Raw genomic sequence first — 71234 nt, 5'->3', positions numbered from 1 at the left:
CTGTGCCAGGGCTCCCTCACCCTCACAGTGAAATAATTTTTTCTTATGTTTAAGTGGAACTTTTTGTGTTCCAGCTTCATCCCATTACCCCTTGTCCTGTTGCTAGCTACTATAGAAAAAAGGGATGTCCCAACCTCCTGACACCCACCATTTAGATATTTGTAAATGTTAATAAGATCTCCCCTCAGTCTCCTCCAGACTAAACAGCCCCAGATCCCACAGCCTTTCCTCATATGAAAGATGTTCCAGTCCCCTGATCATCCTGCTGGCCCTGCACTGGACTCTCTCCAGGAGTTCTCTGTCCCTCTTGAGCTGAGGAGCCCAGAACTGGACACAGGACTCCAGATGAGGTCCAGGGATGAAGGTGAGGCTGACTGGCCTGTAGTTTCCTGGGTCATCCTTCCTGCCCTTTGTGAAGACTGGAGTGACATTGACCTTTCTCCACTCCTCAGGCACCTCACCTGTCCTCCTTGATTGTTCAAAAGTGATGGAGAGAGGCTTAGCAAACACATCAGCCAACTTCCTCAGCACTCTCCGATGCATCCCATCAGGATCCATAGACTTAGGAGCCTTAAGCTTGGCCAACAAGTCTTTAACCTCTTCCTCTTCCACCCAGGGCAAGTCCTCTGCTGTCCTGGCCATCCTGTTATCCTTGCTGGGCTGGGCTTCCCAAGGGCCAGCCTTGGCCATAAAGACTGAAGCAAAGAAGACATTCAGTACTTCGGCCTTCTCTGCATCCTCAGACACCAGGGCACCCTCTGTGTTTAACAGCAGGTCCACATTACCCCTCGTCTTCTTTCTGCTGCTGATGTACTTGAAAAATGCCTTATTGCTGTCCTTAACATCCCTGGCTAAATTTAATTCTAGAAGGGCTCTAGCCTTCCTAGTTGCACCCCTGCATGCCCTGGCAATGTTCCTATACTCTTCCCAAGCAGCCAGCCCCTGTTTCCAACTCTCATAGATGGCTGCTTTCTGCCTGAGTTGTCCCAGCAGATCCTTGCTCATCCATGGAGGCCTCCTACCTCTTTTTCCTCCTTTCTTGTGTATTGGGACACACTGATCCTGGGCTTGGAGGAAGTGGTGCTTGAAGATTAGCACCATAGCTGGGATACAGCCAAATAGCCTTCATGTGAATAGAGTACTAGGGACAAGATTAACTTTACTAAATGGACACAAACAGGGTGGTTTCCCAGCCTGTGGCAGCTTTCTTACACATTTTGTCTCCTCCTTGGTGTTGAGGAGACAAGATGTTTGATGTGCTCACTGTAACCTCTCTGTTGCTGCACTCACTGAGGCAGCAAGTACAAAATCTGTCCCCTATCCTTTCACAGACTCCCACTTACTATTGTTTAAATGTCTCCTGATTCCACCAATTCTGTTACAGTCAGGGAGGATCCCAGCAATGTCATTTTGACATATCCCTGTTTCTTGCAGTTTATGATCAAAACCAATGATGTATCTCAGAGCCAAGGTCCTCTGAGATAGTGTCTGAAAAATCTACCCCACTCTGAAGTGGTGACCCCCCTCACATACACACTGTTTTGTACACATAAATATGATTTAATTACTCTGCGAGAGGCTCTGGAAATCCTGTAAGGATGAAGCTCCCTACAGCTGAGTGCCTATGGGCACAAGTTCCCTGCTTTAAAGACCTTCACCCAACCTCCTCCAGCTGATGGGGTGAATAGGAGAGAAACGCATGCAGAGGAAATGCTTCCCAAAAATAAAGTGGAAGCGCCCTCTTGTGTCCTCGGAGGAGGCCAAGTGGGTTTGTTATCCTAAAACCTGTGGGTGCACAGTCCTCTTCAGACAGTTTTACATGAGTTGGGAACACCATCGCTACCTAAGAGGCAGATGGGATAACAGAGAGGTCTCCTAGTGTTGTGACACTGTGGTCCCAGGAGATGTTCCATCTCATGCTGTAAACGCAGTGGGAGAGATTGTGCAGAGGCAGAATAAAAACCAGTATCACAGAATGACAGAATGACAGAATGGTGGGAGTTGGAAGGGACTTCTAGAGCTCATCCAGTCCAACGCTCTAAAGCAGGTTCGCTTTGATCAAGAGGCACAGGAACATGTCCAGGTGGGTTTGGAAACCTCCCAAGAAGGAGACTCCACATCCTCCTTGGGCAGCCTGTGCCAGGGCTCCCTCACCTCACAGTATGATCATACCGTCAGGAAACCCAGCACAGACCTCACCATACTTCACTGACATGTCCTCAGGCAGAGCCTTGGGGAGGAAAATGCCAGGTGGAGGACAGCAGGGATCTGGTTGAGACTGGCCTAAGGCATCTTCTAAGAGAGCTTTTACTCTCTGAACAACCCAAAGTGCTTCAGTGCTTCCCACTGCCTAATGTTTTCCCTCTCCTTGGCATAGTACTCCTCTAAAGATAAAACAGCAGGGCAGTGTATGGCACTGATTGCATCCATCCACAGAAAAGGGCTCTTAGCAAGGTGCCTTGTCAGAGCACACACACCTTTGCAAGCAGGACCCTTGAGCCTCAACAGAGGAGCCATCTCAGGCTCTGTCTGCTTCACTCTCTCAGCTGTGGGTGAGATGTACCACGTGATGGATGTAGGTCTCCATGCATGGGTGACAGCAAGATTTTGGGCAGGTGGTTCAGGAAAACCCCCACAGACCTATATGGAAATCCATCATCTTCAATGAACTGTCTTCTTAGAGCTACAAGGATGATGAGAGGCCTGGAGCATCTCTCTGAGAAGGAATCTGCAGGACCCTGCGCTGTTCAGCCTGGAGAAGAGAAGACTGAGGGAAGACTTCATCAATATTTATAAATATCTAAAGAATGGTTGTCAAGAGGATGGGGCCAGTCTTTTTTTTCTGCAGTTCACAGTGACAGGACAAGGGATAATAGGCACAAGTTGGAACATAGGAAGTTCCACTTGAATAGGAGGAGAAACTTCTTTCGTGTTGACGGGAGGGAGCCCTGGCACAGGCTGCCCAAGAAGGATGTGGAGTCTCCTTTTCTCGAGGTTTCCAAAACCACTTGGACATGTTCCTGGGCTCCCTAGTCAAGGGAAACCTGCTCTAGGAGTGAGTTGGGCTGGATGAGCTCCAGAGGTCCCTTCCAACTCTCGCCAACCTGCGGTTCTGTGATTCTTTGGGCAGATCAGCTCTTCCAATACACTTCAGGGATACTCTTGGTCATTTCACACTATATCCTCTGAAGTCAGGAGAGCAATGTATCTCAGTGCTTCAGGGTAAAGGGATTACAGCAACTCACAAGGAGGACAAATATTGATTATGGAAAACACATGGAAATTGCATGACAAACACTATATTTAGATCATCTACCTTTGAAGACATGAAGATGAGATAGAGAACAGGGTCATAAACAGAGAAACACAGTTCAGAAATGCAAAGAGGTCACAAGCAAGAAGAAGGGAGAACTCATCAGGGGTTTGAGTTTCTGCAGTTGAGGGTTTATTCACACAGCATCCGTCCACAGGTAATCCTGAGTTTGCCGTGCAGATAGCAAGAGTATTCAGTTGAGCAGACAGCAGCATCGCCAAACCCACTTCCCCCACCACTGCCATGTGTGCTCACTGGCTCTCCTCCAACAACAGCCTGCAGTTCCCACAGCGTTTTATCTTATCAGAAGCATGCTGGGATCCTGAGGGCACATGCTGCACAGCGCCTGCCACACACTCCTCCATATGTCCCTGTGTTGCTGGATACAGACGACCTCTCTCCTGGTGGAGACGTCCCCAGGGGGGGACATTTGGCAGCAGTGGGATGTACACAGGCAGCCCCTGAACCCTTTAATGTATCATTTCTCAACTGTATTTTGAGTAAGTGGTGGCATCACAGCCTGGGAGGTTTCAGGCTTCTCAAATCTTTATTTAAAGGAAAAGAAGGGCTAGAAGACATCTCTTATTGTTACCTTTCCTGCCTTTCAAAGACTAGCAGAAGCATACCACTGAGATCCCACTTTGGTATGCAAATGTTTCCTCATTTGCATCTTTCCAAAGGCTCATGCTTATATTAAGCTAGATCAGTTTCTTAGCAGCTGCACTAATCTGGCAATGCAAGGACCTTCTAGATAATATGTAGAGCTCAGGAATACGTCCCTTCAGTGAGTATTTGCAGCACGGAAATGTGATAAAACCAATATCCAGACAGTTCACCTATAGCCTGCAAACCCTTGAAGCCTCCTGCAAAAAGCAGCATATATCTGCACCTTTCAACCTACAGTTCATTCTGTTGTTTGATTCTGCATGTTGAACCAGGCCTGGTAGGATAATAGAACAAGCTGAGAGCAGTTTTGAGTCCCGATGCAAGTAATGCCATTCTGCCTCATTCCCAGTCCCCTGACACAAGTTGTTTGTAAGTACTGTAAGTATCAACAGCTGTAAGTATTTAAAGGGAGGGTGTTGAGAGGATGGGGCCAGTCTTTTTTCTCTAGTTCCCAGTGACAGGACAAGGAGTAACGGGCACAAGCTGGAACACAGGAAGTTCCACTTGAACAGGAGGAGAAACTTCTTTGCTGTTAAGGTGAGGGAGCCTTGGCACAGGCTGCCCAGGGAGTCTCCGTCTCTGGAGGTTTCCAAACCCAACTGGACACATTCCTGTGCCCCCTGATCTACGGTAACCTGCTTCAGCAGTGGGCTGGACTGAATGAGCTCCAGAGGTCCCTTCTAACCCCTACCATTCTGGAATTCTGTGAATTCTGTGACAAACCACTTTCCCTGCTCTTGACCACTCAGCAGGAGGGAACTTAGCCCGGGGACAGAGAGCAGGCAATGACAGCTGCCAAGCATCCCAGCCAGCTGGAAAGAGGCTGGAGATGGAGCAGGGCTGTCTGGACTGAACCCTGGAGAGATGCCCCACCACCTCCCCAGCACCACTGGCTCCTTATGCAGCTGTTATGCTCCAGATACACTCAAGGCCAGACCCCCAGCTGAAAGCAATGGAGCAACAGACATTTTCTTCAAAAGAGAATCAGAGACGAGCAGACACAGGCTTGCCACATGCCTATATTCTAGGTTTTGGCAGTGGTGCAGTGATGCAGGACTTGAGCTGCTTCTTGGCCCCTTGCCCACTCTGCTGAGCCTGATGCAGGTAGCGTCTCTCCCTCACCCAGGTTTACATTCCCAAGACTGATCTTAAGAGATTTCCCACACATCTGCTGCAAAGCTCGTGGTCAGGGTTGGCAGGCAGCAGTGCCGTTCAGCCACTTCCCCCAGAGCTGCTCTGTAGTGGCCTCTCCCCTCTGAGTCAACACCTTCAGGTATAAGAGTTTGTAGTGCCAACATCCTCCAGTGCATGCACAGAGAAAAAAAAGGCAGAGGAAATAAGACCTTTACAAATCTTCCAAACAACCCAAAAATATGCTACAAACTGTGCAAGAGAGTGTTTGCCAGGCCAGAGAGGGAAGAGATGCTGAGAGGCTGCCATTGCCCTTCTCCTTCCTCTAACATCAGAGTAGTATGTATTCTCCAGCTCGTTAGAAAAAGGATGGGGGAAGCAGAAGCTTTTGCCCCATACTGCCATACTGTGGCTGCACCCAGCTCTGATGTATGCCCACCGAGTACAACAGCACAGAATACTCACACTGTGTAGTCTGCAGGCACACACATGAAACCCCACAGTGCCTTAGAGGCAGCCAGGAAATATTTCCTCCACACAAGAAATGTATTTTTGCTGGTTTTAATTTTCAGAGCTTCCCAGGGGAGGGGAAAAAAAATACTTTTCAGTGCGAAATAATCCTGAACAATCTGTGGTTTTGCATTTTGCTGGGGACAGTGAAAGAAACATCCACTTCCAAACAGTTCCATAAAACCATCTCAGGCAATCACCCTCTTTCACCAGGAAAAGCCTGTGAATCAAAAATATCAACCCAAAGGGATACTACAGTCCTATATTATCAGAATAAGGTGGTTTATACCCTAAAAACTGAAGAGACAAACTCTTCCCTTGAGAAAAAAAAATAAACAGTGCATAAGATAAGCAAAGTACTCAGGGTGAGGAGAGTGGCTTAGACAAAATGTTAAAACTGGCCTAGTTTCTTTCTTTCTCTTTCTTACTTTCTTTCTCTCTCTCTCTTCCTCTCTCTTTTTCTCTCTCTTTCTTCCCACTCCAGTCTTCTTATTTCACTGCTGCATAAATGAGCAGTTTTTCTTCTGCAATAAATCAGAGAAATTAAGAGGGGATGTGGCTTGTACGCATGGAAAAGCATGGTAGAACAAGGAGGATCTAGGGACAGTCATTTGCCTTTGAGTGCAGCTTGGTGAAGCCTGGGGTACTGCTTTGATGGCACAGCTGCTGCAATATATCCTCCTCTGTGGGGAAAAACCATGTCTCCAATGTCATCATGGAGGCCCATGGTGCATCCAGTCACATTACTGGGTCTAAGAGGGCTGGATTCAGCCCAGGATACCCTCTGATGGAGACAGCCATAAGGATGGGCACAGAATTCACCTGAGAACAAGGCAAAGCAGGCTTTAAGCAACAGCATTTTGGGGAAATAAGTCATATTTTAAAGGGGGGGGAGCTCACAGGCCTGTGGTTAAGAACACTGAGAGGAGTCCATGGAGGTGCAGTATCTGGCTGTGGTGGAGAAGACTTCAGGATATTTCATGCAGAGGTGTGTCACAGGGAGGCCATCGTCAGGTATTGCTCAAGGACCACTCTGCTCCTTGGGGAGATGGTGGGCTGTGTCTGAGGGCAACCCCAACCCAGGAAACAGCGCCTGTGCTCTCCCTCAGCTTGGTGTCTGGGGTGTTACAAGGCAGTCTCCAGGCAGCAGTTCAGGGTGTTTTTCCACTCCACGAGGCCGTACAGGTTATGCCACTGCTATTCTCACAGTCAGACCCAGAAACTCTAAACAAAGGCCATGAGAAGCCTTCTGTCCATTCCAGTATGATGGGTTTAGTGTTTCATTTTTGTACAGTCCAAGGTGAACTGCACCCTCACACACCCTGCAGTGGTGGTTCAGCTTATCTATGGCAATACTGAAGTCCTGAAGGTCAAGTCTTTACTAAAGTCCAAGATCTTCTGCATTTCATGCCAAAGTCTTTGAGGAGCTGGAGTTGCCCCCAAATGTCCCTGAACACTACAATCTTGGCCATCTCTGCAAATTAACACTGCCTGCACTTGAGACTGCTGAGTCCAAAAAACTTCAATTTGTGGTTCTTTGTCTTTCCTTATGGCAATCAGAGGTCATCCTGCTTCTTGAAGGGGAACTTTAAAAAATACTCTGACATGGTATTTCCAGCCATCACAAGACCCAGTCACTACAGAGGTCTCCCAAGAGAAAACAGTCTCTCAAGCTTTCCACCCAGAATGAAAAACCTGGCAATCTGAACCAGGGAGCATTCAAAGGAAGGGTGCTTCCACAGAGGTTCTTACAGTAGTTTTCCCATGCTTGTCCCTACAGACCACACATTTGAGGTTCAGCACCCTGGGGTGAAACCAGAGCCCCACGGTCCTTGGTGGCCCAGGGCAAGTGCACACATGAGCTCCCTCTCCAGCATGTGCTGATGCTGTGGAAGCTCATTAAAATGGACTGAGCAATGCATGAGCTGCAAATGCAAAGACAGGTCTTTTCAAATAAGCCCCATTAGTTCCACATGTGCATTTGATAGATAATTTTTTGGTTACTCAACATGAAACCAATAATTATGGAAATGACTGTGAGATACTCTCCATGAAGACTGAAAGTGGAGAGAATTTGCAGGAATTTTTTCCTCCCCTGATGCACCCATCCTTCATAAACTGTTAGAGTAGAGCCCTATAAAACCAATCAAAAGAAAGAAATCACCTCTGCCAGCATCAGCTCCCTGGAGCTGCACTGTGCCTTCAGCTACAGGATTAAACACTCACTATGCAACCACATACACAAGCCTGACGTCACACAGAAAAAATAGTTCTTCTTAGCCCACCTAAAAATATGGAGAACATGCTGGAGAAAGTGCAAAACCTGTCTCTTTCGTCCATTTATTCTAGCTAGTTTGCTGTAAATTCCCTGACAGGGGATCAAATCTGTAGGAGATGCGTATCATCTTTTTCAGAAAATCATTTCTGCATCAGTCTGTTTCTAACAAATAGCAGAGATCTATTCACATCCAAATTGAATTATTTCCTCTCATGCTCACTTGCACCCTGCACTGTTCCACCATCTCACTACAGGAGGGACATTGAGGGGCTGGAGTGTGTCCAGAGAGGGGCACTGGAGCTGGGGAAGGGTCTGGAGCACAAGTCTGATGGGGAGCAGTTGGGGGTGCTTAGTCCAAAAAGGAGGCTGAGGGTAGACAGGATCACTCTTTACAGCTCCTTGAAAGGAGGTTGTAGAGAAGTGAGGATTGGTCTCTTCTGCACAGTAATGAATGATTACTGGAAATAGAAGGAGAAAATAGCCTCAAGTTATGATAGGGAAGGTTTAGACTCGAGATTAGGAGGAACTTTTTCCATGAGAGGGTTGTCAGACACTGTCTCAGGCCGCCCAGGGAGGTGGTGGAGTCCCCATCCCTGAAGACAATTAAAAGCCATGTAGCTGAGGTGCTGAGTGCCATGGGTTAGTGATGGGCTTGGCAACTTGAGTTGAGTGGTTGGACTCAATAATCTTAAAGCTCTTTCCCAACCAAACAATTCTATGATTCTAAGGTTTCTGCACACAACCATCTGACACATATGGCTCAAACGTGCATGTCTGGGCACATGGAGGGAAAGAGAGAAGAAGGCACATGTTTTAGTGGCAATTCAGCAATTGCCACAACATTATACAACTGCAAAAAAAAAAAAGAGAGGAAAAAAACAGAGGTGGTTATGTAAACTGCTGTCCCTATTTTGTCAGCACAAATCTCATGTGGACTTTAGGTCAGTCTATTTGACACAGCTAGAAATAATTGGCTGTTAACCATTAGTAGTTCCCAGTCCAAAGTTCCCTGCTAGCTGCCTATGTGCCCTGCCTGTATTCCCTCTGCCAGCTACACAAACCTGCCTGCCCCCTGCCCAACACCCAAGCAAGGCCCAGCAGCATGCCCAGCCCTACCCATGGCCATGTTGCAGAGATCAGTGTCTCAGCAGTGAATGCAACACCAAACTACATCTTCCAGCCTGGATGCCTTCCTCTGCCTCAGCCACCCAAACCAAGGGCCCTCAGGGTCATAGAATCATTTCAATTGGAAAATATCTTTAAGATTATCTAGTCCAACCACTCATCTCACACTGCCAAGCCCACCACTAACCCATGGTCCCACAGGGTATCTCACCATAACAAATTACACCAAAAAATAGACCTTATTGTTTCTAGCATGGTGACTGGGAGATGTCCTGGGCAGGCAATAAAGCCTTGTAGTGCCTGGGATAAAACCCCAGCCCCTACCCAGGAGATCTGTGTTGTAATCACAGGACGAGGAAGGGTGGATAGCTCTAGCAGGTAGAGCTGTGGCTTTACAAGCTAGTAGTATCACTTTGCTGCCCAGGATCATGGAAGCATCTGGAAGAGTTTCTAGCTCTCTTCTAATTTTCTTCAGGCAAATTCCCACTGCTTGAGGGTGTAACTGGGCTGTCTATCACAATGAGGAGAGAAAGTACATCCTGGTTTCTTAAAACCTCTCAGCTATCTTCACTCCCAGGTTGAGACCTTATAGAAGGTCCCTGAGATTGAAGCGCACAGAAGTATCATGGCTGTTTCCTCCTTTCTGCAGAAGATAGAGGAGGTATTTGTGACTGACTACTCTTTCTAACTTGGCATACTAGGCCACCACATTTTATTCAGAGTTAAAAGTGTCTGGAAAGGCCCTTCCAGTAGCACAGTCAGTGCTGAACTGTTTGCTCCCGTTGGACAACAGGAGCAGAGCAGCCAAAAGAAAATTTGTGTCCCAAACAGGGCAAAGGTTCCTTGGGCTGATGACTAGAAACAGTATTTGAGGGCCACAGAGGAACATGAACAGAGGGGTTATCACAGTATCTCTTTACCCCATCTCCTCCACCTGGGGGGTACAAGCTGGAACATAAGAAGTTCCAAAGAAACATAAGGAAAAACTTCACTGTGAAGGTGAGAGAGCACTGGAACAGGCTGCCCAGGTGGATTGTCGAATCTCCTTCTCTGGGGACATTCAAAACCCACCTGGATGAGTTCCTGTGTGACCTACTGTAGGTGGTCCTGCTCTGGCTGGGGTTGGACTGGACGATCTTTCGAGGTCCCTCCCAACCCTTGAGATTCTGTGATTCTGTGTGATTCTGTGAAACACAAAAATCATGTAAGCTCCCAGTTTCTACAAGAGCCCTCTTCCAGCTTCTTATGAGGCAAGAGGCAAACCTCAAGAGTCTTCAAGGGTAATGATTTCCCTTCTGTGGTTATGGGGGAAAAAGATGTTTTAGGGACTGATGCATTCAACCCCTTCATCCTCTAACTGGCTCCCCACTGCCATGATTTGGTACCTGGAGGCAAGTCAAACTGCTTCAGGACTTTTCTATGCAAACCAACTGCACTACTTATAGCAGCTTACATGAAAATAATGCAATGAGAGGAGAAGGAGGAAATACGACTTGGAGGGTTTTGCCCTGGACAACAGTGACCAAGGGGGTCAGAAAGGGTAGGTCAGTAGTTAGCTCTAACCTAGCAGAGATTTCTCTCTCTGGATTAGGATTGACCTCTTCTTGTCAGCTCACAGAAACCACTAAGCACAAACAACTCATTCCCATCTTCCCACAGTTGCTTGCCAACTGAGCAAACCCAGTGCACCATTAATAGTGAGAACTAAAATTCCTGTGAGCTGGGCAAGGCCCCCAGAAGAGACAGTAGCTGAGGAACCAGCCTAAGGCACTATAATCCTGGCAAAAACAGTTTCCAAACACACTTTACCTAGGGAACTCTCATCTATGGAGAGAGTTGTTTTATGCAATCTTTTTACAGGGAGAAACTAGATAGCAGTAGTCCCCAAAATAATTCACAGGTCTTTTAGCAGCCTCTATTACTCACTGGTGGATTGACTGCAATGTTCATTGTTTTGTTCTGTCAGGTAAATCCTTCTCTTCCAAACTGAAGAATTAACAAGGATGCATCCCAGTTTCAGAGCCTTGTTTTGTCAAGGCAACTAAAATCCTTCTAGACTCCATCAGACTTGTCTCTTGACAGACACTGGTATTTTCCCATTACCATGCAGGGCATCCTGCAGAATCCCCCAAGAACTAAATCTTGTTCAATGAGGAAAATCCAGCAGGTCAGAGATCCTGGGAGGGCAGGAAAACAGCAAAAACAGTTCAAGACTGGCACAAATGTCAGTATTTACAAAACTAGGTCTGTGCTGTAGATTGGTTCTTAGTCACTGCTTGAATGAACACTACTTACAGCATGAGAAGAGTCTACCATGTGAAAGCAGACTCTGTATTCATCGGACAGAGAATTGAAATCATTCATTCTTTTTGGTTGTTTTAGAAACTGGAATAAAAGCTCAATAAAGAGGTTAAATTTCCATAATCAGAACACATGAGGAAGTGGAAGTTATTATTTCATAAATTCATGACAGAGACATGTCAAAGATTCTTGCTTAGCTTAGGTGTTTCTGAGTAAATGATTTTCCAGCTTTTGATGTTAAATGCAGCCCTTGTTCATTATAAACCAGCACAGTTGCCTGCTCTTATTTGTCCTTTTGCTTCGCTGCTTGGTCAGCCTTCCAGCGTGCACAGAATAAACACCCAGTGAAAACTCCGTAGAAACCCGGTAATTATTTTATCTGCAAAAGCAACTCTGATGCTTTTTGAGATGGCTAAGAGATTTCCTTTGACAAATTCCATCTTTAATCAGACTTAGGCATTGCCTAAATCAGATCCTCTCAGACAGTCCTGCCCTTTCTTGACCCTAAGAGTGAAGTATTTCAATTCATTTCACCCGGATCCTGCCTCACTTAAGGCCTGGTACAGCTTTTGTTTTTGCCAGGAGGAGCAATGGATTCCTTAGAGCCATTAACATCCAGGAGAGATGCTCTCTCCTCAGCTCATGGAAAATCTCCTCAGCAAAGATACAAGCACAGAGGAACCACAAGCTGAGCTGAAAAAACTCACTGGTTTGAAGGGTGAATTTGTGACCTGTGCCAGAAACATCCATTTAAAAATCCATGTGCAGAGCAGCTCATTTCTGCTCACCTGAAAGAAAGTAGGGAGATGGATTCCAGTAGATTTTCACTTCAATCAGTATCTAGCTTTGGGTCTAGATGACCCAGGTGGGATTTGAACTTACCGGGTGTATTTATGAAGAAGAATGAGACCTCAATAACAAGCAACAGACTAGGAGAAGCAGGGAGAAGGCTTCATCTTCCTCGCTCTTCAGTGCCAGCTCTCTGATTCACACCATCTCCATTTGAACATCAGCTTTTAATATTTAATTGCAGCTTTGCCAAGGGACTTTGCCTCCTGTTTTGTAAAGAAGGGGGAGAGGAAGGAGTCACAAGCATAGTACTGAAGAGCCCCAAGGAGACTTTCAAATGGCAGATCTCAGGTGGAGGAAACCACTCTAGTATGTAAGTGATTTTACACCAAAACCCTCCCAGATGATAGAAGATGGAATGAATTAATATCAGAAAAACTCTGTAAAGTCTTAGCAACTAGGGGATGCTGTGCTGATTGCGGGAACCATTCAGGGTGGGCTGACGAGTATTTCCATCAACTACTTGTACTGTATTTAAGGGAAAGGAGAGGTATAAATGGAAAATCAGGGAACATTTCCTTCATAACAGGCTCATTATGCCATAGAATGAATCCCTCAAGGGCTGTTCACCTGGAATTGTTTAATGTTAGTTTAGCATTAGACACTACCTCGTAAATGGGAAACAATCTCTGGACTGTGGGAGATGATAGAAGCCTGTGATCTAACGAATCTATCTCCTCTCTAACATCATGGGAAATGACCTGGAGAACAAAAACAATTTCTAAAGCAACTAGTGAGAAATATATCTACCTTGATTTCAAATGTCTTGATTTCAGGTGTCTTAAAGGCATGAGAAGGGAGGCAGAGATTCATAAACTGCTGCATGACACACCTTTCCCTCCAAAAATCTGCCCCTTTTGAGTGAATCTGGAAGTGAACACTCAAACATGGGTGGACAACAGCTCTGGGCACAGCCCAACACTCAGGCCAGTGCAATAGAATTCATATATGAAATGTGTTTTTCAAGTAACATGGCTTTTAAAACAACCACTTTCCAAATCTGTGTACAAGTATCTAATAATCCCATAGCCCGAGTGTCTGTGTCATTAATTAAAGAGCAATTACACATAATGATTAGGTCCCTAGAGCTCTGTCTAAATTCAGAAAATGAACCCCAGATGACCTAATGTACTTCCAAGTGTCAGATCAGTCATTGCATACCCAGTGCCTGAGACTTCTGAGATTTCTGAAGCTTGGAAAACAAGAACATTTTTTGGCAGAAGAGGCCAAGAGGTGCTTAATTCTCCAGTTGATGCCTGAATTCAGAGCTGGTTCAGATCTATGCAGTGCTGGAAATATAAGAACATTTTAACCAATGATGCACATACAAGATTTCCATCAAATAATTTTTGAATTATTTAAAGCTAATTGTTTTTCAGGTGCTTTCCCTCTCTGTCTCAGAGATGAACTGGTTGATCTAAGAGAATGAGAAAAATGGTAGGCAGAGGTGAAAAAGACTCTTTTCTTACATTAGGTGTAACTTAATTAAAATTGTGTCTTCCTTCACCCTGTTTTTTTTTTCAAATGTGAATTTATGTGATGAGGTTTGCAGATATATCAGTGGCGACAGCATTTGTTCCACAGCCCTTTACTGATGCACCAGTCCCATGAGTGCAGATGGCTGCACTAATTCTTGGCCTCTTTTCACATCCAGCACCATAACCTTTGATCTTTCCCTTCAGTGCCAGCAGACAGAGAACATGGAAAAAGCTGAGAAGCTGATGCCAGCTCAGTCCTTTCCTGTTCTGTGCCATTCTCCAAGGAGCAGTCCAGAGTCCGGAGTAGTTCTGAGAAAATCTGTGTCTGTCTCTCAACTGGTTGCCAGGTGGGTAGTTAATCTGCAGTTGCAGTTCATCTTAGATCTGAGGGGTTACCAGGGTGGATTGTTTCTTCCTCATCTCCTTTAACAAACAAATCTCACTCAGGTAAAGTCTTTCCCAAGTACAACATCCCAGAGTGTCAGGTCTCAAGCTGGAGGCTTTTCTACCATAGTGCTCTTGGCTGTTACATATTACCAATGTATTATTAAGTCCAGGAAGACAAGTCCTGGTTTAAAAGCCAGGCACATTCAACAAACTTTCCCAAATACAATGACACAAGGAATTTGACCTTGACCGCAGTGACTGGAGCATTCCCAGATGGGTAATTAAAGCTTTTAATCTTAATAGTCTGTAAGGTGCCACAAGGGAAACCAGCAGGTGCTGGAGAGATGAGATGACGAGGAGACATCTCATCCCCTCCCGGTTTCCCTCAACTATTTTTAAACTAAAGTGTTCAAGGGAGAGTCACATTTCAGCCCAAGCCCTTTAAGGGCCTAATTTCTCTTCTGGTTACAACTTGAAACTCAGATCAGACCACAATGTTGCCAAGAGTGAGACGATTAAGATTAGCAACAGAACCTGAAGTGCGTTCCCCTCAACATAAAAGTGAAAGAGCAGCTGTCAAGACTGTCTCTTGAACTTCCCCTTGGGACAGTTTAGCTGTGAATATCTCAAGTATGGTCAGTATTCACTGTAAATACTCATCTATCTGGCAGGGTCTTTGGAGAAAATTGAAAGTACACTCCCCACAGCAAGGAAGAGAAGGAAATTCTCACTCATCATGTGTTATGTTAGGTCAGGTACTGATGTGATAGATTCTTTAGGCTAAAGTTGAATAAATAAACAATGCATTGACCTTCTGGACAATCTGACCTCAGCTACAAGCTACATATCAGCAGAGTGTAATAATCACAGAATCACAGAATCTTAAGGGTTGGAAGGGGCCTCGAAAGATCATTCAGTCCAATCCCCCTGCCAGAGCAGGCCACCTACAGTAAGTCACACAGGAACTCATCAAAGGTGGATTTTGAATGACCCCAGGTAAGGAGACTCAACGATCCATCTGGGCAGCCTGTTCCAGTGCTCCCTCACCCCTACAGGGAAGAAATTCTTCCTTATGTTTCTTTGGAACCCCTTATGTTTTAGCTTGTACCCACTGCCCCTTGTCCTATCATTGGACTTCATTGAGAACAACCTGGCTGCATCCTCCCGACACCCACCCTTTATGTACTTGTAAACTTTAATGAGATCACCCCTCAGTAATCTGTTCTCCAAGCTGAAGAGCCCCAGCTTCCTCAGCCTTTCATCATAAGGGAGATGCTCCACTCCCTTCATCATCTTTGTGGCCCTGTGCTGAACTCTCTCTAGCAGCTCCCTGTCCTTCTTGAACTGAGGGGCCCAGAACTGGACACAATATTCCAGATGCAGTCTCACAAGGGCAGAGTAGAAGGGGAGGAGAATCTCTCTCAACCTACTCACCCCAGGTCTTCTCACACACTCCAGGATGTCACTGGCCTCCTTGGCCACATTCAGCTAATATAACTTCCCCAGCACATCTTCCTGCAAATGGGAGATTGGGTGCTCGAGGGACGCATCTGCACAGAGCCTGAGAGCAGAGAGCTCAGGCTGGACCCAGTAGCACGTCACTGAACTAATCCATTAGAGCTAAAACCAGACCTTTATAGGGGATCTTCACGTCTCTCTCACTCTTCAAGATTGCTTTTGAGGTCTATTGCGTTTGATATTTTCCAGAAGGTAGGAAAAGGCAGAAAGAGCCCGGTCTAGTACGTGGAAAATTACATTCAAGCTAAAAAGAGATTAAGATGCTATCTCCTATCTTCCTTACAGGTACCAGGGCATTCTGGACTGTGAAATCAACATGTCTAAGCAAGAGCATCCCAAGGTGAGAGTCAAAGGCTCAGACCGGAGAATGTCCTAAAAACATAATGCTGCAGTTCTTGACAATTAGACACAATCAAAAACTAGCAATGTTTTTCAGAATGTAATGCTGTTCTGATGACATCTCAGGGCAGGTCAGATCCAATACTCTTTAGGATGTACAGATGAATTGACTCATATAAGATGCTCCAGAATGGGATGAAAGCTTCATATATAACATTCAGATTGCTCTATAGTGAATAAATTGCAGGAGTAGAGCTTAGGGAAGACTATCAAGAGGTGTAGGACCTGGCAGAGGATTTAGCACTGATTAGGAAATACGGGAAAGATCCAGCCTGAGGCAAAAGCTTACAAAGTCATTAAGGCACCAGACAGCTACACTGAGCTGACAGATATGGCATTGAGGAATCCCTGCCCTCCTGCACCAGCGGCTGAAGGCTTTTGGGGTTAACCTATGTGTTGCAAATGACACTAAGCACCTACAAATCTGTCTACCCTAAGGTGCAGAAATTACTTTCTTGGCACTTTTGACTATAATAGGACTTAGATATCAAGTTCATGAGCAGGTTTTTCTAGGTAGTTACATTTAGATGTCTACATTTCAGCACTTTAAACTGAATTTCCCACTCACTAGGACCTGTGACTGCTGTTCTCACAGTGCAAAGGTGCATGTCCCACCTACCAGCGTCCTTTATAACACATTTAGATTGTGAACTCTTTGGCATAAGGTGGAGTTCTTGGCTCTGTATTTGTATGTAGTGTACTGCTTTGTGATAAAGGCCTTTCATAACCTGAAATAATAATCGAAGCCAGATACTTTGGACTTCATCCAATTTCCCTGTTGAAGCCAGGGTTGATTCCCACTGAACAGAGAAAGATGAATTACACCTCATTTTTAAAGGGCAGAAACTGAACATTTTTATTTTCAGTCCCGGTTTGTAAGATGAGTGTTAAGATTTATAAAACAGGAGTTTTCCTATGAAATGATACAGAGAAGGATTTCCTGACTGTTTGGAAACACGGTGTCCTAGAGGAAGAGAATGGAAATGGGGATAAGACAAAGATCCAAGGTGAAAGACAGACAGTGATCCTATTTTCTCTACTCCAAGGCTTCATTATATGACCATGGACAGATTAGTATGCACAGGAAACAAGAAAGAATGAAACTTCTCTCACACTTCAAAAGGGGTAGAGTGTGTTTAAGCCATGTCCCTGACACTCAAGGGAACACAGAGCAGAAAATGATGGAACATTCTTTCATCCCAAGGATCTTGAAAGTCAACAGACAAGGTGCTCAGAGTAGAAAATCAGGAAATAAGAACTTCAGGTGATTTACAATTGAAGTTATATATGAGTCTATTTTTATATTTGTTTGGGTTTTTTTAGCTCATGGAAAGAAAATATCTATCACAGACTAATGTTAGTCCACTGGGGAAAAAACATGCCCCATCTCAAAGCCATCACAGTGATATATCCTGGAGCAAGACCATGGAGAATCTTCCCATCCCTACCATCAATGCTTCAGTGAGGAATCTCAAGGGACCTCTGACCAGCTTTGACACTCCAAAAGCCACTCAACAGTGTCAGACTTTACATTTTTCTCCACTCAAGACACCATCTTCCAGTGGCATTTTGAGGAAGAAGGAGGCTGATGTCAGATTCTTGACAACAATCCAACCCCTGAGCATGGAGATCAAACCCCATAAAAACCCATCCTTCTCTTCCTCTCTTCAGAGTATCCAGAGGAAGGCACAATGGAGTCCTGGCACCAGCAAGTGGAAGGATTCTCCTGCAAAGGTTAGTAGGTGCTCTTTGAAAACTCAAAGAAGTTTATTTTCTTTGGGTGTCGAGAGTCATCCTTGTAAGTGTTTGGGCTTCATGGCGGTGCTTCATCATCCGCTGATGCCAATTCCTGGACATGAGGGCTGCCCAGTACTCCCTGTCATGGGGAGTGCAGCAAAGGGCAAGACATATCATTACTGAGACACTGAAATCATTCTGAGAGGAGGTAAAGGATATGGTTGGATAAATCTAACCCTGGAGCAGCAATGGTGGCCTTAAAACCAAGAATGAGTAGAGAAAATACCACTTAGTTCTGGAAACAGGTGGGAGCCCAAAAAGCTGTGAAGCACTGTCCTTGGAGAGGACAGAGCAAACCAAGCCTGGGTTAGGTCAACAAAAGAAAAGTCCAAACCACAGACAATACATGGAATCATAGAATCATTTCAGTTGGAAAAGACCATTAAGAGTCCAACCCCTCCCCTCACCCTGCCAAGCCCACCACTAACCCATGGCCTTCAGCAGCTCAGCTACACGGCTTTGCAGTAACTCCAGGGATGGGGACTCCACCACCTCCCTGGGCAGCCTGGCACAGAGGCTGACAACCCTCTCAGGGAAAAAGTTCTTCCTCAGCTCCAATCTAAACCTCCCCTGGGGCAACTTGAGGCTACTTCACCTTGTCATATCCTTCATTACTGGAGAGAAGACCGACCCTTACCTTGCTACAACCTCCTGTCAGGGAGTTGTAGAGAGTGATCCCATCTCCCCTCAGCCTCCTCTTCTCCAGACTAAACACCCGCATTCCCTCAGCTGCTCTCCATCAGATTTGTTCTCCAGACCCTTCCCCAGCTCCAGTGCCCAGCTCTGGACACACTCCAACCCCTCAGTGTCCCTCTGGGAGTGAGGGGCCCAACTCTGAACACAGTATTTGAGGTGTGAAGCAATGCCTCCTTTGCCTCTGCAAAACTTCTGGTGCAGTTGCCTTCCCCACACTGGAGCTGGAGTTTCTCTCTGTTTCTGGGACTTGACCTGTTTGCCTGCTGTTTTCCCCATGCAGGAAGGGAAGCTGTCCAAGGACAGGCTGGCAATCCTCTCCTCAGCACCGGATAGAGCCGATGACTCAGCTACAGGCAGAAGCTGTGAGTTGGAGTTATTTTGGTTACCAATCATCATTGCTATTCCACTGCCAGCTCTAGAGTTACAACTGGGAAGAGTCTACTTGATCCTTGCCCAAAATTGTATTTCCCACATAAACCTGTAGCAGAGATTGACTGGGTGATTCTGGCTCAGGATTACATGGACACTGCCCAGGACTGGCCATGCAAGAGAGCGGCCAAGAATAGGGACTGCAGAGCAGATGACTCCACCACTGCTGCTTTCCAACCCTGAGCAATCGCATCACAGTGGGCCGTACAATCCCGGCACAGCTGGGATCTGGGCCAATGATGAGTCCATAGAGCCATGCTAACTCTCCCTATGCTGTTATCCCAGCATTTAAAAATAGCTGGTATTAAATGCCAAGGCAGAAGTACATCCATGTTTAGTTTGGGATGAGTAATGTCTCCCTGCATTTCAGGCTTGAGGATAGGAAAAGGGAGAGGTTCCTTTGTACCTAACTGATGAGTCTTGGCTGGACTCCTTTTTGAACTTGGCAGTGTTGGTGTATCAGACACAGTCATCCTTGGCTTAAGATAGGACACGTAAGTGACCCCTAATGCTATGATATCATTAGGACTAAAGCAGGTCAGGGATATTTCAAGGCGAGGCATCTATGAGAGATCCAAGCTGAAGCTTTGTATGGGAAAAAGTTGAATTCTACCAAAACTCACCATCAGGAAGGTTTTGTAAATTTGAGGCAGAGAGAAACAACCCTCCAACAATCACGTAATGAGGGGATTTCAGACTGAGGAGACCATCCTGTCTGTTTTGGGCCCGTATGAGGGATCTAAGGATACTGTATCCCAGCTATATAGGATTTGCTCTCTTTCCATTTCTTTCTTTTCTTTCCCACAAGAAAGAGGAAAAAAAAATCACACTCTTCTTGGTTTTGAGACACTGATTACCCAGCTGCATGGGAAAAGGAGTCTCTTAAATGAGCATACAGACAAATGGAGGATTTGAAGTTTCCACAGTGTTGCTGGGGTGTTCTTTTAATATCAAAGCACATGAAGTCACTGTGCTATCTTGCTAAACACAATCAGAGCTTTAGCTGCAGTGTGCCTTTTACAGCACAAGGAATATCTTTTCCCCTGGCTGGCATATGATGAATCATGGTCTATCTTAGAGCCTTACATCACTCTCCAGCCCCTGACTCAAAAGCCTTGCAATAGCAAAGACTTTGTGTCATCTCCTGCATGGCTTCTCCGGTAGCATTGGGTTTTGTGTGTTGTGGGGTCCTTCTAGGGAGGCAATAGCAGCCAGGGAGCTGGGAACACGACAGCAGCCTCTGAGGTACATGCTAGATTTTCTCAGAGACAGGAGACGTAACGTTTCCGAAAAAAGGCCTTGGACAAGTTGTCCCTATCTCCTCTGAGACAAGATATATCTGAGACAAGATATATCTGGGACTATAATTGTGATCTGCTTGGTCACTCCCATGGAGCAAAAGACATATCAGTGCCTCATGAACTTCAGCAGTGACCAGGGCAGTTCTTCAAGAGAAGTCACCTCACCATCACCCTGGGGAAACCCTACAGCCCTTTCCAGGGAGGGGACACACAGCCAATGCAGTGGTCTGAGATGTGGTGAAGGCAAAGTGTCAAGTGGTTTGAGGCCACACAACATTGTAAAGTTAAGAACAGCATGGTTCTTAGGTCTTGGATGCCATGCTGCCGTTTAATGACATCTTGACCAGCTTGAGAGTTGGGCAGAGAGAAACCTCATGAGGTTCAACAAGGACAAGTGCAGAGTCCTGCATCTGAGAAGGAACAATCCCTTGCACCAGGACAGACTAGGGGCGGCCTGCTGGAAAGCAGCTCTGCAGAGAGAGACCTGGGAGTCCCAGTTGATAACAAATTAACCATGAGCCAGCAACGTACCCTCGTGGCCAAGAAGGCCAATGGTATCCCGGGATGCATCAAGAGTGTGGGCAGCAGGTCGAGGGAGGTTCTGCTCCCTCTCTGTTCTGCCCTGGTGAGGCCTCATCTGGAGTCTTGTGTCCAGTTCTGGGCTCCCCAACTCAAGAGGCACAGGGAATTGCTGGAGAGAGTCCAGTGCAGAGGGAACTGGAACATCTCTCTTACAAGGAAAGGCTGTGGGAACTTGGGCTATTTAGTCTGAAGAGAAGGCTGAGAGAAGACATTTTCAACACTTATAAATACCTAAAGGGCAGATGTGGAGAGGAAGGGGCCAGTCTTTATCTGGTCTGTCCAGAGACAGGACAAGGAGTAATGGGCATAAGCTGGAACACAAGAAGTTCCACTTGAATAGAAGGAGAAACTTCTTTGCTGTTCAGGTGAGGGAGCTCTGGCACAGGCTGCCCAGGGAGGATGTGGAGTCTCCTTCTCAGGAGGTTTCCAAACCTACCTGGATGAGTTCCTGTTCCCCCTGTTCAAAGGGAACCTGCTTTAGCAGGGGGCTGGACTGGACAAGTTCTAGAGGTTTCTTCCAACCCCCACCATTCTGTGATTTTGTGATACGGAGGACAACAGCTCAGCAGTGTTAAAGACAATTCCGCTGACTTATCATCAAACACATGTCCATGCAACCATTCAGAAACTAATAACTACAAATGAAGTCAAAGCACCAATTGTTGTACCTCCTTCCAGACACTCTGAGACACTGCTGGAGTCCCGAGCATTGCTCAAAGGGGAAGGCTGCTACACCCCTCAGAAAAGCACATTTTCAGGCAATTAAACCAAGTGGACTACCTCCCTGCCACACTGGCGATACCAGGTCATCTGGAGGAAGTTGCCACCGGAGAGGTCACCAAGTCATTAATTAAAGAGGGTCAAGCAGCTATAGTTAGCAGTAATGAGATTAAATTGAGCAGTGGAAGACTTACACAATATAACAAAATACTTCCTAGGAAGGAAGATGGTAAATCAAGGAACAATTTTCCCCAAAGGGAAATGGTTGAAAGCTTGAATCCTTTAATATTAAAGAGAAGAAGGCATCAGCTAATCTGCTGCAGGTAGAGTCTCCTGAGTACTCTGAGTTTAAAAATTAACAACTTCTAGATGAATTTTGGCAACGAGAGAGAGGAAAATTATGGCCAAGAAAGAGGAGAGGCATGCGTGCGAGCATGCCATTCCCTCAGCTCACACACATACATATGCTTGTGCATGTATGAATTAATATAGCTCCTTTATTCAGTGATTTCAGCTGAAGGGCACACGAGGATGTTACCTCAGTGAGTGCAAAGATGAAATGCGAACCTGATGTGACTGCAAATTACAAACCATCCAGACAGCTTCTAAAATGCATTTTATTCCCTCCTCCCCCTCCCTCTTTCTATTCTGTATTCGTTTCAACCACTACCCACAGGGAGTTTTCAAAGAAAGGAGGTGAAGGAGAGGGAAGAAAATGGTAGAGTCCCCCATCCTGTGTGCAGAGATCCAGCTTTGGTTGCAAAGCTTGCCTGGCAGGGGATGGGTTTTCCCCAAACTTTCTCCTGCGAGGGAGTGCATTGCCATCTAGTGACAGCAAACCTGTCCCGCTTAGCTCCCAAAACTGATCTCTGCAGGATGCTGCTGCACAGCAGGGAAACAAGACTGTGACCCTCCACTTCTCCATGACAAGGATCTCCAGCATTCTCCCTCCTATTCAGCAGATAGGTTTGTGAGAACATCACTGTTGAACTGAAAAGATCTGAAAGGTGGGGGGAAAATACTGATTGAAAAGAACCCTCTGTGCTACAAAGGGTTCTGAGTTCAAGGCAGCTCTGGCACTTGAAATGATAGAGGCTCCTGCCTCGAAATAATCTTTAAAAGCTCATTTTTCTTTCAGTAGCTGCTTTTCATAAGCATGGCAAGCAGGAGTTGAATGTCAAGACTCCTGTAAGTGGCCTCTGCCCAGCTCTAAGTGTTTTGTGCCTCTGTGATCCAGTCAGGAGGGAATTTGAGTTGTTAAAACATAGGATCCCATCTGCCCCCTTAACTAGAACACCCCAGATTTTTTCCTGGGCGGAATAAAACGCCATCTGTCTGTCCTCATTCATTCCCTGTGACAGCTAGTAGGGGATGTTGGGATCACAGACACCTTTTTGGGGCTACAGTGGGAGCATGCAGGTGGTTATGGAGGGCAAGGGTAGTGAACAGGCTCTGCTCACACCTGTCTGAGCTCTGACAAAAACAAAACAGCCAGGCTAGTCTCACCTGGGTGTCTGTTCCTGCAAGCCCTAGTCTCTGCTTCCACCCGATCTAACCTAAAAAAAAACCATTTCCCCTGCAGAGCTCTTGTCTTGGCTCTCAGCAAGAGCCATTTCATCTCAGCTGAGGGCTCAGGGCTGCCCTCAGAACACAAATGCCCTGCACCCTAGTGTGTGCCTACCAGGCACATTCACACCACAGGATAAACACACACGTGCCTGTCATGAGCTGCTGACTGAGCAGATGACTGCCTTTTACCTTATGACTTATGTCCCTCCACCTGTACAGAATAAATGATACATCCATCCCCGGCCTGTCACTGTGTTTACTGACACCCTTGCCACTCACTTCACACCACCTGAGAAGGTGTGTGTTTGCTGATAGCCCCTGCCACTCACGGCCCCCTGACTCACAGCCTGGCTGGCAACCACAGACCCATCTATCACTCTCCTTACAACATCTCCCTCTTTCATGCTTCACATCGTGGGAAACACTCAGCACACACCACTGTGGGCTGCTTAGTGCTGCCTCACCCACAGTCATCACTCACAACATGAGATTTTCCCCTCAGCAGTAACAAGGCTGGCTGTATTTTCCCCCAAATCCAGGTGCTTAAATTTCAGCCCATTCTTATTTACCACTTTCCTCTGATCCTCATTCATGGGAGGAAGAAACAAATAACACAGAGACCACTTCAGAAGGAGAGGTGATGGTCTTCCTGGGCACCAGGCTTAACTCAGGTAGCAGGAGACTGGATGATTGTATGATCATAGGATCATGGAATCATCTGAGTTGGAAGGGACTTCTTAAGATCTTGCAGCCCAACCCCCTGCTAAAGCAGGTTCCCCTTGATCAAGAGGCACAGGAACATTCCCAGGTGGGTTTGGAAACGTCCAGAGAAGGAGACTCCACACCCTCCCAGGGCAGCCTGTGCCAAGGCTCCCTCACTCTTACAGTAAAGAAGAAACTGAGGTATGGTAGGGAGGAGCTGGGCACTTCCAGGAGCCCCAGTGAAAGCTGATGGTGATCTGCAGCTGATGTGGTGTGATTTATGTGATGTTAGCGAGGAAACCTCACCACACGCTGAACTGCAGCCTGTTTAATGTGTAGCATTCTCTCCATGGAGTGATACCTGCACATCCATAGGGAAAAGAAAGGACAGCAGTGCCTCCAAACACCCTTGTAAAACTCCAGCAAAGATATTCAAGAGGAGAGTACCAAAAAAACTTAAACATCTCAAATTGGAAAGTCACCAGTGATGAGTTGCTTAGGGAACTTTGGAGCAAAGAGCATGGGGCTTCTTTGGGGACCAGGATTGTGCTTCACCTACTCAGCACAATGCTGCTGAGATTTTTACTGACCAAAGAGCTCAGCCGAAACAGAGATGTCCCTGTGCTGCTCAGTGTACAAACAGATTGCAGAGAGGCTGAAACACCTTACGGAAGTACCTCTACCCTGCATTTCTGACAGTGCATTTGGGCATAGGAAGGCTAAGACAGCTTCTTGGCTGGAAGATAAACTAGGTAAAATTTTTGCCCTGAGACCACCTGGTCACAGTTCACATCCCTGCATCTCCCCATCACTACAGTCCCTGACTGTCTAGCACTGAGTGCTGTGGGCCTTGGGCATGGCCTGGGAGGGTACAAGCAGGGTGGGTATGTGTCTCTTGCAGCCTTCACCTTATGTTTTATGATCCTAAGTCCTTCTGAGGGTTTTATCTCAGGTGATGTTTACTTGTGGTCATGTCCTTGGCAGTCTACATCTCCTGTCATTGTCATGTGATGATTTATACTCAAGCATTGATACTCAAACCTTGTCATGTGATGTTTTACTCAACTCATTCAGAAAAGTAATCTATAAGGAGAGAATAGCTGGATGTGATTCAAACTTTACAAGGTGTCTCAGCCATATCTGTATCTCAGTCTGATAAAGGTGAACTGTTAAAATAAGCCCCAGGGCCACTGGTTATGTTTGTATTTGTAAATCAACGTGGCCAGGCCAGGGTCCTCAGCTCTGGCACACAGCTCTACCCACTACTAAAATGGTAAAAGCAGCACTCATTGCCCAGCTGAGCTTGGAGGGCATCGAGTGCTCCCTGGTGCTGAGTTCTTTATTGTTATTCCTCTCAAAACACCACACAGAGCAGCTCCCTCTGGCACTACATTGCAAAGAGAAGGAATACAAGCATAGGGATGATTCTCAGTTGACCATAAAGCAGACAGCTCGGTTGTCCTTGTCATACACACTTCCCCTCACTTTCCTAAATTAGGGTTTTTTCTTTCTTGGCTCTAAAATACTGGAACTGGTGAGGAAACAGAACCAGCAAACGTAATTAATTCCTGTCACCTTTCCAGCTTTTCCCTTAAAACTTTGGCTGTGACCAGAGGTGCAAGGGGCCAGACTGTGCAGATCACAGCCTGAGGACATGACAGTGGGTCAGGGAAATGCCTCTTTCCCATTGCACAACTTTCCTGTCCCATACTGCATTACACCCAGGGTATTTTGAACGAATAAGTACTGAAAATAAGCCAGGCCCACAGACTTTCCCAGCCTCCATGTAGGAATCCTAAAACTCATGATTGACTCAGCCTGGTGGAAGAGCAATTTCACTCTTCCCTAAAAATAGACCAAGTGGTTCATCCTCTCAACATAGCCCAGTGTTGGGTGATAAAACCAGCTGCCAGAGACCCCTGGGAGGCAGTGAGCAGGACCGAGCCTGTGGGGAGCAGAGCAGAGCTCCTGGTGGGATACACTAAGGGTTGCCCAGACGGGAGTTTCACATAGATTTTCTACTGGGGCTGTCTACACTGTGACACAGCTGTTGGGACTACTGAGATCTCCCTGTAAGTAATTCGGGGGTAGATTAGAGCGGGGTGAAGTGTTGCATGAATATGAACCTCAGACGGGTGCTAAAACACAGGGGAAATGAGGATGCTTAGTGCCTTGTGCTATGAAAGCAGCGTTGCAGCTCATGGAAAGCCATGGATTTTATTTTGTTGACCCAGAGCTTTATAAATCCCACTCTGCTGCAGAATATGGTGCCTTCAGTCTGGTTCAGCACTGTCTGCTTGGGTGCTTGAGCGTGTTTAAGGAAGAAACAGAGCATTGTACATGTGTGCCTCTCCTCTGTCGTGAAAAATTGAAGTTTTGAAGCTTAAATTCGTGGGGCTAGATTGTCTACTCTCTCCTCAAAAAACTTGCTGTTTACCATGACTCTGGTCATTGTGACCAGCAATAGGGGAATTAATCTGTACAGGTTCTGGTTGATCTGGATGGATGCTGAGGGTAGAGGGGACATCTTCCAGATCACAGCTGTGTTCAGGACTAGGAGGCGGTAGGAAGAAAAATGTGGACTATTGGAGGGAAAATAGCTTTGCTTCATCTTAAATCCTTCGTGAAAAGCAGGCAGAGCAGGATTAGTTCAGGAAGGAATTTATTTCCCTCCCTCCTATCTCAGTTACCAGGGAGGGCTGAGAAATATGTTCATGAACCTGAGCCAAATAAAGGCCTTCAGAAGCCTGTTGGGCTAGCAGCATTAATATGGCCATACTACTCTCTATTTGTGCTCAAGTATGGAAAATAACTCTCTAAGAGCAGAAACCAATCCCTATGTGTGTGAGAGTGAGTGTGTGTATACCTGATTATCTGTTTTCTTAAGACTTTTAGCTCTAAGGTCTGGGTCAAGGCCAGCAGAACAGAGGCTGGACTCCAGGTCCAGGTCCCAGTGCTACCTCTTAGTCACTGTGTGAAGGGCTTAACCCCAACAACCTGAGCTGAAAGCAGCATTTTTCTGCTTGTGCATTTAATGGTGGTTAACATCTCTTCTGAGATGTTCATCTTTTTGATTGTTGAGAGAATAACAGAAACTCTTTAACTTTCCCTAGTTCCCTCCAGGTCTCCAGTTTTCACTCAAATCTTTGGTGGAAAATATGTGAAGTAGATTCAGAATTTGATTAGAAAATTGGGATCTAGGGGAAGAGAGGTAGAGTTGATACTTCAGGTAAAGAAATCACTTGATGAGAACAAACAAATGATGAAAATGTGTTCTCATCCAGACAAAGTGGTAGATAATCAACTAGTGGCAACGAAGAGATCCAGCATGAGTGGAAGTTTGTGGGAACATCCTACAAAAGCTGTTTTCAGCCCTTCGGTAGATTTTGCAGGATACAAAATCTTCCTTTTGAAGAGAAACCAGGCAATGATGCCCTAACCCTGTTACTAGGAGATAAAAATCCTTCTTTGTCACCAGCAAAACTCACAGGTCTGGGTCTGAACACAGTGGCAGGAACCTCTGTGTTATGTACTGCACAACCTAGCATTTTATTCTTTTAAAAAGTCAACAATTTCTCTCCTCTCCCATATTCTTACTGGCAATTTGCCTTATTCAGAGACATATGGAAGTTCCAGGAAAACTCAGTACGTACAAATGGGTTGGTGTTTTCTCTTTAAAGGATACTGTTAAATTTTGGGGAGACTATGGCTGTTTCTTCCAAAACATTATAGAGTTTTCTTGGCTGTCAGTGATAAAGAGCTGACAGCAGCATGGAAATACCATAATAAGAATAGAAAGCAAAGACAGGGCCTCAACAGCTCCTCAGAGCCATGTGGTATCTGTGCAATGTCCCTGACAGGGCATGCACCATGGCAGGGCAAAGATACGCCTAAAGATGCACATCACAGCCCTGATCCCTGCTGCGCTCTGCATCCCAGTGGGATGGGCAGCCAGTGATGCTCTCAGGGCTCATGCCTGTGCAGACATTCCCCAGGTATCTCTTGGTGATGGTTAGAGAAGGCTTCCCTTAAAAGGTCTGGTATTTGTGGCACGCAGAGGAGCCCTCTCCCCAGGCAGATGTTATTCCGGTGAGTAGATGGGTTTTGCCTCCCCTAGGGAAAGAGATTTTAGAGGGAAGCAAGCTCCTGTCACAGTCATCCTGCCTTGCAGTCTGCAAGGGCTGAGATGCTGCTCCATGGGAGAAGGCAGATCACACAGAGGACACGGAGTCTGGCAGAGGGCTTAGGGATAAAAATAATCCTGCTGCCAGCCAGCGCTCAGGGACAGGTGAAAGAGAGAAACAGGGAAATAAAAACAGCTCTCATTGGGTGTAAAGCAGGGCTGCTTGTCACCATTTCAGTGAAAAAAAAAACAAAAATAAAAACAACTGTATAAATAAGAGATAAAGTGTTGCTGTAGGGTAGAAGAATGCAGCATGAGCAGGGTACGATACAGGATCCTCTGGATGCTGAGAACCCAGAAACAGCCTGGGGGAGCGATTTATTCAACATGTCTGCTCAGCCTTTATTAACCCTTTGCAAATAGCAGAGCAACACAGGGGAGGAGGTGATGCTGAGCAAACAGTCTGGGGCTGCATCTGTCTCCTCTAAGCACTCAGTATCCTAAAAATGGGGAGAGCTGACCCGGCTGATGTTGACGGCTCTTTCTGAGGAAAGACAGTCCCACAGCAGCTGGCCCACTAGGGAAAGCCACAGCCCCACACAGCAATGCCACTTGCAGCTGTCTCTCACCAGAGCTTCTTGGCACTTTTTGATACCAGGAATAGAGTCCTCCACATTCCTGGATTTTTGCAGAGCCCAGAAATAGCCCTGAGCTGCCTCAGGGCAGATACTCAGCTCTGCCTGAGGCTAAATTATCCCATATCTCCAGAGCTGTTTAAATTACCTGGGGACTGTGATGTTGCTCCTGCAAAGGAAAGTCCAACTGACACTGAGGAATCCAAAATATTTGCATAAGTGACTAAAGATCAGATTCACTTGAGAGGTGATGGAAATGCTAAAGAGATCTTGAAATGATAAAGAGATTTTGAAGCTCAAGTACAGGAAACAAGACACTGTTCAGTAGCTGTTTTTCCCTTCACTACCCTCCCATCCCCTCAGATTTGTAAATGCAACTTTATACAGGTGCAAGGTGTTAGTTGTCTGACTATAATTCAGTAGACATTCCTAAAGCATGAAATTGTATTTTGAGTCTCATTTAAACACAACTGCTCTTTAGTAACTTTTTTATTAGTTTGTTTAGTGCCTTCATCTGGTTGTATTGGTTTTTTTAGCCCATTTCCCACCCCAGAATTCACACATTATCTCTATGCACCAGAGCTGCTCAAGTGATTGTGACATATGCTTTGCAGATAGCACAAAATCTTTCTCAAACCCTCTTAAAAGAAAAAACTTAATAAATTTTTTCAATGTGCATTAGTCATTACATTTATGATCTATGCCAGAGATGCACCCTTCTTCCAAATCAGGGTTCCGCTTTACATGATGCTGTTCGCATTTCTTTGAATCAGAAAAAAAGTAATGTTAAATTGTATGATTTTGTTAGTTATTTAACTGCAGTCAGTGATGTTCTTACTCCTGAGTTAGCTAGGCGGGCATTTGAAAATCTCATTTCTCACTTTTAAAGGTCAATTCCTAGCCCATGCAGTTACAACAAAAAGGTAACTTGGACCAAAATAGTGAAAAAAAAGAGATGAATTCTTTAAAAAAAAAACCAAAACCACAAAAAAACCCAACAAACAAACATGTTTACGGTTGCCACTCTCTCACTTAATTGGCCAATCCATGGCAAAATGAAAAAGCTTGACTTTCAAATCCTCGTTGTGCTTTGTAGAACTGAAAATGAGGGAAAACTCCACAGTTTGCAAACGGATCATAGTGTAATCTGGGGGTCAGGAGGGTGTACCTGTGAGGATAAGCAGGATATTTTAGAGCATCACTGGTCCTCTTTACTAGAGGCTGCCTAAAATCCTGTTGATACTCCCTTCTGTAGCTTTGTCCCATCCTTTTTCCCCTTTGGAAAAAACAGCACATGATATTTTAATATGCACTAAAGCCCCAAGACTGGGTCATAAGGCCAATGGGAAATAGCCAGAAATACTCTCCCCTCCCCAAATCCTCACTGTCTCGGGAATCCCTTCCCCACACCCTCTTCCTTGCAGCATCCCAGGACCACTCACCCTTTGGTAGCCTCCAAAGTGGGGCAGCAAGGAGCCTGCCTTCCCCCACCACCTTCGGCACACATCTCCTCTGGCAGAGCTTCCCCATGGAGCAGGGCTGCCAGCACAAAGGTTGGATACAGAGATTTAAACCTTTCCCCGCTGACTGAGCATCCCCAATGGGCTGCCAGGCTCCTGGATTAAGCAGCAGCACTGGTTTCCCAGTCAGGTTTTATGGGTGCTTACCCATGTGTGCAAATTCCCCCAGCCCAAGCATGGAGCAGTGCTGGTGTTTTTAGGAGCCCCTTTTGTCAGGGAACCCACTCTCTGTGGGGCAAAGCTGGGAGGATGATGGTTTAGGTGTAATTCAGCACATTCAGATCCCACATCCAGGAAGAGAGAAACTTAGAAATGGAGTCTCCATCTGCAGGAACGGGCTTCCAGCTTCAGGAGGGGGACAGTGAGTTGCTGAGGTCTCATCAACACACACTCCAGGGACAAGCAGATGGGAATGGGGACACAAGTCCAGCCACAGTATCTGAGGCAGAGGACTGAGCTGGTAGTGACCACCCAATTGGGAGTCACACAGGACTCATCCTAGGCAGGGAAGAATAGCAGAAATGGCCCCAAGTTCTTAGAAAACAGACAGCCTGGAGCTTGTTTGTTTGGAGAACAAGTCTGATGGGAAGCAGCTGAGGAACCTGTGGTATGTTTAGTCAGGAGGAGGCTAAAGGAAGACATGATCACTCTCTACAACACCCTGATAGGAGGTTGTAATGAGGTAGAGGTCAGTCTTCTCTCCAGTAATTAATAGGACAAGAGAAAATTAGCCCCAGGGGAGGTTTAGATTGGAGATTAGGAGAGGGTTTTTAGGCACTGCCCCAGGCTTCCCAGGGAGGTGGTGGAGTCCCCATCCCTGGAGATGTTGTAAAGCCATGTAGCTGAGGTGCTGAGGGCCATGGGTTAGTGGTGGGCTTGGCAGGGTGAGGGGAGGGGTTGGACTTGATGATCTTAAAGGTGTTTTCCAATCATAAAGATCCCATGATATTATGATGCTATAACAGTTCTGTGCTCCAGGGCACAGGACACACCAGGTCCAGCAACTGTTGTGGCAAACCCAAAGTTGATCTGCAGGGAAGAAGTGTCAGGCAGGCATTGAGCAGGTGATGGAGGATGACAGATGCAGCTGGCTGGGATGCGGTGCTCTACAGAGCACCCCTCACTCAGTGAACAACAGAGAGGGACGGGACTGGCACAACTTGAACCACTGGGCTATCCCTTTCCCTCTGGTTCATGCCAGGCATCTGAGAGCCCCAGGGTGATCTCAGACCCCATTATACAACCCCTGGTTCACAGACTGCTGTGGGGCACCCACGACGACACAAAGGGCTTTGCTTAGCAGCTGTGTTTGCTCAGGGCAGCTGATTTTGGGAGCAAAGCTGATGACATGTGGTTGGCCAGGCGACACGGCAGACTGGTGCTGAGCTTGCAGCTTCCTTTTTTAATAGGTGACTCAGGCACTCTGTAGCTCATTGGGGTCAGTGGTGCAAGCTGGGCTGCAAAGGAGTGCCAGCAGCAGAGGTGGTGGACACCAACAGGTGGGTAATAATTTGTCTGTAGGTTAAAGCAGTTTAAACAGAAAGCAGAGTAAGCTGGAGCTGCTATATGTTACTGGAGAAATGGGGTTTTCTCAGGGGAAGGGGGGTCTGCTCATGATTTGTTTTCCACTTGTTAGCTGGCTGTCAGATGTGATACAATTACGGTTCAAGAGTTCTGTAATATCTTTGGCAGGAGACAGAGCAGTTGAGTGATTTATGGGCACTAACTGAAGAGGAAATGAATGAATTTCTAGACATATTTAAGAATCTTTTTCTCCTTTTTGCTTTGCCTCTTCCTCCCGTGTCTAGAAAGATAGGGACACAAAAGAATAAGAGGAATGATTTTCCCTCATTGCAAGTTTCCAGATCCCACAGCTCTCCCTGCAGTGCAGCTTATGGGGCAGAGAGGCTGTAAACTGAGCTGCATATATGTGGGGTGAGGGAAGAGCTAAAGAAACCCCGACAGCTGCTCCCTATGGACAGTCCTAACACTGCAGCCCCTCATGAAATGTGCAGATTCATCTGGCGCCAGACTCTGGCATGAAGGACATTTTGTCGACAAACCCCAGCAGGGAGGAGCATTTCCCATAACCTTCACTTATCCACAGTGCTAGCCACAGAATGGGAGGGGAGGATGGGCTTTTTGGGAGTTCTTTTCATTTATTTTAGCTTACAGGAGATTCTTTAAGTATCAGGTTTTAAATCCCTGGGGTTGCAGTCAGTACTGGTCAATCAGCACTGTGTGGGATGCATTACTCAGCACTGGGATGGATGCCGAATGTGCCAACAGAGACCTTTGGCCCATCAAGGCAGAACAGTGGAGCCCAGCACAGTTCTTGAACTGGACTTCCATCCCCTCCACCTCATAGACAACAAATATCACCCTAAGCCCTGTCTGCATAACACCCTTTGGCTTTGCTTTAGCATCCCCAGCTGGGATGTTCCTCCCTCCCTCCCGCGGAATGCTGTGCAGCAGCACCATCCTCACAACTCCTGACACGTCCTCTTGGATGCAGTGAGCTGCACACACGTGACAGCTTGGCTTTCTCATAAGTGGAATGAACTGTTTTTCTTTTGCTCTTATCTATAATTATCAATTTAGAGGGTTGGGGCAGCCTGTTTGGTCGGGCAAAGCTGTGTGCAGCAGCCAGGCTTTCTGCAAAGCAGTCAGTGGGTTTAAGCAACCCCTGAGGCAGGCAGTTTTGTGATGAGTGATGAGCAGAGGGTTGAGCACAGCATGTGCTCTGCAAAAAAAAAATGTCAAGAGGGAGAAGAAAAAAAAAAGAAAAAAAGAAATTAAAAAAGAAAACAAATAGAGACAGCAGTAAGGAAAAGGTTTCAACAAAAGCCTGGTGTCTAATTGCATCTGCCATTAAAACAGAAGCCCTGGAGCCATTCATTCATTCAAGCTAACAGATGAAGGACTAGGCAGCACTGAGGCTGTGCTATTTTCTACTGCATGGGCTGGAAAACTTCCTTCAGCTACATTATTTGTTCTTGACTGGAGGGACACATTTCTGTTCTCAATCCAGGGGCCAATACATGCTATATCAGCTCAGCAGTAATATTCATAGCCTGAAGTGGGAAGGGATGATAACACCTTGCCAGCTCAGCTCTAGGATATGCTTTTGCACTTAGCACCAAAATGGTTAAACATAGCAATGTTCATGTCAGCGTCACTGCCTTGCCAGGAAGTGGTCCCATCTCCTAGAGGTAGTTTTTAAGATATTTTTTTTCTGCACAGCCTTGCCCTGCCAAGGGCTTGAGTTCATTTTCCCAACCAGAAAGGCTGCAAATCTCTGTTTGGTTTAGTTTTTGCTTTAAAACTAGCACAGCTGACTTTCTCCAGTTCTCCCCATTGCTCCTACAAGCGAGGCTTAAGCCAAACCTCACTTTCCACAAGATAGAAAGCTTCTGTTTTACAGACTGATTGGACCCCTTTTGCCTTTCCAATGGGTAATTCAGCAATATAGGAGAAAAGAAAGAGACTCCCAGACAAGATTTTACAAAGTCTTCTTCAAAGCGTTCTGCAACTAATTTAACACATTGCAATGTTCTTCTCACAGGATACAGCTGTAATAAGGAAAGAGCATTATACCAGTGGTACCTTCACTGGCAATTACTTTGTTTTCCATTTTTACAGAGTAAGCCCCTTTGAATGTGTGCTCCCAGACTTCAAATGAAGGGAGAAGCCCACTGCAGCAGAGGTGCTTGTGTTAACAGATATCATCAGCAGCTCCCGTAAAAGCAATCTCTCAGTGATGCAGAAATGCTCCCCATTTCCAAGGAGCTGTTTATCTCAAAAAGCCAAGGGTCTGGTAAAAGTTTGAGGTCTCTTGAGCGGCCTGGGGGAAAGTGGTGGTGACAGGTGGTTGCAACCTTTCAGCCTATTTAAATCTGTCCCAGCAGTGCCACTGTCTCCCCTGCAGATGAGTAATTCATTTTTTATGCAGGTTTAAAGTTGTGGACAGCAGAAATCAGGGAGAGAGATCCTGTATTGACATGGTGGCTTAGCAAAAGAAAACCAAAAAGCTTTAAGGAAATATCTTCTTCTGGTTCTTCCCCTGATGTCCTAGTGACTTCTGGCAATACTGTGCAGCTAAAGCTGTATTGCGTCCCACTGCTGCCTCATGCATCCAGCTTCATTTCTACGTAAAGATACCAGAGCATGTGCAGGAGCAGCTGGAACCAAAGACAAAAGAAACCTTGTGGGTTGGCACCTTCCCACAGCAAACTGGTCAATGTCTGACAAGCTCACTGGGGTCTCTCTGCTCTTATCTTCATGTTTTTTTTGTGCATGTTTGTCCCCATAGGAACCAGTATTTTACTCAAAGCGCCAGCTCCTGGAATCTTGTTAGAGTGTAACTTCAGCTGTCCGTGCTTTAAAATGTAAACAGGAGTAAATCTCCTTTAGTATTTTAGAGAAAAACCTGAAAACTTGAACTCAAAATGCAGAAAACAAATAAAAAGATTGGTTAATTTTGTTAGTTATAAAATTTGATGCTTTAGAGACTGAGATTTGAGGTCAAAGTGTGCTAGAATTGCTGCAGTGCTTCTAATGTGCACATATTAAAAAGTCCATCATCCCTTTCCTGGCTGTGCAATAGCTGGATTTGTGGAGAGGGCACCCAATTGTTCAAATAGAAAGCATTGCCAATAGCACACTAAATCCAAATGCAGCAGTCTAAGTCTGCAGATAAAAGGAGAACATTCTCGTGTTTCTGTGGTGTTAACAGAGAAATTACATCCCTGACTAACCTGGGGGACTGAGATGCATCATATAGGTGTAAAGCTCTATGGTGGAAGATGGAGAGGGCCATCCTGCTCACACCTAGCAAAGTGATGCAAAAAATATTCTTAGCCAAAATTTGGGGTTGCCCTTTTCTTTGAAAGCTGGGCCCATCTGCATTAGAGTCATTAATTTTGACACAAATCTCTCCCTGGTGACAGAGGTGGGTCTGAGCCTCAGAGTCAGGGGAAAGTCCAAGAACTCTTTACTGGGCCTGCACTGCAGCCCCATTCCCCTGTTACCAAGCAAAAGCAACTCCTCATATAACCTTTACACAGGTGAGAATGAGAGATCATGACCTGAGTATGATCCAAAAGCTCATGACAGCTCCAACCATCCAGTCCCTCTGTGAACTCTTCAGGAGGTCTTGCTAATAGATCATCTCATCCCAGAGTGGCCATTTCTCCATGGCCATTTCTCCATGACCCAGACAGGGACAACCTCAGCTGCAGTTGTCTCCATGAGAGGCATTTGAATAAAGGTAGGAGGAATGCTGAGTATATTCCATATCTCGGCAATGCCATGCTGAGCCCTACAGCAGCTTATGCCAAAGACTTCTTGCTACCTCCTTGGGCAAGTCTTGTAGCTTCTTCTTCTCTCCATTCCCAAAAATAATCTCCCAGGGGAGAAGTAAAGATAAATGGGTATAACTACCTGTAAGGAAGGCCAAGAGGGTAGCCACAGAGCAAAAGAAGTGGGAATTGATTTAAGTTGAATATGCATAGCTCTTTCATGTTCTCTGACTCTCTCATGTTTCATGATGGCTTTGTCCAGGGTTGCAGGAATGGGTGAGGGCTCTGTGTCCCACTGGCAGGATGGTGGCATCAGGTCACTGCCCAATCTGTTACTCTGATCCAGGCTCAAAGTCTATTTCAGCCATCAGAGAGGTAGAAATGACTACATTTTCTCCTTGAACTAAAAAAGCATGCTATTAAGATTTGAGGACTCAGAGTGTGTGCTTTGGGGGAGATGGGTGTGCAGATAGTGCCTAGCAGAGCCCTTGGTACACAGCACTGACACTCCAGGCCAAGTCCTTGCCTCTTTGGCACATAGCTCACCACGCACATCTCTCCCTCTTTCAGATGAGAGGACGCGGTCATTTTTAGACATATCAGCCAACACTCGCCGCATACCTCACCAAGGACGAGTGAGGTCCTCTGCACCCTCCGTGAAGGAGCTGTCAGCTCGCTATCTCTCACAGACAGCTGCCACTGCTCAGGCCGGCAGCCCCGCACAGCTGGTAAGCACTGAGCCGCTCTTCTTCCCCTCACTCACACATCACCAATGGCATCCCAGCAATGTCCCAGCCCAGCAAGGCCTTGGGAGAGGGTGAGAGAAAACATGTCGGGTTTCATACACTTGGAGAAACACAGCACTTGGTTTGCTAAAAAAAGACCATCTCTCCCTTGTTTGCAAGTATTGTATAAACATTATCAGAGGTACTGATCTTAAAGGTCTTTCCCAACCAAAATTACTCTGTGGTTCTATGTATTGATGTATAAGCTGGGTATAAACACACACACACACACACACATATGTACACACATTATATTCACATATGCACATCTACGTGCAGTTCATTCATTCATGAGACTTCCACTTTATTTGCATGGATATAACTACACATTCATATCCATGGGGGAAACAGTAAGCACACAATGACACATACATCTCCATCCTCTACCCATTCCAACACGCACATATATATATGTTTATATGTGTCACACTTGGGCACAACTTTACAGCTGTGTTCCTCTGTTTATAGCCCTTGGTCTGGGATCCAGGGATTTCATCACCCAGTCCAGAATGATCCTTGGGTCATAGGATAATTCTGGTTATAAGGGTTCTAAGGCACTGAACTACATTTTTGCCCTTTCCCCAGCCTCACTGGTGATCCAGGGGTAAGGTGAGACGAGATTTCACATATGGCCTTACCTGCAGGCACATTTGTGCTCCCTTTTCCTCTCAATCTTTTGCTGCATCCCTGTACAGCCATGCAGTCTCTCAAGCTTGTATTGGAGCTCTGTACTGGAAAACTCCAGATTGAAGCGGTCTCGGTTGAAAATAAATGAGCAGAGACTGTCATTGGAAAATTACAACTTCTTAGAAGTCTAAGGAAAAAAAAAAAGCAATTTCAGACCAATGAATTACACAATCCATAATGCAATTACAAATGTAGATCCAGTTTACTTTTTAAAGATTGAAGTATTTTTGGAGAAATCAGTGCTTATATTGTCTTTCCTTCAACTCTGTTTGGGGTTCTGTTTGTTGACTGAGACTTTTGGAAATAAATATTTCTGCTCCATCTGGAATAAGACTGGTTTTTCTAACTGTGCAGAACTGCCAGTGAACAAAAAAATATAAAAAACCCTCACCTGTAAGAGTTGTGAGGTCTGTGAAGTTGAGATATAGATACATGGGTAGGTATACAGGTAACAAGTCTTGGTGTCAATTGTCCTCATGTTTTTTCCAGAGTGCTGTGAAGGACAACTCTATTCACTCTCCCCACAGACAGAAAAAAAGCAAGGTAAGTAATGTTAGAGATAAGTTCCTTTATCAAACCAAATATTTGTGGGCTGTAGTGGAGTGATTTAAATACCCACAGAAGGCAGCAAGGAGCCTTTTCATACTGAATATAGCTATCAGCTGCTCAGCCACCTTTCTCCACATTCCCACCCCAAAAAAAACCCCACCCTTATTTTAAAAAGTGCATTCAAAGTATGCTGGCTCACGTGAAAGACTTGCATTTTACACTCGCTGATTTTGATCTTCTGGGTTTGGCCTCTACTAATGCTCAGTAGTTATTTTTAGCCAGAACAATCGCGTGTAACAGAGTGAAATAACACCGCGCGCCACTGCTTTGAGCAATAACTAATAATATTCCAGGCATAACTCTGCAGACGTAACTCCACTGGCATGCCAAGGGTCAGCAGATCTGTTTACTGAAAGGGAAGCCACTGGGATTACAATCTGTTTTAGATAACAATTATAAGCCTGGGCTACCTTCCCTTTGGATAAATGCCAAACCAGCGCAGGTCGCAGGTATTCAGGTTCAGCATTCAGCACTCAGGCTTCCCCAGCTAAGGAGGAAAATATGCAGAAAGTGAGGATCAAAGGTAAATAAACAACCAGAGTCATAAACATAAACACCCCATCATGACTGTACCCTCTCTCCACTTCTGTACCAATACTACTGCTGTGAATTTGAGCTGAGCTCGGGCTGATTGAGTAAAAACAGGTCTAACTTTTGCAGGCTTCCAGCTATGAGAGTTACCCCAACCTCTAGTCCCTCAGCCTTGCTTCTTCCTCCTAACAGTACAGAATTTGATGTGCTAATTCCAGCAGTTTGTAAATCTTAGCTAGCCATCTGTCCATCTGCAAGTCAAAATAGCTTTATTTACGTCTGTATTTGTGTAATTGTGCATCTATTATTGTGCAAATGATGGCGTGGGGTACACTCACAAGTCCAACTGAAGAAATTGTTTATCAGACAAACATCCTTTCCTGAGCCCTCACTCCTCTGCAGCACACAGCCCATGGTGTTACCAAAAGCCCATCATGCTAGCTCACTGTCCAAAAGTACACTGCCCTCATCATCTTTGATACTTTTTTTCATTCCCTCTCCTCATTTTCTTCTCAAAACCTTGACACAAATAGCTCCCTGTCTCTTTGCTGCACCCATATCCTATGTTCCCAGGCTTTCTGCAGGTCCTCACCCTGCCCTAGACAGTTTGGAGCAGGAGGGAGAAGCTAACATTTAGCTCGCTACTCTAAGACAGCCTTCTTTACCTTACTCTTGTGATCACTCTGTCTTGCTAACACAGTCCAAATTGGGCATCGCCATTACTCTGTAGCTGGACTGAACCCTGGGAACTGTGGACTAAGCGCTATACACGGCCGGACTAAAGACCTTGCGTTAGTGTGTGTTATTGTGGAACCAGAGCTAACACCAAGCCTGGAGCGTGTGCAGTGATGTGATGTTTTAGAGTGCTGTGTGCTACTGAACCAAAGGTATGGAGCTTAACAGGTGCATGGATTTCCCTTGTTGGCTGGCTTTTTTGTTTGCCATTCTCACTATTAACCACCATGGGGTTCAGGAGTAATGCTGACATTTAAAACTGTTTCCCTAAGCATGTCAGAAGCTCAGAAACCATCTAAAGCTGCCATCAAGAAAATAGAAGATGAATTACCTCCCCCTCCTGCCCTTGGCTCAGTCCAAGTCCTTGCTCCAGGGGAGCAGGATCTCAACCCGCTCCCTGTGCCTCCTCCAAAGCAAGCCTTCTCCAAGTTCTACCAGCAGCGTCAGGTGAACGAGCTGAAGAGGCTCTACAAACACATGCATCCTGAGCTCAGGAAGAACTTGGAAGAAGCTGTGACAGAGGACCTGGCAGAAATGTTAAATACTGAAGATCCTAATGCACAGGCATCTGTGAACTTGGACAAAGTTCTTCCAGGAGAGGTTCAATCCATGCGCTGGATTTTTGAGAACTGGGCACTTGACTCCATTGGGGACCATCAAGCCATCAAGAAACTGGCAGAAGAAGAGATAATTCCCAGTGGGGATGTGAAAAGTACTTCCTTGAGGTTTGAAAACCAGTCAATCAATGGGGACAGTCTGTCAACATCAGCCAAGGTATCAGAAACAGACCTTGCCAGAGGGGATGTGCGTACTGCCCGGTGGCTGTTTGAAACCCAACCACTAGACTCATTAAACAAACTGTATTCAGATGAAACTGAAGTGCAGGAGGCAGTTCTCAAGGAGCCTGTCCAGGGAGGTGATGTGAAAGGTGCCAGACAGCTCTTCGAAGCACAGTCCTTGGATGCCATAGGACGCTGCTGCTCAGTGGAGGAGAAGAGCATCCTACAACTCAAGTCAGAAATCCAGGAGCTAAAAGGGGATGTTAAGAAGACTGTCAGGCTCTTCCAAACAGAGCCCCTCTGTGCCATCAGAGACAAAACTGGGAACATCCACGAAATCAAGTCTGTCTGCCGAGAAGAAATTCAATGCAATGCAGTCAGAACGGCTCGCTGGCTGTTTGAAACTCAGCCCCTGGATACCATCAACAAGGACACTTCCAAAGTGCAAATAATCCGTGGGATTTCATTGGAAGAAATTGGAAAGCCAGATGTCAGTGGAGCAAGGTGGATATTTGAAACTCAGCCTCTGGATGCCATCAGAGAAATCACAGTTGAAGAACAGGATTTCAAGGCTTCAACAGATTTTGTCACAGGTGCAGATGTCAGTAAGCAGCGAATGCTCTTTGAGACCCAGACTCTCGATTCCCTGAAAGGAGAAGCTTCAGAAAGCATTGTAATCAAAGAACAAGTCATTGGAGGTGATGTAAAATCTACACTCTGGCTGTTCGAAACCCAGCCAATGGAAACCCTGAAAGACAATTTTGAGGTGGGACATTTGAAGAAAGTCGAGCTTTCATCAGAGGAGAAGGGGGATGTGAAGCAAAGAAAACATGTCTTTGAGACCTGTCCCCTTGGAAGCATCTCCAAGGCATTTGAGGAAGAAGTTCCAGCCACCAGACTAGAAGAGGTAGTGAAAGGGGATGTGAAGTCTTTCAAGACCCTGTTTGAGACCCTCCCCTTAGATAGCATTAAGCAAGCTGATGCTGAACCTGTCACCAAAGAAGAGGAGGAGATTCCAGCTGGCAATGTCAAAGCCAACCAAATCCTGTTTGAGACAACACCTCTGTATGCCATCAAGGATAGCTTTGGCAATTTCCATGAAGTCACCTCTGTAAGCAGAGAGCAAATCGTCAGTGGTGATGTCAAGAACTACAAATGGATGTTTGAAACCAGGCCCCTGGACCAGTTTGATGAAAGCACCAAGAAAGTGGATATAATAAGGGGGATCACAAAACAGGAGGTGGTGGCTGGTGATGTCAGAACAGCCAAGTGGCTCTTTGAAACTCAGCCCATGGACGTCATTCATCAGCAAGCCATGAAAGGTGAGGAGCAGCCCTCGTTAAAGCGGGAGATCTCCCAGAAGGGAGATGTGAAGACCTGCAGATGGCTTTTTGAGACTCAGCCCATCCACAGCCTCTACGAGAAGGCTGAAAAGAAGCAAGAAGAGGATGGCACTGTGCCCCAAGCCGATGTGAAGTCATACACATGGATGTTTGACACTCAGCCCCTGGACTCCCTGAAAGGTGAGGAAGAGCAGTACTTACAAGTCAGTAAGGCATACAGTCAGGAGGAATTACAGGGAGTTGATGTCAAAACTGTCCGGCACCTATTCGAGACTGAACCCTTGGGCAGCAGTGCTGTCAGTGAAGGTGACCGAAAAAAAACCATACGGTACTCCAGTCGTGTGGAGATACGGTCTGGAGAAGTGTCCAGAGTGAAGGAGTTCTTTGAAGCTAAGCCCTTGGATACAGTCACCAGGGCAATATCCCAAAAGGATGATGGGACAATTGAAGCCGGGTCCGTGCACAAGTTCACTTGGCTTTTTGAGAACTACCCCATGGACTCTCTGAAGGACAGCTCTGAGGGCATCCAGGAAATACCTCCAGAGAAGGATACCAAAGGAGGAGCTGCTGGAGGCAAAAGGTTCGTATTTGAGACCTATTCCCTCGACCAAATCCATGACAAAGTGGATGAGACAGAGCTCCAGAAGATCCAGAAGGACACCATGAGCAAAGCTAATGTCAAGTCCTGCACAATGCTCTTTGAAAGCCAACCTTTATATGCCATCCAGGACAAAGAGGGGGGATACCATGAGGTTACCTCAGTGCAGAAAGAAGAAATCATGAAAGGTGATGTGAAAGGCGCCCGGTGGTTGTTTGAAACAAAGCCCCTGGATCAGATCAAGAAGGAAGAAGAGGTGTTTGTGATTAGGGCTGTCACCCAAGAAGACATCAAGAAAGGAGATATCCAGGCTGCCCGGTGGAGGTTTGAGACAGAGCCTCTTGATTCCTTCTCTGGGGGAAAGATGTCTGTTCCCAGAACTGTAGATGATGTGCAGAAGGGAGATGTCCAGTCCAACAAGCAGCTCTTTGAGTCCCAGCAAGTGGGCCAGAAGAAGTACGTGAGGATGGTCAGCGTCAGCGATATTCAGCGTGGTGATGTCAGGACATCCACTTGGCTTTTTGAAAACCAGCCTGTGGACTCTCTGTATGGGGATGCAGAGAGAGGCTCACCCATCAGTACAGTGCAGAGAGAGGACAGCCGGAAAGGGGACGTAAAACGCTGTACCTGGCTGTTTGAAACTCAGCCAATGGACACCCTGAAGGACACAGAGGTGACATCCAGTCCCGAGGTCCAAGAAGAAATCCCACGCACTGATGTCAAGAGTACAACGTGGCTCTTTGAGAGCACACCCTTAGATAAATTCAATGCTTCTGAAGGTAGGATAGAAATAGAACTGAAAGAAAGGACCATGAAGGAGACTTTAGAGACACTCTGCACTTGCCAGGTGATTCAGCATGATGGGATCCTCATTGAAGCCAATGATATGGAGAGTGTGAAGATGGTGAAGTACCAGCTCAGCAGCCCAGGTGCTCCAGAGATCCTGAAAGAAGAGATTGTGGGAGGCCATTTGCAGAGGATCATGCTGCAGCTCTTACACAGAACCAATGTGGAAGCACAGAGTGTGCTGGTGGAGGAGGACAGAGAGGGCAAGATCAAAGTAAGCCCGTTGCAGCTCCTGGACCAGACTGAAGCTGTTAAAGACAGAGAGGACTTGAGTGGAAATGTAGCTAAGGCCTTACAAGCCCTCCTCAGTCAAGATGCTTCCATCAAAAAGGGGATGATATTACAAGAGACAAAATCAGGATCAGTGAAGATGGTTCTCTACTCTCTCCAGTTCCATTCTGTCCAGCAGAAAGTTGTCAAGGGGGACGTGAAGTCAACAATAGGGAACCTGTTGGCCTCTTCTCAGGGACAGAAAGCAACAGCAACCATTAAGCGTGAGGACAACGAGAAGGGAAATGTCCAGCTTTTTGCGAGCTGCATTGAGAAGGGAGATCTAGACTATATGAAGAATCTCCAACAGGAGTCGGAGATCCAGTCCCTCATCTCCTCTCAGGCAGAGCAGGGGCCAGAGGAGAGTGTCCCACAGGTTGTGCAGGGGGCTAGTATACATATCTTACCAAATAAAGATCAACTAGAAAAAGTAATTGCAGAGAGTGAGTCAGGGGCTATGGAGGGAGCAAAAAAGGTATTTTTATGTGAAAGTATGGGCAAAGAGGGAGCATTGGAGAGGGAGGCTGTGCATGCTGCAGGTGTGACAGGCAGCACTGTGAAATATCTTGGGAGGCCCTTGCCCACAGCAATGGGAAAGGAAGAAATTATGTCAGGAGGGCTTAAAGTGACTACAAAGTCAATCCAAAGGGTTGCGGATGTCAGCAAGAAGGCAGAGAAAGAAGAAGCCACCACCACCAGTTTGAAGGAACCTAAAGCTATGACACAAGGCAAACTTACAGCTCAAGTGACATCTCAGAGAGAAGTGGCTGGGAAACAGCAGAGTTTGGTGACTGGGGAAGCCAGTCAGATCCAACCAGAAGAAAAGGCCCTTGGGAGCGATCTCCAGGCTGCAATGCAAAGCCTGAGACTAGCAACAGCAGAAGCAAAAAACATTCAACACCATGTCCAGAGCAAGCTTCAGAGGAGCAGGGAGGAGGTCCATATGGCCTGCAAGCAGCAGGCAGCCAGCACACAGGGGACAGTGACCCTTCAATCCACTGTTTGCCAGCAAGGCTCTGCATCCACTACACAGGAGAACACCAGCACTGCCATCCGGACCACCACCAGTAGAGTCCAAGAGACATCCAAGACTCACACAGGCGTATCTCAGAAGAGCATAGCGTCACACAAAAAGGTCAGTGCTTCAGAGGAAGTACAGGGAGGACAACTATTGAGCCAGGAAAGCCAAGTTGTGCCTAGTAGAGATTTTAGCATTAAAGATGGCCTTTATGCTGCCACGCCTGTGAAAACCTATATAAGCCCTATTGTTGAGTCTGATTACAAAAAGCAAGCAGTGCAAGAAGAAGGAGATGTTATTATCAGAGGGGATATACAGACAGCTATCAGAGCACTGCACAGTGCCGCCACAGAACAGCGCCTGGTAGAAAAGGAGGATGTTGTTCGAGGTAATTTAAAAGCCACACTTCAGTCACTGGAAAAGTCTAACGTTAATGTCTCCAGAGGGGACTTTAAAGCTGCTATGATATACAGAAATGCAGGGCAATCTTATTCTGTGTGTAAAAAGAAAAACGAGACTCAAGTCATTAGTAACCAGACTGCTGTAGTGACTTCAGGGTCACAGGCTGATAATGACTTTCCTCCTCCTCCTCCCTCAGTTGCTGTGATGAAAGCTGAGCATTACCCACCCTCAACTAAAGCAACAAGACAAGGTGCCCATCCACTACCAACCAACAATGATGAAGCCTCAGGATGTTCCGCACCACTCCAGACCCCTCTTCCTGCCCTCCCTTCTCTGTCCTGCAAACCCAGTGATCAAAGTCCTGAAGAGAATCCCAGGACTCCTCCAAAACCAGAAATTACTGCCCTATCCAGGAAAAAGCCCATTCCCCCTCCAAAACCTGAGCACCTCTTACACGAGGCACATTCTGCCTCTGCAACTAACAGTACAAGCAGATCAGTCAAACCCATCCCTCCACCTCTGCCTCCAAAACCTCCAGGCCTTAGAGACATCAGCAAGCCAAAGCTACCCCCCATGGAGCTGGGATTAAGCTGCATGGAAGCACATGAACGATCAGTACAAGGAGAGACTCAGGCAAGATGCTACACTTCAGAGACACCTGTGAAGAAGACTGTCACAGTCCAGGGTATGAGCCCTGAGAGAAAGCTTCTTCAATTGCCAGAGGAAAGGTACAAGGCCAGTAAAGGAGGACAAGGAAAGGTGGAAATAGACACTGTTAAGTCTTCAAGGCCAATAAAAAATGGAGTGGATAGTTCTGAAGCTGAGCAGGGAATGATGAGTGGGAAAGTAGCAGCTCCAAGGAGATGCCCAAGTGAGGTGGTTCAGAGGCATATAGAGCTCTGCCAAAACAAGAACGAGTGCTCTTCAGTATCACATCCACCGTGTCCTGGTAGAGAACAGATACTTTACGAGCCAAATACCTCCACTGTGGGCCATATCACTCCTCCAAAGGGAGGAGATGACATGTCACAAAATGCCTCATCCAAGGTGGAAAGGGAAAGTGTGTTGAATTCTTATGGATCATGGGATAGTCAGAGAGTTGTGCAGCAGGTGAATGAAAGGAGGCAAATGTGTCATTCAATGTCCTTCCATCAGCAGACAATGAACTCCTTTGAGGACCAACAACAGGGGAACAGTAGGCAATGGAAATGTCCTGATGGGGAGGCAGAGACACATGCCCAGAAGCCAACAGTTGTTATGAGAGAAAAAAACAAGAGAGAAACAGAAGATGAGCGTCGGAAGAGGCTGTCAGTACACAAAGAAGAGATCATGAAAGGCAATGTCAAGGAGGCTATGGAGATCTTTGAGAACCTTAGGAGGCAGAAGGAGCTGCAAGAGATCTTGAGTCGGGTTAGGGAGTTTGAGGAGGAGACAAGTAAAGTTGACGTGAAGGCTCTGAAGAGCTTCTTTGAGAATGTGCCTGAATGGGTTGTTCATCAGAAAGCCCACCAGGCCAAGGAACGGGACAGGGCTGAGACAGCGGGAAAGGAGGACACTGACAGTGTGTCCTCAGTGGAGTTGGTTTTTGGGGATCTGGAACGAGCCAGTGCTGAGATTATCCACCTGAAGGAGCAGATACTTGCCCGGCTTCTGGACATTGAGGAGGCCATCAAAAAAGCTCTTTATTCTGTCTCTAGTCTCAAGTCCGAGTCGGACATTGCTGGGCTCTCGGGGCTGTTCAAGGAGTCTCTGGGAACCACCCAAAGCTCTGCGAGTAGTAGCAGCAATATTCGTAAAATCAGTATTGTTTCAAGCAAAGCCAAGCAGGAAGAGATCTCACTGGAGACAGGGGAAGCAGCATCTGTGGAAGGTGCAAAAGAAGCAGAAAAGACTGAGGTAACCAAGACAGAGCTAGAGGTTCCCCATCCCGTTCAGCCTCGCGTCAGCTCTCCCTCCTCACCTTCCTACATCTCCATCGAGTCTGCTGCCAGGAAACGAGCAGAATCACCCAGGACAGCACATTCCCCCTGGGACATCCCTTCACCAGACTGTCTTGATGTGTCAGAAAAGAGGGATGCTTCTGCTAAGGACAGTTTTAGCTCCTTCAACCATTCATCAGCGGGGTCTACTGGGCATGACATGATCTACTTTAAGAATAAACCAGAGCCTATCCAAACAAAAGTTGGAGTAAGCTCCATAAAACCGCACATCCTTGGCAATGTCCACCATCCAATCAGTGAGAAAGACAGGTGCTCTCCGGATACCTCCAAAAGCAGCTGCCACTGTGGGATGAAAGGAGGCTTTTCAGACTACTCCTCCCTGAATGTCCCCAGCCCACAAAATCCACGCAGGCAGAAAAGCATCTTGGAGCTGCAGACAGGGCCTGACGGGTCCAAGCTCTATGGAGCCACCCGGACTGTCATGGAGCAATATGAGGAAATGGATCAGTTTGGAAACAAAATCATCACTTCATCCACCACAGTAACCAAGCAATCTGAGACACAAACATCTTCCACATGCGATGTTGTCTCTCATCCCCAGTACAAGGTATCTGCCTCACCAGTGTTTCAGAGGTATTTGAAGAGCCCAGGCAAAGATTTCCACACCAATGGCAGTTTTCAGGAGCCAGGAGTGGTCTTTGTCACCTTTGGCAACTCTAAGCCAAAGAAATAGGAGATTCTGGAGAGCAAAAGAGAACTGTATAAGATGGTAAAAAAAAAAAAAAAAAAAAGGGAAATCCACGATAAAAACAAATCTCCTGGTTTATTCACATTACACACAGGGATTCATCTACCCCCTAAGGACTTCTCAGGGTCATCATCTTGGTGGTTTTTTTGCATACAGACAGGTCAAATGCAGTCTGCCTTGACACTGGAGGAGAATAAATCCTCACCTGGTCAATCCAACATACTTGGTGCTGCACCACAACCCAGAGCCCTGACACTGTTAGAAGCACAAGGGAAAAATCAATCCAGGGGAACCTTAGGGTAGCTTCTTACTCCTGGAGTGTTTGGGATGGGGGATGCTGTATAGGCATCTTCTCTGAAGTAATGCAGAAGAAAGGATTGGTGGGAACAGTTAAAAGAACCAACCAATATGCTCATCAGCAAGCAAACACTTTCATTTTATCTTATTTCTCTAATTTCAACACAGACTTTCCAAGAAGGGCATCCTAAACACACGTATATATGCACGTATTGATGGGTGGGTTAGACAGATTTTTCTCTTAGCCATTAGAAAAGGAAAAACAAAATAAAATCTCAAGTTGCTGTCACTATTGGGGTTGGGGGAGGTATTTAGCAGGTGTTTTTTTCAGTTCCTGAAAAGCACTTATTGCAACTGAAAATTATGAAGCCAAGACCTACTGCTGTTATCAGTGCCACTTCCCCAAAGAAAGATATGCTGAAAGATTCTCTGCTTGAGTCAGAATGGTCACTGGTTTCCTTTCTTGATTTTTAGAATTGTAATTTATTATTCAATATATACAAAACCTTTATTTTAGATTTTCCATGCTTTCATACATGTTTACTGTTTAAATTCATTTTGACACTTTGTAAAGCAATTTTCTTTTTACTATAACTTTGTTTTGTACATTCTCAATTCAAGACTTTAGATATTTTGTGGCTGGTTTGTTGGTTTGGGGTTTTTTTTTAACTTCTATTGCTGCATTCTGAAGGTAAACTTTACCTCTAAAAATACTTTGGTGTGGTTGAGTTTTTTTTGCTCAGTGCTTGTTTCCATTCAAAATACCTAGAAATCATCTCTGAGTTAACCAGTTGAATGACATATCGAGAGCACTCTAAATCACTAGAGGGATTTAGTCTACATCTTCTTTATGTGGGTGGATTATCAGCCCTGCAACATGCAGCATTCATACTCTTGAGTCCAGAGTCATAACCCAATCCAGCAGCCTGAGTAGGTATGTGGAGATCAAGTAGGATGTATACACCAAAAAAGGTCTGAGCACTTGCCTGTACCTTTTCCTCCATGTGAGAAGGCAGCTGAGGTGTTGTGCCCCATGAGCTTTACACTGAGGGGTGGTGGATGAACCAGCCATTACTCAGTACTGTGCCTCGATTCACATCTCAGGTTGGAATTGAGGGGGGCAAGTGAGGAATTTACTCCAGGTGTGGGAGGATGTGAGGAGCCTACAGAGTGACTGGATGGTTTCTCAGGGAGCTGTGTCCTAGAGCCTGGCTCAGACTTAGGCTGCTGACCCATTGATCTCACTATAGACCTTCTAGTTGACCATAGGCAAGCCACTTGCTGTCTCAGCTCGTCTGTTTTCCTTAGAATAGGACCGTAACCTCATTTAAAAGAAACATTAGCAAGATGGTTTTCTCTCTGAGGGGAAAGAGTCCACACTGAGGAATGAAGAGCAAGGGGAGGAAAGGACTGTCTCAGAGTCTATTACCCCAGATTCCCAAGTCCAGAGCTAGGTTTTTAAATAGCAAATATCATCTCACATCATGCAACACCTTGATGAAGATGGTGCAGACCAGATAGGAGTTCTGTTTCCTCTGGAAAAAAAAAAAAACAACACAGGTAGATATCCAGAGCTCATTGTTTTTCCTCGAGGACTCCATAAATTTGAAAGTAAGATATGCCAAGGGGAAATTAAAAACATGATTTTCAGTTCCACCAAAGAATACAAATATGATTGAGGTAGAAGAGCAGGTCATCATAAACTGAGCATATTTGGTTTCAGGGGAGCAGAAAAAAAAACCTTCTCAACTTTTTTTGGTAGGACCAATTGTAGAAGCAAGACAGAATTAGTATTCTGGAGCGCCTCTTCAAATTCTTTCGTATGCTGCTTTCTTATCCTTGGTTGTTGCTCATCTTTCTTAGCTTGTTTCAGGACGCCCATAACACATGTTTATTTCAGTCCTCTTTAAGGACATCTGCGAGGTAGTTTCAGTGAGCTGCAAACAGGTTGCTTGGGCAATGAAAATTATTCCACAGGAAGACAAATAAACTCAAATACCCTGCACTGCCAGTGCTTAAAAATACTGATCTTATTGTTCATGTTCCTGTTTTTAAAGCATTTCTAAATGTCTCAATGAGCCATTTATGAGGCTAAGAGCATTTAAGATGTGTTCCTTTCATGGCATTTCCATCAGTCAGGAACTGAAATACCATGCAGGGACAGATGCTGCATTATTTCAGCACGATACAAGGCTCCTTGAAGCATTGAAAGAGCTGGGCAAAAAAACAAATGCAAAGATCCAAAACTCAAATACAAGCTGAGGGATCAGCTCATATTCTCCATGCTTCAGACCTTGCAATAATAAACTAGCAGAGCACACACAAACTTTCAAATCCCCAAGGAGCTGTCATAGTTTTCTTGTGATCTTTGGGTATAAGACATGACATTGTTCACCATTCTTTGCTCCTAGCAGGTTGCTGCATTCTCACACAGTGCTAGGTAGGTATTTTCAAGAACAAACTGGCTAGGAGAATTATCTGGACCAGTGGACAGAGGACAGATGGCCTTGTCTTAACTGAACCTCCTTGAGAGGTCCAAGGACAAATTCAGTCACAGATCCGTTTCTTTTGCAGCTGCAGGCACAAAATATGCCACATTTGAATACTACCCTTCCCAGTTCCCTTTCAGCCACTGTTCCCCGTGAGGATACTTAGTCTTAGGTCAGAAAGCTCTATTCTCACCATCTTCTCCATCTATCAGTAACACAGGCATTTTCAAGCTGACTCCTCCTACTATAAAGAATTTAATTCACCTAGGAGAAAAAAAGGTATCAACAACTGATAAACCATAAGCCCTCTGCAACTTTCAGGAGTGTAGGAATTAGCAGAAGACCCCAGAAGAAGCCTTTCCTCTGAGCTGACCACACTGCAAACCAGGGTGAGCACATAATGAAAAAGCCAGAGGGACCAGAAAGGACCAGGAAAACTCTATCAGATCAAACTGTGGCAAATTACCCCCAAAAAACAGAAGACCCTAGAAGATGCTAGAAGACCCTTCCAGGACAACTCTGTTACTGCCTTCCACAGAAATCTTAAGATAATTTCCTTGCCCACAGCACTATTTGATTGCTGGTAATCACCTTTCTACCTTCCAAACCATTAGGAAGACTTATTCCTGGGACTGATAAGAAAGAGTAAGAATATTTGTGTCATGGTTTAGGCCCATCAGGGAACAAAAGACCACGATTAGCCTCAAGTACCATAAACCTGAGGATTGCCAAAGGGCAGGGAGAGCTTAATTGCCGCTTGAGGTCCAGGACACAACAGAGCAGGCTTCTCGGCTTGGGGAAGAAAACAGAAAATAATTTAAGGCAACACTCACTAAAGCATAACCATAAAACCCCAAAACATAACCAAAATAAAACAACACAGAGTGGTACAACAATGAAGAGTCCGACCAGCCCTTTAAGAACACCTTCTTGCCACACCTCCCATCTTCCCGGGCTCAGAGCCCTGATCCCGGTGTTTTTACCTCGTCCGTCCCCCCCCCCCCCCCCCCCCCGTGAACGGCCCAGGGGCTTTCAGTCAGTCTGTTCCCGATAGCTTCTGCTGTTTGTCCCTCCTCAGGGCAGGTGGGCTCCACACCAGTCCTCCCTACAAGTCCGTGGGGTACCTCACACACACGGCAGCCCTGCACAGGATGCTCTGATGTGCATTTATCCCAAAGGCTGCAGCTCCTCTCTACCTCTCGTGTGGGGCTGCTCTGTGGCACACAGGCTCTCCAACACGGCCTGCGCCATGGCCGTCTCCCCACACAGTCCCTCGCCCGTCCAGGTGCACTCACACAGAGCTGCTGGTGGCTCTCAGTCCTGCCGAGGCCCTGCATGGGTTGCAGGGGTACAGCTGCATTCTCACCACAGCTTGCAGAGGGGTCTCTGGTCTGGTGCTCCTCCTTCCTTCCTCGTTCTCTGACTGTAGAGTCCGCGTGGTCGCCTCCATCTTCTATCAGTCTCACACCTCCTTCCAGCACTTCAAATTCCTGGAATGAAAGGGGGGGGCGGAGGGGGGGGAAATGAAAGGGGGCGGGGGGGGGGGGAGAGTCCAAAACCTCTTTACCGGGTCTTCACTGCAATCCCCTCCCCCTTTTACCAAGTGAAAACAGCTCCTTGCTAAACCATGACAATTTGCTATGCAACAGACAGTGAGCACTTAAAATAAATCACCTTGTGAAAGAGACCTGTGCCCCTTATAAAAGATTACCCCACTTTGCAAACCCACTTGAAAAAAGATACTTTCATTCCCAGATAGGAGAGATCTTGCTTGTTCGCTAAACAGCTCTGCTTTCTTCCTTGGTCATGAATGAAGGAAAGCTTTTTCCTCTTAAATAACAGCCACACGTCAACGGTTATTCTCTGCCAGGACAAGCACCTTTGTGTTGTATGGGAGCCCTTCACTGTCAAAGCTCAACAGTGCCAGAGTACCTAGATGTAACTAATCTGTGCTATCAAATACATCAAAGTTGATCCACTGGCTGAGATTTATTGTTGCCAGGGCTGGCACTTTGCTCCACTGTCACAGATGACCACTGCCAAAGAGAACACTCATTGCCCCCAGTAAAATGTCACCCATGCCGAAGGTGCAGAGCTTCAATTTCTCTTGGCAAGACCCACTAACATGGTACCACTTTCCATCTGGTTTCTGCTACCATTTTTCTCTTGAAGGAGCTACCTTATCTTTGCAAAAAAGCAAATTTCTTCTTCATCTTCACCAGCACTGACCTCTCCTTGACATCAGCACAGTTCTGTAGCCACATGGATGAAAAAAGTCTCACCAAACTTCTGATTTTATCCAACTACATGGGCCTGTTTTAGGGTAGATATATCACTTTCTAGGTTCCTTTAACTGGACTTCCACTGAGTATACTGGTTATTTAGACACCTTTTTTATATACAGACATTTACAGAACCGTAGTCTCCTCTCTGTAGAGAGCTGGAATAGCAGAGGCATACTGAGATCATTGCAGACTGAAGAAGGCATGGGGGTTTTGTTTGTATACTTCCCTCTAGACAGAGGGAAGAAAAAGGAAAGTGTTAAACTCTTCTTCAATAAAGTGTTGCCATGGGAAAACAAAGATGATTTGATCTCACCTGGTATATTCAGCAGAAGTGAAAGTAATTGAAAAAAAATGGCTCCCCATGTGTGTGTTGCAAATAAAAGACAAGGTTCTTATTCCCTCATCAACTCTTCTCTTGAGAAACACGTTTCATGTTTCATAGAATCATAGGCAGAGACATCTTCCACTAGACTAGGTTGCTAAAAGCCCCTTTCATCTTCCACTAGACTAGGTTGCTAAAATCCCCTTTCAACCTGGCCTTGAACACTTTTAGGGATGAAGCATCCACACCTTCTCTGGGCAACCTCTTTCATCTGGTCAAAGGTAAAATCTGACCATCAGGCCACTCCACACAAGAGAGGAAGTTAAACTAGCCTTTCCTCTGAGCTGACCACACTGCAAACCAGAGTGAGCACATAATGAACAAAAAGCCAGAGGGATCAGAGAGGACCCACAAAACTCTATCAGGTCAAACTGTGGCAAATTACCCCCAATAAAGAGGCAGAGATGCCTGGTCAGTCAGGGTTAGGTTAGGCTCAGCTACATTCCTTCTGGGTCTTCGGACAGATTTGATTTGCAGGTGAACTCACCAGATCAGCTGAGCCTCTACTTCACACTACAGTGAGAAGGAGTGCACAGAGATATCCACATTGCTACCAGCATCCTCTGCATTACCTGATCATGCAGAAAACCTGAAGCTATCTCCACAGCTAGGCTGATGTCCATGCTTCTTTATTCCCTCTCTCTCTCCACTAATAAAATAGCTGATGTAGGCAATGCTTTCCAGAATGAACCCCTGGGGTCTTCACGAAAAGTGGTGTTGGAAGAATCAGGTGTGAGACAAGATACAATACACAGAGGACAAATACTGGAGTAAATCACCAGGTTTATAGAGTCGTGGAAGCTTTCATGTCAAAATGTGCTGCCTTTTTAGACTATGTAGCCTGTGTGAGCAGTAATGTGATATCAGGAATTTCAGAAGTTTCTCAGCCAGAGTTTTTGAGTGAGAGCCTCTGAACAGTGTTTCTTACCCTATTCAAGGCTTTTATCTAATTCAACTGAGTGAATCATTTGCTCTCAATTAAATGAATAATTTCTCTTGAGAGTCCAAGAATGTCTTGTTTTTCTGTCCTGATTGAAAATTAATGCTGACCTATCCAAGATGATGTCAATTAAGTCAGACAAGAATCCGAACTCTCACAACAGATCTGCAAGACCATCAACAAGAAAATTCAACATAAGCAGAAGATTCAGAAAATTAGCTCTAGTTTGCAGATGCATTTCCAAATGGTAATGATTCCGTTATTTAACTTCAGTTTCTCCTTCTTCAGCCTGTGTTGAAAGAAGTGTGTGCTTCATGCCTGCAGCCTGCCTACTCCATGGAGCGTGTGGTCACTGACAAAGTCTGCATGCATCGCTCTTGTTTCTGCTGCCAGGTCTGTGGGAGGAAGCTGAGGTGAGTGGTAGGACCAAGGTGCATTTCTTTTTTAAGGGATGTCTACATAGTTTTCATTACAATAGTCCAAGGGTAATTCCAATAGGGCAGGCTTCATGAAATCAGAAAAGGCAGACAGTTTCCCTGACACGATCTGTCTCTCCATCACTAGAGCCTGAAGCTTGCTCACCTCAAGCTTCTAGTCACCTGTGGATCAGGAATCTGCATGGTGGTGCAAGAAATATTTACAATTTGGAAATGCTGATATGGAATTTAATTGGAGGAGTGATTTGGATGCTTCACATTCATGCAGTCATCTAGGTTGGAAGGAAGGAATCTCTGTGTCCAAGAGAAGTGTGAATAGCTCCAAGGATGGAGATTCCACGGCCTTTCAGCTGGGGACCTTCTTTCAAACTTTAATCACAAGAAAAAAGGGTTTTTTCTTATATCTCATGACAATTACCCATGTTACAACCTGTTCCCATTACCTCTCATGCTGTCACCTCTGAAAGCACTTCAGCCTTGTCTTCTCTATAACCACCTCTAAAATACAAACACACAGAAATTAGTTCCTTCCTCTTAACCTTCTCCTTGTAAGATCTAGCTAACCCAGCTCAGCCTCTCCTCAGATGGCACATAGTCCAGGCCCCTGACCACCTTGGTGGCCCTTTGCTGGACTCCTTCCAGTATGTCAATGGCTTTCTTGCACCAGGGAGCCCAAAACTGGACAACATATTCCACATGTGGTCCCACAATGCCAAATGCAGAGGAATGGTAACTTCTCTTGAGCAAATGGCTGGGTTGAAGTCCAGGGTGTTGTTGGCTTATCTGTCACAAGGGCACACTGCTGCCTTCTTTTCAGCTTGTCAGTCAGCGAGAAACCCCGGTCTTTTTATTTGTGGCCATTTGCCATCCTCTTGGCCTCCCAGCTGTACAGACACTTTCTCCCATCATGTAGTTGTTATATCACTGGATCCCTGGGAATTTTTGCCCATAGGATCCATATTACACATACAAAGGGAGAGATGAAATACTGGTATGAAGCCTGTCCCGTAAATGAGAAAGAGATTACACATACCCTGGACTACAGCTCCCATGAGTATTGCTAGAAAATGTGGGTTTTTTCACATGTTTTGGTCTTTGAAAGAAAAATCAAACATATCCCCAGAAAAAACAACACTACTTTTGAAAGGTTTCACTCTTCAAATACCCCTCCTTCCCCAGCAGTTCCCACCGAAAAACAATTTTGCTGAAAACTTGTCCATCACTGCTGCTGTTAATCCTTCCTTTCCACTAACAGCTAACAGCTATGCCAATGTGTGTTTTTCAGCTTGCAAAACTATGCTGCCCTCCATGGGGTGTTTTACTGCCAAGTCCACTACAAGCAGATGGCCGGAGCTAAAAGTGAGATGGAAAGGCTGCAGAATCAGCTAGGAGATCATCAAGTTCAGCAAGGGGCAATGGTAGACAGAAGACCACAGGACTGGCATAATAGGGCCAGAAAGAAGACTGAAACAAGAAAGAAACTCACAACCTTCAATGCACGGTGCAGCTTGCAGTTGGCTGAGGACAGGGAAGAGCTGAACAGCAGGTCTGTCCTCCTAGGGAACAAGCTCGGAACAGTCTGGCCACCTTCAGAAGCAGCCTTGTTGGCTGTAGATAGAAAAGCAGGAAAGGAAGCATGTTCCTGGAAAAAGCCTGCACTGAGCCTGCAAACTTTCCAGGCAGCGGGCAGCAAAGCAGGCAGGGTAATACTCAGAGGTCAGGAGGGGAAATCAGCAGTGGGGGCAGCAGCGGAGAAGGGAAGCTTCCTACCTGGTGTCACTTATAACAAGGAAAGAGAACAAGTATGCTCCTGGACCAAAACCAGACAACAGAGAGACGGTGATAAGACTGGGGATGGGAATGTGCCTGACGGGAAGCAAGGGGACAAGGTGTCCCAGAGAGTGGCTGCAATCCAGCTGGGAAAAAGCCAGATAAAGAAAGGATCTGCCTCTGCCTCCTCACCTCTAGCCCTAAAACCTGTGAAACCACTGCCTCATGGCTCATTTGTCCCCCATGCCACCCATCAAAGCACTAAACCTACCAACTGGATGTACCTGGGGGGCACAGAGGGCTGCCTCCTCTCTGCTGCAGAGCTCCCAGTGAAGGAAAAGGAGAACTGCGAGTCTCTGAGAACACCCAATGAAGGAGACACCATGCCTGCAATGACAGATGGCAAGCCTGAACTCACTGTAATCACCCCAGCTACTGCAGAAGATAAGCATCATCTTGGAGAGATAATGAAAAACCCAAAACCTATCTATGTGCCAGGAGAGTCCCAAACTAGAAACACCGCAAGCACAGAGATAAAACATGGAGCTGAGGATGTCCGTCTCACTGAAAATGAAGCTGAGAAAGAGCATTGCCTCTCTGGTATGTCAAGGACTCCTTATGCATCTTCTGGCTCCCTGGAGTCAAGAGAGCCGAGTGTATTATCCAAGATTGCTGAGCTGGTGAACGAGAAATCAAAGGCAAACACCAACAAGTTCCCTGGAAAACAGATGGCAGTCACTTTGGAAGAAAATATGAAGCCATCCAGCACAAGTCATCTGTCTGGAATTGAGAGCAAAGGGGCAGAATTTGAGAAGACAAAAGATGTGGAACCAACAAATATGTCAGGGTTTCCAGAACAGCCCCATCCTGAACATGCATCTCAGGAAAACAAAGCAGAGTTCCCTCCAAAAAAAAACAGAGTCTCTTCACCTGGTTTGCCAGGTAACACAGATGACCACAGTGTATCCTGTTTGCAAGAAACAGAACCTCATGGCACCTGTGTCCCGCTGCCAACCTACTCTCATGAGGATATTTTAAGACATGATATAACATCACCTCAAAAGGATTTTCCAGTGTTAGCAAACACACTTCTGAAAGGATCCTGTGCCACTTGGCCCTCACATGATGAAGTTAACAATTCCAAGTCAAAGGATCCCAGAGAAGTTCCTAGTGGAAGCATCTTACACATTTCTGAGCAATCAGTCAATACATTAGACTCTTCCAACACAAATGTATCCCTTGACAAATCCAGAGGTCATCCAGTGGGAGAAGAAAAAGCAGATCTGAAAGTCCCAGGGGAAAGCACTGTCCATATGTTGAGGCCTGGGGCCCAGACCAAAGAGACAAGTAGTCAAGCCTGCAGAGAGATGTCAGGTAAAGGTTTCAGGCTTGGGAAAAAACCCTTCACTACACTTTTTGGTTCTGAAGACAAAAATAGCATTTGCAGGAAGGAAACAGCAACCCAAAGGAAATCCACTAAGCCCCAGTCAGCCCTTGTCACTTTGTTTGGTTACTCCTCAGAGAAGAAGCAGAGTCATCAAGAAAAACCTGCAAGATCCTCAGAACAAACAAATATTGACAACAGGTCAGAAAAGCCTCAGGGCATCCTCAGAAACTCCACACAAGTAAAACAAAAGTCTTCCAAGAATGATCAGCTGCCACAGTCAGGCAAAATAAAGGTCTTCCCTAAACATAGTCAAGAGAGCTCTGGATGCTCCTCACACTCTACTATGGGTAAAGGGACTAATGTCCCGTTATTAACTACTGGAACAAGTGTTTCATGTGATGATAAACATGGGAGAACTGAACTTGGCATTCATGACCAACTGGCTTTAAACAGTCAGGTTCAGCAGCAACAGGATGGCTGTTGGTCTTCTCTCATGCCAGCACAGGAGAGTCAGAAAGAACCTGCAGTAGCCTTGGAAGGTGGAACAAACTCAATGCATACTTCTACACAGCTTACACCTGCAGCTCATAACAGCAAAAATCTCATCAGGGAAGGAAATTATCATGATGCTCATCTACCAGAAATTCAAGACCTATTGGGTTTGGATAGTCAGGACACAATGAGAGAGGACGGGATATTTTTTTCACCAGGTAATTCAGAAAAGTTACCCAGAGAAGCAGAGATTCAACTAGACAATGTGGATTTTCTGGAAGACAATAACTTGTTCTTTGCTGGAGAACAAGATTTCCCCAGCATAGCAAGCAAAACCCCAAATACAGACGTGCAAAATTCAGAGTCAGAAACTCCACCTTGCTTTGATCCAACTCCTTCAGAATTATGCCAGGAAATCCCAGCAGAAAAAAAAACCCCACTGGTGCTGTGGGACACCTCCAGTCTCTCACTTCTTGCTACACAGGAGGAGATTAATATTAGAGACCTGGAAAGGATTCAGAGCTGTGCACTGCAGCAGCAGTTAGACCCCCAGGGCCAAGCTCCAGAGGCTGCAGAAAATACTTTTGGATTGGGTCTCAGTGCTGAAGGTTTAACAAACAAACATCTCTCTACGCAGGAAGACAATTTTCCCCCAATGGACGTGTTCAGCAACCATGCTTCTGAAACCTTTATTCAGGGTGGTTTTGATCCTTTCCATGTTGAGTCAACTGAAATGGGCCAGGAGGCACCTGAAAAAACAAGCAGGAGCAGAAAAACATCAGGAGTTGAAGAAGATTATGAAAGCCTCTCTTCTGCAGACCTGGATATGCTAAATGATGACCTTTTAGACCAGGAGTTCTTTATATAGCTGAAAAAAAAAGCATTACAAAAAGCATCCAACCCTACAGCACAAGTTAGCTTATAGGAGACAAAAATTGATTCATGAAATCAGTTTAGAAATCCCTCACTCCTCTGGCATGTAACAAATTCAGTTGTGCATAGACTGATCTATTCATAGTTTAAGGAGCTAAATTTAAGATCTCTATCCTGGTCATGGTGGGTCGGTGCTCAGTTCCCAGAAAAAAAAGCAAATTGCAAGTACTGGCTCCACTGTGAGGAACTTCCAGGAGACGCCAACCAGGGTGTCTCTGCATCCAGGGGTCTTCTGCAGAGGAGTTCTTCTGCCCAATCTACTGTTGGGGTCCCTCAGAGGATGCCTTCATGGCTATTATTCATGTAGCAGAGGGGAAACAGACTTCCAAAGAAGTCTGACCAGCACACGGTCATCAGCAACAAACTAGTCAAGAACTAGAAACTCAAATGAGAAGCCAATGCCATTATCAGGAAATAACCAAATCCTTAGCCACAAGTGCACAAGTGAAAATGCTATGGGTAGAGGCAAAGCTGAGGGGGGCAGGGTGAAGAGTTGTCTCCAAATTAGGTTTGGGGTGTCTACAGTGTTAATGTTTAAATGTAAAGTTTCAATGTAAGAGAATCAGTAAGTACAGTGTGGGGAATGATTTAGCCCACCCTAAAACAGAGAATTGTATTCAAAAAGCTTACAGCTCTCTAGACTCTATTAACTGTCTCCACTCATCTCCAATAACTGCAGTGCAGCCTTAGGTACCTATTTCACATATAGACAACAACATTTAGATATCCAGAAATGAATGCAACCCAAAATATCGTACACCTTTTCACCATAATATCTTACTCGCCTCATTTCACTTTCCCTTCAGTAGGCCGCAAAATTGCTTCACATAGGAGGCCATCATTATCAGCCTCATTGTACGGTGGTGTGCAAAGATAGGTGAAATGCCCTTGCGAAGGTCATCCAATCAGAAGGGCAGAGGAGGAAAGGGAACTCAGGTCTCTTGAAGTCTTGGGGTGTGGGGATATTGCTGTATCTGCTCTCCCTGTGCACTTGCACTCTGACACTATCCTTTGCTGCCATAATATAACTGTTATAGGAGTTTAAAATTCCACTCATGGTAAACAAGCTCACCAGAAACCTCAGAGGGTCAAAGTAATAAAACACGTCTTATGAAAAGGATTGTGGAGCATACCACTTTAATCAGCTATCTGTAGGGAAAAAGAAAAAGGGATGAGGTTGTTAAAATAATTATTTTTTTAAACAACAAAAAACAAAACAAAACTAATCTCTCTGTCTCACCAGTGCCAAAATAACCCTGCCTCTGTCTGCTACAGGATTAAAGCTGCGTAGGGACCGCATCTGCCTAAAGGAGTGTGTGTCAGTGCTCTGTGCAGGCAGACTGTTCAATCAACACGAATCCAGGAAAAGAGAGGTGTCCTGGAAAGTTACATGACTTATTAGATGCTGAAGTTAGTCTCAACTTGGGATGGCATAAGAGACTTGAAATAGAGGTGCTGCCATCTTATAGATCTGCCTGAAACTTGGCCAAGCTGTGCTTAGAAATGGAGAAAACAGACCTGAAGGCTTGCATGGATCAAGCTTCTTTCAGTGAAGCTGTGGGAAGGGGGTGGTCTGTCAGCTGTGCCAAAGACACTCCAAGTGACACCCCAGATCAAGTTGCCACTACTAGCTGGGTCTCCAGCTACAGTCACTCCTGATGTTCAGAGCTGTGTAAGTGAAAAGTCTATGAAATAGGGAATGGTTTCTCTTTCTGAACTGCTCCCTTGGGTTCTCCCTTCCCCTGCTCCTGTATGTGGATGTACAGGCTTTCCAGCTGCCCATTCCAGGGCTTCCTTGAGACCTGCTGATTTCTCATGCACTCTGATAGAGGCTTTTCCCTTTTCAAGTGTTAGTAATCCACCAGGGCAAAACTGTCAGACAGAGAGAAATAAGCACAGAAGGTCCAGTAGCAGGGCTTCAGGAAGCAGATGTTTGCAGGGCTGACCCAGAATTTGTCCCTGAGAGGTTTCCATCATCCTGGATTGACCCATTCAGTCCCAGATGATGAAGACGGTCACAGAAACAATGTCTTTCTATGAAAAATGTCATCTTAGGGTGTCAGAGTTTACAACAGACTGAAGCTTTCCCAGGGCTTCGGAAGAGCCCATCTGATAACTTTAAAGAACAGCCTCAAGAAGTCACCTCTGCATTAGTACGTGAGACTGCAGCCATGTCTGGGTCACCACCAAGGAGTTTTTCTAGTCAAAATCTGACCTCTGCCACAAGAGATGTTAGTAGCTGAGGAGCAGGAGGTAAGAGCATAAGCCACACACAAGAGGGTACACTCGAAGACTTGAGCTTGTTGCACACTGATGGAAAAGGCACATGCTCCCTGTATAGCACAACTGGGTCAACATGCCTCAGCTCCAGATCTCCTTGGCCAAGTCATCCCATGACATGGTCAGAGATGGATTTAAGGTAAAAGGAAACTCTGGAGGTTGCTTAGCCGCATCTCCTATTCAAGATAGGATTTGAATAATAGCAAGTCCTCTCGGTCAAGAATGTGGATCCAGAGCCTGGCAAAATCTTTGACTGTGATGCAAATTTACAGGTGCAAGTGAGTCTCTTCCCTACCCCAGCTTAGGGCATAATGTTTTAAGATCCTATCTTCTACTCCTCATCCCACCTCCATAAGCATGACAATGCCATACCTACTCACATGAAACACCAATCCAGCTTTGTGTAATCCTTCAAAAACTTTGCTGGAGGCTGAGATGAACTATCTGGGTTGAAAGTGAAGGACAACTAATTTGAGAGGAGACACAAAGTGAGCAGTTGTATCTAGTGACCTGTCCTTACCACTCTGGTGAACACAGTTAGGAGACCTTTGCCAAATTACACACCAAATTTCATACACTGAAGGCAATCTGCTTTTTCAATTCCTGGGAATAAAGATATAAACCACTCATGGAGTCTGTCCAGGAAGTACCCCAGATGTCCAGAAGAAATAAGGTCTATCTGCCTTTCAACTGACATCAGAACCTTGGGCAAAACCAAGCTGGTGTTATTTCTTAACCCCAAATTCCTTGTGCATAATGTGCCATGTTTTTCTTAAGGGTACTTTCTAAAGTTACATTTATTTTAGGATTCTCCCTAAGGCACTGCAGTTTAGTTCTAGTTTTATAACTGATCAGGGTTTCTACATGAGGCAAATGAAACCAAACAGCCTGGGACACAACTGTCAAGACCAAGACTACTTGACTACTAGCTATACTTCCTGCTCCAGAGAAGAAGGGCTTTTCTGCTTCTATTCCCTACAGTCTCCAGGATGGGCTATATATCCACTAATATGGATTTAGAGCAACTTTGCCATTTGCTCCACCACACTTGGGAAAAATAGCCCTCACTTGCAGAGCCACAGCTTCACATTTCAGGCAAAAGCCTTGCACTGCAGTACAGTTGCGAGACACTGGTGTGGGACGAAACAAGTTGACCCTGTACTGTCCTCACATGAAACAATGTTCTGGCACCTTTGTTCTGGCTCTAAGAACAGGGAGGGATTAGAGGGACAAAGTACGCCCTGGAAGACTGAAGTATACCATCATAGTGGATTGATAATGCTGATAAAAGTGCTCATTTTTACACTCCTGATTAGGGGGGATTAGTGCTCATATAGTTTAAACATTAATGTTTGCCTATTTAAGCTACACATCCAAGCACTACCTGGCCATAGAGGTAGTCACCATGACTGAGTTTGGAGATCTTATGAATGCTCTGGGGGAGTTTGGGCTATATCAGAAATTGGTGGTACTGCTTATCTCCCTCCCACTACTCCTTAATCCTTTCCAAACAATTGGCCAAGTGTTCATGGTTGTGGATGTGCCACACCACTGCAACACCAGCTGGATCCTTGCTATCGACCCCAACCTGACAGAGGAAGAGCAGCTGAACCTCACGCTGCCCCGAGATGCAGATGGGGAGTACGACCAGTGCTCCATGTACTCACCAGTGGACTGGAACCTCAGCTCCATCGTGGCATATGGCCTGAACACCACAGAGAAGTGCAGGAATGGCTGGGTGTACCCCTCAGCACAACCGCCGTCCCTGCTGACTGAGGTCTGTAATCTCCCTTTGCTGTGCCAGGAACTTGCAAGGGAAGGGATGGGCATGTCCTGTGCCATGGTTTGGTAAGCCAGTGCCAGCTGTGGTGCAGTCAGGCTGAGATTGACATCAGGTGTATTTTGGGGACCTTGTCTCCAGCAGCCAGCCCCTAGTTGTAATTCTTGGGAGGCTGTTGTGGGAAGATCATGATGTAGATGCCTAGGGGGTCCAGAGGCAGAGACAGAAAGTGTGTGAGTCAAGTATATACTCTGCCTGCTACCCCTTCCCTTTCCAGTTCCAGGTCTTTGAACCCATGATGTGTCTCACTGGAGGAAATTTTTGGGTTTCCCTGCCACAATTTCCTCTTTTCTTCAGCTTGGTTGTCATTGATATTTCTGGGGCCTCCAGAGACCTTCAGGGCAGCAACAAGACATCCCATGGGCCATGCAGTTGAGCTAAGTTGTCTGTCAGCATCCTCAACTTATCCCTCTATAGACCTCTGTTCCTTTCTCACCTTACTCCATTCCTCTCTCCTTCACTCCCTCTCAGCTCCAGCACTTTCTCATGAGTACCTTCCTCTGAGCTGAAACCCAAGGAGACAGTCCAGATTCTGGTATTTTCAAAAGTTCCATGAGGTCCCTGAAGCTCTCTAGAGACTCCTCAACAGTTGCTGCATTCTTTCCCATTCCGACACCAGTCCTATTTTACCAGAGAAAACACTATTTTCCTGCCCTCCTCCTCCTCCCACCCTGTCCTGCCTTTGCAGCCAGAGAAGCAACCTCCTAGGACTCTCACCCCAAGGTCCCGCTTTAAGCAAAACTTGCCAACCAGGAGCATCTCTAGGGGATACCTGAGCTGGAGGGAGTCCTGCAGGTCTCAGCACTCAGATGTGCACCATAATGAAGAGGCAGGCTGAGAACTTCATATGCCTGTTCCATCTCTGACTTGTGTCCTATGTGCACGTCATGGATGTTTGCGTCCTTAGGAGTGGGTTCTCTGCTCCCAGGGGCTGGAGCGAGAGCGCAGGCACCCAACTCCTGGGTACATTATGGACCAGGAAGGCTGCCTGCCCTCAGAACTCAGCTAGGGTCTGTCAAGAGCAAAAGCATCTGTGTTTCCTTCCTCCAGTTTGACCTGGTGTGCGACAGGAAGGACCTGAACGACATCTCCCAGGCTATCTTCATGGCGGGGCTCTTCCTAGGAGCCATGATCTCTGGGCCACTAAGTGACAGGTGAGGAAACACGGTCAATTATTACCCAGCACCCAAGACCAAGACAGGTACTAGGGCTTCTCTCCCAAGAGTAGCGGGATCAATATCCCAGCTGAAGTGCATCTACACCAATGCATGCAGCATAGGCAACAAACAGGAGGAGGTGGAAGCCACTGCACAGAAAGATGGTGTGGTGACTTGCACAACTGGAGTGCTGCAGAAGGTGGCTAAGAACTTTGCAGAAGGGATGGGGAAGGAAGGAGAGGCAGTGGGGTAGCCCTAACACTGTATGTTAGGGAGTGCTTTGGTGGTCTAGAGCTGCAAGAATAGGATTGAGTCTTTACGGGTAGAAGTCAGGAGAAAGCCCAATAATGAAGTTATCATGGTGGGGGTCTGGTTTAGATCACCCAATCAGGATGAAAGATGAAATATTCTATAAACAGCTGGGAGAAGACTCAGACTCCTTGGCCCTTGTTCTCATGGGAGACTTCAGCTTACCAGATGTCTGCTGGAAATTCAACACAGCAGAGAAGAAACAGTCCAGGAGGTTCCTGGAGTGAGTGAAGGATAACTTCCTCACACAGTTGTGAGGGGGCCAACGAGAGAAGGCACCTTGCTAGACCCAGTGTTTTTAAACAGAGAAAGACTTGTGGGAGATGTGATGGCTGGAGGCCCATCTAGGGCACAGAGATCAGGAAATGATAGAGTTTTCAATTCTTAGAGAAGCAAGGAGAGGGGACCAGAAAGGCAGTCCTGAAGGGCAAAGGTGTCCAGGATGGCTGGACATTCTTCAAGAAGAAAATGCTAAAAGCACTGGAACAGGCTGTCCCCATGTGCCAAAAGGCAAGCTAGTGGGGAAGAAGACTTACCTGTCTGAACAGGGAACTTTGATTGGAATTCAGGAAAAAGGGAGAGTCTATGACTCTTTGGAGAAGGGGGCAGGGAACTCGGGAGGATTACAGGGGGATCATGAGGTTATGAAGGGAGAAAACTAGATGGGCTAAAGCCCAGCAGGAACTTTCCAACTGAAATCTGGCTGCTGGCATAAAAGAAAACACCAAATGTTTATATAAATACATTAGTAACAAAAGGAGAGCTAGGGAGAATCTTCATCCCTTCTTGAATGCAAGAGGAAACACAGCGAGAAAGGATAACCAAAAGGCTGAGGTACTTAATTCCTTCTTGGCCTCAGTTTTTGTTCTCTAGGTACTTGGCCCATGAGCTGGAAGACAGGGAGCAGAATGAAACCCCCATAATCTCAGGGGAAATTGTTAGTAGCCTGCTACATTGCTTGGACACATATAGGTCTATGGGGCCAGATGAGATCCATCTGAAGGTACTGGGGGGCTGGCAGAGGTCTTCACTAAACCACCTGCCATCATCTACCAGTAGTCCTGGCTCACCAGGGAGGTCCCAGAGGACTGGGGGTTGGCAAATATAACACTTATCTACAAGAAGGGCTGGAAGGAGGAATCTGGGAACTACAGACCTGCCAGTCTGACCTCGGTGCTGGGGAAGGCTATGCAGCAGATTGTCAGGAGTGCCATCACGCAGCACATAGGGGACAATCAAGTAATCAGACTCAGATAGTCTGGGTTTATGAAAGGCAGGTCCTGCTTGACTGACCTGACCTTATTCTATGATGAGGAGGCCCACTCACTGGATGAGGGAAAGGCTGTGGCTCTCTATAACTACCTGACAGGGCGTTGTAGTGAGGTGGGAGGTTAGTCTCTTCTCCCAAGTAACAAGGAACAGGACAAGAGGAAACAGCCTCAAGTTGCTCCAGGAGAGATTTAGTTGGAGATTATGAAAAAAACGTCAGCCAAAGCAGCTGTCAGGCACTGGCACAGGGTGCCCAGAGACACGGTGAGGTCGCCATCCCTGAAGAGATTCAGAAGCCACGTAGCTGTGGGCCTAAGGGATGTGGTTTAGCGGTGGCTGTGATGGTGCTGGGATAATGGTTGGACTCAATGATTTCAAAGGTCTTCTTCAACCTAAATGATTTTATAATTCTGTGATAGCCCAGTTGATAGTTCAGGGTGTCCATACTCCCTTCACAGGACTGGATATCTCTGCCTGGTCAAGGGCATCTGGGGCCACCTGACATGTTTGTAGATGTTCGAGGGTTGAAAAGAGAGGGTGGCAGATAGAGCATTATTGGTGGAGTCCTTCAGGAATCACCAGTCTAGCTCCAGCTGTTGTCCCAGCTACTCAAGGGTTTCTCCAGGAAAATCTACATTTGAACACAGAGTCAGACTCACCTTCAGCTGTGTTAACCAGAACATGTGTCCCTCCTTCCTGTGTCTCTGCTCAGCTCATGGCAACCAAGACCAAAGTCCTCAGCTCGCTAGAGGACATGGCCACACAGAGAACATGGAAGGGAGAAGGGCACAACATGTGCACAGGGTACCTCTCAAGGGAACCAGCGCTACGCTCCATTTCAGTCTCATCCTCACTCCTGTCAAGAGAGGGAACATTGAGCCCTTCAAGGGCTGATGGGTTAAAAGCGGAGATGCTGCTATTCCTGATAGTGACCTCCTGAGGCATACGAAGAAGCCTTGTTCACATGGGCATAAAATCTCTGGTGTGAATATTTCTCAAATCTCTTTGAATTCCACCTGGGTTCTTCCCCATCCATCTCCAGATAAAAACTGTCTTCCTTCCTCCTCCCCAGGATCGGCCGTCGACCAGTCTTTCTGATCTCCATGTTTGCCCAGGGCTTATTTGGTGTAGGAACAGCCTTTGTGCCACACTTTTATTTGTACATGGCCTTCAGATGCATCGTGGGGGCTGCAGCATCAGGAGTTATGATTACTGCCTTGGCTTTGGGTGAGTGGGAGGCCCTTGCCCTGAGGCTGACAGATGTGGCCTCACAAGATGCAATAACAAAAGACAATTCTGCATGTTTTGAAAAGGGTGACCCTAAATATTTCTTCTCAGCCACTGAATGGGTGGGAGTCTCTGCCCGGCCAAAGGCAGTGCTTTTTTCCCACTGCTGCTTCGCCATCGGACAGATGATTTTGGCTGGCTTGAGTTATGGGATCCGCAACTGGAGGCTGCTGGAGATCGCAGGATCTGCTCCAATGTTTGCCCTTTTCTTCTACATCTGGTAAGCAGGATCAGGACAGAGCTTCTTGAAGACATGACAGCAGTGAGTGTGAGGGGTGAGTAGGGAGCAGCTCAGGAGCAGGCTGGGTCTTTCCCATTAGAGTGCAGGTGCTGGAAGGACTACTGCTGAACTCAACACATCTCCCTGAGAAGAGCAGCTGCCTGGCTTCAGGTCCTCAAATGTGATCTTTGAAGCCTAAATGTAGGATATTTAGAGCTCTCCATCATGTGTGATGCCCGTTGCTTGCTGGATGTGGTCAGAGGGAGATGGGCTGTGAGGAAACTCAGCAGGTCACAGCAACATCTCCTGATTTGTCTCCTGGGCAGGGTGCTACCAGAATCAGCTCGGTGGCTGGTGACAAAAGGCAAAATAGAAGAAGCTAAGAAGGTCCTTCAGAAGGCAGCATCTGTCAACAAGAGCACCATACCAGCAGAACTCCTGGAGCAGGTACCTGCAAGGGCATGGGGAACTGGCGTTTCTCTTCAGAGACTTTCCTCTGTACTTGGGTTTGTAGGAGCCACTGGAGCTGAGGTTCTCTGATAAATCATCCATCTGGGGATGATTTGGGGATGGCCTGTGCGTGACTCCAGCTTCTTACATCTTCATTAGAAAGCTCACACAGTGTGGGCTGGATAAGTAGATGGTGAGGTGGATCGAGAGCAGGCTGAATGACAGAGGCCAGAGGGTGGTGATCATTGACACAGAATTGAGTTGGAGGCCACAGCCAGTGGAGTTCCACAGGGACAGTTGTGGAGCCAGTCTTGTTCAACATCTTCATCAATGACCTGGATGAGGGGACAGAGTGTACTCTCAGCAAGTTTGCTGATGACACCAAACTGGGAGGACTGGCTGATTCCCCAGAAGGCTGTGCTGCCATTCAGCAGGATCTTGACCAGCTTGAGAGTTAGGTAGAGAGGAACCTCATGAGGTTCAAGGACAAGGGCAGAGTCCTGCACCTGGGTAGGAACAACCCCATGCACCAGTACAGGCTGGGGGTCACACTGCAGAAGAGCAGCTCTGCAGAGAGACACCTGAGAGTCCTGGTCGATAACAAACTAACCATGAGCCAGCAATGTGCCCTCGTGGCCAAGAAGGCCAATGGCATCCTGGGATGCATCAAGAAGAGTGTGGCCAGCAGGTCAAGGGAGGTTCTGCTCCCTCTCTTCTCTGCCCTGGTGAGGCCTCATCTGTGTCCAGTTCTGGGCTCCCCAGCTCAAGATGGACAGAGAACTGCTGGAGAGAGTCCAGCGCAGGTCCACCAAGATGATCAGGGGACTGGAACATCTTTCATATGAGGAAAAGCTGCGGGAACTGGGGCTGTTTAGTCTGGAGAAGAAGAGACGGAGTAGAGGCCTCATTAATATTTACAAGTATTTAAAAGATGGATGTCAAAGGGATGGAGCAACACTTTTTTTGGTAGTGTCTAGTGACAGGACAAGAAGTAATGGACAAAAGCTGAAACATAAAATGTTCCACTTAAACTTAAGGAAAACCTCCTTCTCTGGAGGTTTTCAAAACTCACCTGGATATGTTCCTGCATGACCATGTAGGTGGATCTGCTTTGGCAGGGGGGTTGAACTGGATGATCTCTAAAAGTCCCTTCAAACCCCCACCATTCTATAATTCTCTGGTTCTATGATTCTGCTATGTTGTAGGGACAAGGTCAGACAAGAGGCAGAGCTTCTGCTGACGCTTGGCCTGCAGTTTTCTGGAGTCCACCCTGGGGCATGCAATGGACTCAAACTCTCCCCTGGCTTTTCTTCTCTGAGGCTTGCAGGAGTGTTGAGGATGAGCACGAGGTCTCTGCTTCATCTCTGGTTTTCCATGTATAAATGCACAAAAGAACTGGCCACTCCAAAGTCGCTATGTTGGGGAAATATTCTTCCCTAGGAACCTCTGTCACCAAACTACTGCCCTGGGTACCCAGAGCACAGGTGCAGAAGCTCAGTCCCCCTGGGCCATCCTCCCTCTCAGAGCAGGTTGGGGTCAGCAGCTTGTCCTGCCGAGGCTTCCCTTTGACTGCAGATGGAAAAGGAGCTCTCCATGGGTTTCCTTTGTCTGGTTTGACTCTTTGGCTTTCTGCATTTTGAAGTTGAAGCCTGAGAAGAAGACCAAGTCTGGAAACATTCTGGATCTCTTTCGGAAGAAGCATCTCCGGAACTTGACTTTAATCATGTCGTGCATCTGGTAAGTCATCCCCTGGTCCCCTCTTTCCAAACTTCTAGCAGAGGAAAAGAGGGGATTGAGGGTTGACAAGAAGTGCAAATCCACTTCCCGTGCTTTTTTGGGTCATGCTTATGTCTATGTGTTCATCCATCTTTCTTTCTCCCAATACTGGTCCCTATCTTCCTGTCTGGCCATATTTTGTGAGAAAGGCTAGAGTAATTTCCTCTTCTGTTAATTAGGCCAAATTGAGCCTTGGTGTAGTTTTCGGACCCCATACATGTACTTCTAGTTACAGTCTAAAAGTTGCTGACCATATGGGGATTCATACTGCTTTATCTCACGTGACTACATCCCATAAAATTGGCACTGGTGGTAGCTCTACACAAAATAGTTTGCTAGGGGTTTTGTGTGGTCTAAACACCCTAATTTTTGAGCATAAACCTGTGGAAAACCCACCTGGCCACATATTTTATTCCACTTTACTTGAATTCCAGGTTTGCAGACAGCCTTGTCTACTATGGGCTGAGCCTCAACGTGACAGGTTTTGGCCTGGACATCTACCTGACACAGCTTGCCTTTGGGTCAGTGGAGTTACCAGCTCGATATAGCTGCATTTATCTGCTGCAGTGGTTTGGGAGGAAGAAAACCCAGAGTGTCCTCCTACTGCTCTCTGGCATAATGTGTCTCATCATCTCGGGCATCCCTGAAGGTGAGCAAGATCCTGGCTCTTGGCAGGCAGTATCCATGACACACCACCACACACTATATACCACCACCTTCTCTCACATTTTAAAAGCCATGATATCTCTCTTCCTTCCATGAACAGGAAAAGTAAGCATCCCTTTTCTGTTTCTATCAACACATTTTCACAGCCCACACCCTCACTCCTGCTGCTGTGCTAGTGCCGTGAGTAAGGCTGTAGGAAAGAGGGGGGCTGCATGACAGAGGGTTGAACTGAATGATCTTTAGAGGTCCCTTCCAACCTCTACCACTTCATGATTCTCTGATGCTTTCAAGTTCATGGATGTGATATCAAGCCTACTCCAAAGACCTACAGTGGCTCAGTGGCTCATTCCCATTGCAAATCTGGGAAACGCCCAAGTCCTAAGAAGTCTGAGTTCTCTTTGCTAGTTGTCCAGAGAGTATTTTCCAGGAAAAGGTGCACTAGCAATGACTTCCAGTGGGTTAGGTGGTAAATTTCCTTGGTAAGTTCATTACAAAGAGCAGTCCAAAGAAGTCCCAACCATACCTTCTCCGTGGAGATCATAGTGGTATTTTCTCATCCTCCGCTCAGCCCAGGTCATTGCAACCACTGTCCTGGCCATCATTGGCAAGTTCACAGCCACAGCTTCCTTCTCCACCTCCTACGTCTACTCCGCAGAGCTCTTCCCCACGGTTGTCAGGTGAGGTCTCCCCAGCATGGAAGCTTCCCCCTGTACCACAGCTGGTGGCAGTAGTGGGGCAGGAGCCCTGTTGTCCCCACGGCCGCTCTCAGTCCCCCTGACCACTGCCCAGCTGACCCACGGCCCCTCGCTCTCCCAGGCAGACTGGCGTGGGGCTGTGCTCCATGGCAGCACGGGCGGCGGGGATCCTGGCCCCGCTGATCCACCTCCTGGACCAGTACCACCACGCCATCCCTATAGCCATCTATGGGAGTGCCCCCGTGGTGGGGGGGCTGCTCTGCTACCTGCTGCCCGAGACCCGCGGCGTCGACCTGCCAGATGACACGAGGGCATCATTTCCTCCCCCGAGGTGGGTACCTGGAGCTCTGAATTTAAGGCAAAAAACATCCAAAGATGCACAGATAAATATGTCAGAAACCAGGATGGAAAGAGTATCATCTCTTCCTCTTTCCTTCTTGTCTTCAGTAGCAAAAAACTGCAATTTTTTTCCAAGCAAGACAGCACAGTGGATGAAGTACACTTGGAGAAGGACGTCTATAGATGCTCAGAGAGCAAGTGATGAATAGGCAGGCATATAAAGGACCAGTCTGATCCAAGCTTTCTTGAAGCAGACCAAGGAGGCATTGCTGTCTGGAAACTGGTCCTTCAGGCCATCAGCAAACCATCCGTGGTCAGAGGGAGAGGAGATCTGTGTCACTCTGCCTTTGGACAAGCTGCGCTTCAGAGGCTCTGCTCTGCCTGACCACGCCAGTCCATACAATGTGTTTCCCAGCCCTTTGCAAACTGGTACCAGTTTGGAACCATCCCTCTCGTGTTTCACAGCAATAAAGAACTGCCGGTAGAGTGGTGGTCCCGGGCAGGCGAGCGCTGGGCTGTGTCCCCCTGCACTGACCGCTCGGCTCCTCGGCCTTTTCACCGCTCCCAGCCGTGGCGTTTGATCAGGATGTCCCTGACACCCTCTCACACACCTATTTAGCTTTTCTTTCAATGTGGGGTGCAATTTGAGTTTCTACAGGAATGATATAAATTATACTCTGAGTTTGATAACAGACACTTGTAATGCAATATGTGAATAATAAAGGGTGTTGATTTTGTCCAACTACTGATTCACAGTTGGCCTTTGTAGCTGCGATTGACTCTGGAGTGTTTTCTACACACAAGTTGTAAGCCTGTAATTTCACGCACAGATGGAAACGTGTTTGGTTTCCATCAGCCACAAACAATGCAGAAACAGAGTGTTGAATGACTGGGTTCAGTTAGGACTTTGTGTT

The 71234-nt window shown here is 46.3% G+C and overlaps 2 protein-coding genes and 1 long non-coding RNA gene across 3 annotated transcripts; 2 read left to right on the top strand and 1 right to left on the bottom strand.

Moving 5' to 3' along the window:
- Positions 1 to 12217: 12217 nt before the first annotated feature.
- LOC133625518 (uncharacterized) lies at positions 12218 to 37313 on the bottom strand. The gene is made up of 3 exons (XR_009818802.1): positions 37193 to 37313; positions 36753 to 36928; positions 12218 to 12379 (listed from the first exon to the last, which is right to left on the bottom strand). It is a non-coding gene; the product is annotated as an uncharacterized LOC133625518 (long non-coding RNA).
- Positions 37314 to 38949: 1636 nt separating this feature from the next.
- XIRP1 (xin actin binding repeat containing 1) lies at positions 38950 to 46605 on the top strand. Its single transcript, XM_010206818.2, has one exon. The coding sequence runs from the start codon at positions 38950 to 38952 to the stop codon at positions 46603 to 46605; it is 7656 nt and encodes a 2551-aa protein (XP_010205120.2).
- A 15097-nt stretch (positions 46606 to 61702) lies between these two features.
- Positions 61703 to 70522, top strand: LOC104558546 (solute carrier family 22 member 13-like). The gene is made up of 10 exons (XM_061997415.1): positions 61703 to 62089; positions 63203 to 63306; positions 65960 to 66114; positions 66226 to 66394; positions 66721 to 66841; positions 68487 to 68581; positions 69055 to 69269; positions 69855 to 69963; positions 70103 to 70312; positions 70429 to 70522. Exons 1-10 carry the CDS (start codon positions 61718 to 61720, stop codon positions 70520 to 70522), a joined length of 1644 nt encoding a protein of 547 aa, XP_061853399.1. The 5' UTR covers positions 61703 to 61717.
- Positions 70523 to 71234: the final 712 nt, after the last annotated feature.

Source organism: Colius striatus, chromosome 5 (assembly GCF_028858725.1).
Source record: "Colius striatus isolate bColStr4 chromosome 5, bColStr4.1.hap1, whole genome shotgun sequence".
Lineage (NCBI taxonomy): Eukaryota > Metazoa > Chordata > Aves > Coliiformes > Coliidae > Colius > Colius striatus.
Note: the sequence above shows the minus strand (reverse complement) of the source record. Positions and strands in the feature narration are given on the sequence as shown.

What these genes read in the sequence shown, in the direction of transcription:
- XIRP1 (XM_010206818.2), top strand. Translation starts at nt 38,950, where the DNA reads ATGTCAGAAGCTCAGAAACCATCTAAAGCTGCCATCAAGAAAATAGAA.
- LOC104558546 (XM_061997415.1), top strand. Translation starts at nt 61,718, where the DNA reads ATGACTGAGTTTGGAGATCTTATGAATGCTCTGGGGGAGTTTGGGCTA. An exon ending in CATCTCGGGCATCCCTGAAG is followed by an intron (nt 69,270 to 69,854) that starts GTGAGCAAGATC and finishes TCCTCCGCTCAG; the next exon opens with CCCAGGTCATTGCAACCACT. An exon ending in CTCTTCCCCACGGTTGTCAG is followed by an intron (nt 69,964 to 70,102) that starts GTGAGGTCTCCC and finishes TCGCTCTCCCAG; the next exon opens with GCAGACTGGCGTGGGGCTGT.